The sequence below is a fragment of the Simochromis diagramma genome, unplaced genomic scaffold (assembly GCF_900408965.1).
Source record: "Simochromis diagramma unplaced genomic scaffold, fSimDia1.1 OVJJ01000085.1, whole genome shotgun sequence".
In the NCBI taxonomy this organism is placed as follows: Eukaryota; Metazoa; Chordata; class Actinopteri; order Cichliformes; family Cichlidae; genus Simochromis; species Simochromis diagramma.
In genome coordinates, this window is record NW_024387315.1 from 99,734 (window position 1) to 171,822 (window position 72,089).

Below are 72,089 nucleotides of genomic sequence, written 5' to 3' on the forward strand. Positions count from 1 at the left end.
AACTGTATTACTAGTTCTAAAATAAGTCAATATAATATGATCCGATTTTAAAAATCGTATACCCCACCAGCAGGTCATGCTGGTGTAGCTCAGGAGGGAGAGTAGGTCACCTACTAACCAGAAGTTTGGTCGGATGATCTGATATTGTCGCGTTGGTGTTATTCCCAGATCATCATGAAAATGTTGTTCCAGGTTCAACATTGCAAGTGACCAATCACATTGTTGTGACGTTATTCTTTTGCGCGCCAAGCCATTCGTGCATTAGTCTTAAAAAGCTAATATAAGTACTGTGGGTATTTAGTATAAGATGCAAACTGACAAATCTGTCATGGATACAGTTATTTTTGGGACTTTCCCTTTTACAACACAATGTTTGTAGAGTATATCAATGAATCACGCAAATCGGATTCGCTAAAGTTTGTTACGAGCAATTTACTACAACTGTGTGTAATTTAACACCCAAAAAAGAATGACTTATATCGGACAAAATGCTCCTAGCCAGGGAATACACATTTTTCTGAAGTAACTGCCTGGTGGTTGCCAACTGGTCTCGATGTCTGACTGACTACAACCTAACACAGCTTACACCTTTCTCCAGTTAATTTCAGGAATCAGTACGACGACTAATAATAATAATAATAATAATAATAATCACCCAATACTCAACTACCACCTCTCATCAAAAAAGGATGTCCTTGGTGTATTTTGCAGTATACCAACATTTAGCTGCACTACACCCATAGCTGAAATGATAAACAACTTGACTTGAAAGCTGGCCTGTAATGTCATTTACAGCAGGTAAAATAAGAATTGGACACAGCAGTTATCTAAGTAAATACATTTGTAAAGGTGAAATTATCATCAAATGTGGGTAATAACCCATCCAATCCACAAATGCAAAGAAACAGATGTCCATGAATTAATCTATGTGTAATAATGAGAAAGGACACTGAAAAAGCAAATGGGCTGGTTCTTATATAGTGATTTCTTACACGGAGCACTCGAAGTGCTTGCCTCATTCACACAAGCACTTTTTACTTTGCTCTTTATCTAACATTCACACACACAACCATACTCCGATGGATGCATCAGAGAGCAACTTGGGGTTATATGGCTCAAGAATATTTGGCATACGGAGCTGACCAAACTTCTGGTTAGTAGGTGACCTGCTCTCCCTCCTGAGCTACAGCCACCCCAGAAGTATTGAACACATGAAGAAAGGGAGGTGCAAAAAGGCATGGAGAGATATGACACCAACTGAAATCTATCAGTCATTAGAAAGAAATACTGCCACTTAGTGCAAATTGATATCAGCTGATTCAGTTCCAACTGATGGCCTATAAAAAGCTGTCTCATTACCAGGGTGCCACACAAGAAAAACTCCTGGTGAGTAAAACCAATGAGCTCTCTCAAGGGCTATGCGACCTTTTTGTTGAAATCATACTGATTGTACCGATTATGGAAGAATTTCTAAACTACATAAGGTTCCAGTGAGCACTGTTAGGGCCATAATCTGGAAGTGGAAAGAACATAATTTCACCTTAAATGGCCATAACAAGGGTCTCCCTGCAAGATTTCAAATGAAAAGAAAGAAGTGAAAAGAATTATCAGGAGAACTATCCAAGGTCCAAGGACCAAGGAGCACAACAGAAAGACCTGGAATCAGCAGGTACAATTGTTTAAAGACAACAATAAGTAATCCACTCAACCTTCATGGCCTGTATGCACGCTTACCGTGTGGCACTACATTGTTGAATAAAAGGCTTGTTAAAGCATCTTTAATGTTTCCCTGAACAAGTACAGAAACACATTATAGCCAGTGTCTACTAATATACTGTATGTAGTTCTACTGGCTTACCCTACAGTTTAGAGAAATCAAAAATCTTGTAAATAATGAATCATCACTCATTAAGACCTGTTTCCACTGATTTCTAGTTCAATTCTTTTGTGATTTGCCACACCAGAGCTCTTTCTTCCTGTTTCCTGCTTCTTTAAAAATTGCTTCATGACAGCCACATTGGGAACAGCCACAACCGGGAATCGTGTCGTCAGAGACATGATGTGGGGAAGGCGTTTAGCTGACTGCCCGACCATAGCAGAGGCAATATACACATTTTGACCATTTTTGAAAGAGCACCTAGATTTTCATTGTCCAGTTTTATTTATCCACAAAGGCAGATGGCATAAGTAAACTAGTTAAACTAGAGGCATGTCTTAACAACATAAAAGCCTGGATGACCTCTAATTTCAGCTCAGGCTATTGTATTCAGTCCCAAAAATCTTAAAAACATAGACTGACAAAATATTCACTCTAGGGGTGGGCGATATAAACGATATACGATAGAAACGATATAAATTTGGCCAACGATAGAGATTTTGACTATATCGCTCTATCGCGACAGCGCATGTTGATGATGTCATCAAGTTGCGCCTGTTTTGGTCGAAAGCATAGCAGCGGCTACAACCATTATCATCTGCAAATTATGGCGGGCGACAGTCACAGCAAAGAGATGAAGCACTGTTGAAATATGGGGAAAGCCAAAAACTGCGCTTCCTCCACTTCCGTAACATTGATTCATTAGTGTTGAATTCTCTCGCAGATGCTCTATTCCCATGTTGTTGCAGTATATTAATAACTAACCTCGTATTGTGGATGAATGATCTCAGTTGTTCTCCTGACTGAAGTTTGGCCCGTGTATAGCATCCTGCTATGCGATTGCATTTGTCCCTGACCACCAGAATCCGTCACGTTAACTTTTAATGAGTGGAAAAAAAGTTGGCGTTCATCCTCCAGCTTCACTGTGCTAATGTTATGCTAACATAGCTGTGTCGCTAGCAATCACGTAGCACAACATTATATACCAGGTAGTCCAACTTCAGTAACCCTGCAAACGCCACTGCTGTTTAGTTTTCTGTCTTCATTTATGTTGGAAGTGACAGCAGAGCTGTACGTTTGAATTAGTTTCAAAAATCTCTCAGTCAGAACATGCTATGAAATGTTTAGGTGGAAACTAGCGAGCTAACTTCTAACTCCGTTAAATTTAATAACTTCTGTTTTCCTGGATGCCTGGATGTAAAACTTAATTGTTATACCCGATAAAGCAGCAACGCTGATGATTTAATTAAAGAGGAAAGAATTTAGACCGTGTTCGTTTGACTTTGGGACCTGAAGTGGACGGAGTTTTGGACCCAGATTACTCCGCGAAGCTCCTCCCTACGGCAGCCGTAATGCTGTATTGACAAAATTACAAAAGTTTTTTTTTTTTTTTAAACTGGGAACACATTGTAAAAAAAGAAAAAAAACAGAAACTTTCTGTTATTTATTTATTTCATTACTTTGGTGAGGCAATAAAAAAGGCATAAAACTTTAACCTTTTTATCATAAGTCTTATGATTCACACCCCTGTAATACATTCAAAGCGCTTTTCTACTTAAATACACCTTGAGTTTAGAATTAGACACCTCAAGCACTTTTTCCCTCCATAGTGGCTTATCTAACATTAGCACACTCAAATGGCTGCACTGGGGGCAAAACCGGTTCAATCTGTGGATTGGTAGATCACCCCATCTGCCTGAGTCACAGATACCCCCTAAAGTGTGACCCTGAATAAGCATAAGAAAATGGTTTCCAGAGCTGGTGGACCCAGAGCTTCCAGAGTCCTCACTGAGTCTTATTTTACCTGAGCCAGCCTGTTTTCATCTTTTGATTCCTTTTGGTTTTTGCAACAGGTTGCTATAGCAACCTTCAAAGTAACCTTCAAAGAGAGGACAGATGGTTTGAAAGAGGAGTGAAAGAAGCCATCTATGTCCACTGTGAGCGACCATCTTTGAACAGAGGGCGGGGCTTACGACACCAACTGTCTGCCATCTATAATCCAGTTTTGAGATCCCTCCCCAGATGCCTTAACGCCCACTCACATCCTGGGCCATCTGACCTCAGGAATTCGCATGATAAGGTGGGGCCAGGTTTCACAATGAACTCACCCGAAACTCTGGCTGATTGGGACCTACACCCGCTTTCACACCTTGGCTCAGGTGATTAGAGGATCATCAGGGGGTCCTTTTGTCCCTCTTTGGGGGGGGGAGGGGATACTCCCACAGGGTTTAAATCTGGGACTCTCCACCATTTGACCTTAGAACTGAAGACGCTTCTTGGATGAGAGGTGAAACGTCTTCAAGCAACTTAAAGAAGTCCAGACGCTTTTCTTTGCAAGCTCCTTTGACAGCATTAACAATTAACTTATCCTATTTTTTCAGCATTGTCTACATTACTGAACCTGGTGATGGGTGTCTAGCAAAGTCAGTGTGTTTGCTGCCACTAGCAAAGCACTGCTGATTATTGTGTCCCATGTTACAGCAAATACAGGGAGAGGTCTGTACTCAACATCCCCTGTTTTTCTTCTTCAGAGACAGAACTCCATCACCAGCTAACGAGGCTAGCTGCCAGGCCACGCCGGGTACCAACACTAACCAGCAAGGCTGGCTGGCAGGCCGAGCCTCGCTCCACCAGCAGCCAGCGAGGTTAACTGCCAGGACAGGCCGGGTTTCAGCAACCCTCAAGGAGCTTCGCAACCAGCGGGCCTTAACGCTGATAAGATGCTGCCTAAGAGGAGCAACGTTAACGAGGAGGAACTGGAGGACATAAAGAAACACAAAAAATGGTGTTTTAGTTCTTTTTTGGGTTTTTTTTTTGTTTGTTTGTTTTTCCATAACTTGTGAATCTGCAAATTTACACATTGTGTATTTTTCATATGAAAGAAACTATACTGTGGTGGGGCTTGATTATTTCTTGTTTTTGATTTATGTATGTTTGTTTTGTTTTGCTTTATTTTGTTTCATATGTTGTTTGTTTAATTTAAGACTAAAAGAAAATTAAATGAATGAGAGGTAAAACTTGAGGGGGTAGGGACAAATAAGTAAATACTTCAGCCTACTCCTTTTCAAACAAATAATGGAATGGTATTTTGTAATGATTGTGAAAGCACATGTTTGAAATGTTTGAAATAAAACGAACTGAACTGAAGAACCATAGAGGGGAAGTAAGACAATGCTTTTCCCGTGACACCAAAGACCTCGAGTATTGTGGTTATCTTGTCTGATATTTAGGATGCTTTCATGTCTTTCCTCTTCTTCCTCATCAGCACTCATTTGTTACCAGGGGGCAAGCAAAGGAAAGGAGGAAAGCAAAGAGGACATAAGTAAATATAGGTAAGACAGTTGTTTGTTTATATGTTCGTAAAAGAACAATAGTGAAAGAGTTTACATGCATTCATGCATTAATGCATTAATCTTCTTTATCACAAGATACCTAACCTTAGGTCACATGACTATGACTTTACACCACAATACAAAATACAGTCTCGTATGGTTTGCTTAGTTATTTTAGCACTTGAACAGTTGAGTCTCTGTCATGTGTGGGCAGGCAGGACAGGAAGAATGATGAACCAAAAGTGCAGACTCAAAATAAAGATTTATTACTAAATGACAAAAACATAAAAACTGGGTAAACTGGGAATACAGAAACTAAACTGGCAGGCAGATGGATGGATGGATGGATGGAACACACAGCATTGGATGATGGAGATCACGACACAGACAAAGAAAAACACAGGACTTAAATACACAGAGGGAGCAATCAGTGAATGAGAGACAGGAGGGAAACACAGCTGGGATAAATTAGGGCTAATGAGACATTAACACGAGACACAAAGTAAAACAGGAAACAACACAGAGACGCAGACTTGATATAAGGGGATATAGCTGACAGGGGAGACAGAGCAACTATAGAACAAGAGACATAAACCATAAGACAGAACTCTAACAAAAAAACCAAAAGACTAGAAATGATGAAAAATATCAAAATCAAAGTTCAGTAATAATGAAAACTCAAAACTCTGGGTCGATGACCCAGGTCTCCTAACAGTTACAGAGCTGTAACCTTCTAATGAAAAATTTCTGAAATACAGAGTAACTAAATTCAGGAAATTTTCATATCCGGTTATAATCTAAAGGTAAAAAATGATGCTGAAAAACAAACTATACGCACTGGTGCCTATATAGCCAGTGTTGGGGAGTAACGGAATAAAAAACAAGCAACAACAAAAAACAAAATATGAGTAACTGTATTCTGTTACAGTTAATAATAATGGATTTATATAGCGCTTTTCAAGGCACCCAAAGCGCTTTACAATGCCACTATTCATTCACTCTCACATTCACACACTGGTGGAGGCAGCTACGGTTGTAGCCACAGCTGCCCTGGGGCAGACTGACAGAAGCTGCCATATCGCGCCATCGGCCCCTCTGGCCAACACCAGTAGGCGGTAGGGTAAAGTGTCTTGCCCAAGGACACAACGACCAGGACAGAGAGCCCGGGGATCGAACCGGCAACCTTCCGGTTACAGATACGCTTCCCAACCCCCTGAGCCACGGTCGCCCCAGTTACTGTTTAAATAAGTGATATTCAGAATAGAGTTACTTTGTTTTTTATTTATTTTTATTTTATTTAGAAAGAAGGACAATACATATTAATGAATATTTAAACAAATGTAAATATGCCAGATTATAGCCATCCATCCATCCATCTTCATCCGCTTTGTCCGGGGCCGGGTCGCGGGGGCAGCAGCCTAAGCAAAGAGGCCCAGACCTCCCTCTCCCCAGCCACCTCCTCCAGCTTATCCGGGGGAATACCAAGGCGTTCCCAGGCCAGCCAAGAGATATAATCTTTCCAGCGTGTCCTGGGTCTGCCCCGGGGCCTCCTCCCGGTGGGACATGCCTGGAACACCTCACCCAGGAGGCGCCCAGGGGGCATCCTTGTCAGATGCCCGAACCACCTCAGCTGGCTCCTTTCGATGTGGAGCAGCAGCTGCTCTACTCTGAGCCCCTCCCGGATGGCCGAACTTCTCACCCTATCTCTAAGGGAGAGGCCAGCCACCCTTCGGAGGAAGCTCATTTCTGCCGCTTGTATCCGCGATCTCGTTCTTTCGGTCACTACCCACAGCTCGTGGCCATAGGTGAGGGTAGGGACGTAGATCGACCGGTAAATTGAGAGCTTCGCTTTTACACTCAGCTCCCTCTTCACCACGACGGACCGGTGCAGCGTCCGCATTACTGCAGCTGCAGCCCCAATCCGTCTGTCGATCTCCGGCTCCCTTCTCCCATCACTCGCGAACAAGACCCCGAGATACTTGAACTCCTCCACTTGGGGCAGGAACTCATCCCTGACCCGGAGTGGGCACTCCACCCTTTTCCGGCTGAGAACCATGGCCTCAGATTTGGAGGTGCTGATCCTCATTCCCGCTGCTTCACACTCGGCTGCGAACCGTTCCAGTGCGAGCTGGAGGCCTTCACCCGATGAAGCCAACAGAACCACATCATCTGCAAAAATCAGAGATGAGATTCTGAGGCCACCGAAGCGAAAGCCCTCCGCCACTTGGCTGCGCCTAGAAATCCTGTCCATAAAAATTATGAACAGAACCGGAGACAAAGGGCAGCCCTGGCGGAGCCCATCACCCACCGGGAACGAGTCCAACTTATTGCCGGCAATGCGAACCAAGCTCTTGCAACGGTTGTATAGGGATCGAATGGCCCGTAGCAATGGGCCAGACACCCCATACTCCCGCAACACCTCCCACAGGACACCCCGAGGGACACGGTCGAATGCCTTCTCCAAGTCCACAAAACACATGTAGACTGGTTGGGCAAACTCCCATGCACCCTCAAGTATCCTTGAGAGGATAAAGAGCTGGTCCAGTGTTCCGCGACCAGGACGAAAACCGCATTGTTCCTCCTGTATCTGAGGTTCGACTAACGGACGAACTCTCCTTTCCAGCACCCTGGCATAGACTTTCCCAGGGAGGCTGAGGAGTGTGATCCCCCTGTAGTTGGAACACACCCTCCGGTCCCCTTTCTTAAAGATGGGGACCACCACCCCGGTCTGCCAGTCCACAGGTACTGCCCCTGATCTCCACGCAACATTGCAGAGGCGTGTCAACCAGGACAGCCCTACAACGTCCAGAGCCTTCAGGAACTCGGGGCGGACCTCATCAACACCAGGGGCTCTGCCACCAAGGAGTTGTTTAACTGCCTCAGTGACCTCGCCCCTGGAAATTGGCAGGTCATTCCCCTCATCCCCAGACTCTGCTTCCTCCTCGGAAGACGTGTCAGTGGGATTAAGGAGGTCCTCGAAGTATTCCTTCCACCGCCTGACAATTTTCTCAGTCGACGTCAGCAGCGCTCCGCCAGCACTATACACAGTGCAGGTAGAGCACCGCTTTCCCCTCCTGAGACGTCTGACGGTTTGCCAGAATCTCTTCGAGGCAGTCCGAAAGTCTTTTTCCATGGCCTCTCCGAACTCCTCCCACACCCGACTTTTTGCTTCAGCCACTGCCGGAGCCGCATTCCGCTTGGCCTGTCGATACCTGTCGGCTGCCTCCGGAGTCCCACAGGCTAACCAAGCCCGATAGGACTCCTTCTTCAGCCTGGTGGCTCCCTTCACCTCTGGTGTCCACCATTTGGTTCGGGGATTACCACCACGGCAGGCACCAACCACCTTGCGGCCGCAGCTCAATGCAGCAGCTTCGGCAATGGAGCTGCTGAACATGGTCCATTCGGACTCAATGTCCCCAGTCTCCCTTGGAATGCTGTTGAAGCTCTGCCGGAGGTGTGCGTTGAAGATCTCGCGGACTGGGGCCTCTGCTAGACGTTCCCAGCACACCCTCACTACGCGTTTAGGTGCACCAGGTCTGTCCAGCGTCCTCCCCCGCCACCTGATCCAACTCACCACCAGGTGGTGATCAGTTGACAGCTCAGCCCCTCTCTTTACCCGAGTGTCCAGAACATATGGCCAGATTATAGCCTTTGGCTAATTTCCATCTGCAGACCCTCTGGCAGGTTGGTGTTAAACACAAGTTAGTAAAAACATGCAGAGACACTATTTACAGATCATGTGACAAAGACAAAAACAGTGATCACATTATACTAGAACAAACAATGACAAGAAGAGTGGACAACAGAGGACGATATACATAACAACAACGGAAACACTCAAACAATCAATTATATCGCATAAACCCCAGTGTTACACATGCCCTGACTGTCCTGTTATTGCACTGACCCATTACACTAATAGTTGTTTCCTTTTTTTATAATACCCTACCTCTTTTTCATGTCCAATAAAAAGCATGATTATTAGACATAATCACGTGTTTGTGTGTCCCTCAGCCACCCTTTTAAGTGATTCTTAAAGATGGGGAGAGTTGTATTCCAGAAGCTCACTCCCTGATATGACAGAGCATTCTGTGAAAAGGTGGTCTGTCTAAATGCCAGTTCACAATCACCTCTAACAGTGGCTCGAATCAGTCGAGACCCAGCCTCACGGCTAGACAGTTACTTTGTTGAAATAAATGGAACACACAGCGATCATTTCCTGTTTCATATGTTAGACTATCCCCTCTATATCACTTCTCCAATTTTGGTGATTAATTGCAGTCAGGCACAGGATTAATATAGTTTCTCTGATTCTGATTGCCGGAAACCCAAACAAAACACACAATAAGAAGAATAAACACGCAATAAGAACCTCTAATGTAAGCATCCTGTTAATGTTGGTGGCGTCAGCTACACAATTGACCCGGAGCCAGCACAACAGCAACAGGAATTCATTTCTTACTTGGAAATTCTGACACCGCTTCATAAGAAGAACGGGATGGGCGAAACTTCAGTATCTTCGATGTACTATTGCTGTGTGAATTTTACTATTAATGAAGGATACTTCACCACCAACACCAGCTAACATTCGCTGGCATTAGCTGAGGTTAGTTCATAGACTGCAGACTGTTAGGCCGTTTCTCAAGTACGTGAGTCCGTCCTCGCGTTCTCGCTAGTCTGGACTTCGTAAGAACGCAGCACAATCGTTCTACAATTGGAACTGCAGTGTACTAGATGACATCACAGCTCCGGATTTTTTTACTGCCATCTCCTGCGATTTAACTGCGATTAATATTTGCCATGGAAATTACACATGACATAAAAAAAATTACACATGATGTAGTAGATGTCTTTAAGAAAAAAAAAAGATCATTGAAAAAGTATCTTAAGCACTTTGGCAAAATTCTCTTTTACGTATCATCTGTTTCATAATGTCTAATAAGCTTCATACAGTTAAGCACAGACAACATACGCTAACACCTAGCCACAACTGTCTGATGTAAATCACACAAGTCTAATTTATACTACTAATTTATTACTAGTTTATTATATCTGTTAAATCGGCTATTTTTGTTACTATTTCTGAAATATGTTCCATCTTTGTCAGAATTCATTGAATCTTATCAGTGTACAGTATAGTCTGGAAGCTGGTAAAGTGTTTCACAACTTATAGACCCAAGAGTCTGGATCACTGTATCAAAGCACAGTATCTTGTTTTGTTTTTTGTTGTTGTTTTTCTTTTCTTTTTTTGCTGCAATAACTAGACTACAAGAAATTTCTGATAGTCATTTTGAATATGAATGTTAACCAAGTAGGTACTGACAAATAACAGAACCAGGACAGATGTACAGTTTAGAGTTTTAGAGTTTCAGTTCACAGTGGGATTCATCAAACGTGATATTCAGATATTCAAAAGCACACATTGCCTTTGTGTTTGATATTTTTTTTAATATTTATTAAATATTAACAGCATATTGTGTCATTACTGGAGACCAAGAAAACACTGTTACACTGAAGAAGTCGGTTGCCTAAATTTTTTAATTTTTGTGTGACATTTTTTTGAGTTTTCATATTTGATGTTTGACTGTTGTTTAAGTAAAAAGTGAATATTAAATATTTAGTTTTGGTAAATGGAAAAGTGACTCTGTTGTACTCATTCCTTTTAAGTTATATGAGACTCATTTCCATGGGAGACATAAATGAAAATGTTGTTGTAGTTACTAAATGCTGCCGATCATTTGTAATGAAAGTTGCATTTCCAGTTATGGTAAATACACTGGTTCTTATATAACACTTTTCTACTTCGAGCACTCAAAGTGCTTTAAACGGCTACAGTTCTGACCCAGACACCAAACAGCAGTTTCAGTGAAAGTGCCTACAGTGTTCAACCACGAAGGGGATTCAGGCAGAGGTGGGTCGAGTATCCAAAAATTGTACTCAAGTAAGAGTAGCATTACTTTAAAATATTATTACTCAAGTAAAAGTGAAAAGTAGTCGTCAAAAAAGTTACTCAAGTAAGAGTAAAACCCTTAAAACCCTAAACAATCATTGTATCTTATCAATGCACTCTCAGAGTGCAGGCTGACTTGTGGGACCTAGCATTTCCAAAAGTAGAACAAGAGGCAGAACCCCTGTGCTGTGGAAGCATCCCCCAGTTTGGTTTCCAGATGCAAATACCCTCTTTGGAATAATTAACTTTATACAGTGCTATTTTCATTTTTAATAAAACTTGTAGTTAAGGTTGGATCAAGTGATCCTGAATCAGCCCTTATCTTTGCTGCTATAGGCTCAGGTTGTTGTGTGACCTGACACACACTACCAATCAAAAGTTTGGACACACTGTCTTGTTGATGGTTTTTCTTAATTTTCATGATGATTTACACTTTCGATTCTCACTGAAAGCATCATAACTACGATTGAAAACATATGGAATTATGTAGTAAACAAAAAAGTGTGAAAAAACTCAAAACATGTTTTATATTTAGAGTCTTCAAAACAGCCACGCCTTGCTTTCATTACTGCTTTATACACTCTTGGCATTCTCTCGATGAACTTCATGAGGTCGTCACCTGGAATTGTTTTCCAACAGTTTTGATGGAGTTCACAGAGGCGCTGAGCACTTGTTGGCCCTTTTGCCTTCATTCTGCGATCCATCTCATCCCAAACCATCTCCATTGGGTTTAGGTCAAGTGACTGTGGAGGCCAGGCCATCTGGCCCAGCACTCCATCATGCTCCTTTTTGGTCAAACAGCCCTCACACAGCCTGGAGGTGTGTTTCGGGTCATTGTCCTGTTGAAGAATAAATGATGGTCCAACTAAATGCAAACCGGATGGAACCAGTGGTAGCCATGCTGGTTCAGTGTGCCTTCAGTTTTGAATAAATCCCCAACAGTGTCACCAGCAAAGCACCCCCACACCAGCACGCCACCTTTTCTGCATCCCACAAAGACACAGCAGGTGGAACCAAAGATCTCAAATTTGGACTCATCGGACCAAAGCACAGATTTCCACTGGTCTAAAGTCCATTCCTTGTCTTTCTTGGCCCAAACAAATCTCTTCTGCTTGTTGCTTTTCCTTAGTTGTGGTTTCTTAGCAGCTATTTCAGCATAAAGGCCTGATTCGTGCAGTCTCCTCTGAACAGTTGATGTAGAGATGTGTCTGCTACTGGAACTCTGTGTGGCATTTATCTGGGCTCTATCTGAGGTGCTGTGATCTTGCGATTTCTGAGGCTGGTGACTGATGAATTTATCCTCAATTGAATTGTCAAGAATCCCATACAAATTAAGGACTAGGTTTTTCTTGGTCATTGATAAAATCATCGTTTTCCATTGGAAATGTAACCATATCTGCAGTTGTGTCACATTTGCTTAAGTGACTGGTTAGAAAGAGAATTAGCTGCTGATTGAACTGCTGCCCTGTGCTTCATATAAAATATAAGAAGATAAATACATTTTAAAACTCAGAGTACCTCTGATGTGTGTGTGTGTGTGTGTGTGTGTGTGTGTGTGTGTGTGTGTGTGTGTGTGTGTGTAATGGGACTGGGGGGGCTACAAACAAAAGTTCTGAATAGCCTGGCTTTTTCCCTCCAAATAAAAGACAGCGACTGAGTGAAAGAGGGATGAATAGGAGAAAGCAAAGTAAGAGAGGAGGCTGTGTGCTGCTCCGGCATGCAGCTTGTGAATTACCACAGCAGATGGTGTCTGTGTGTGTGTGTGTTTAGCAGCACAAAGGGCCCAGGAAGTAGTGGATAACTGGTGTGTCGAGGCACAAGCGACAAGACCTCATGTCAATCATAGCCCTTTACTGCCCGTCTCACTGAGAAGCTGGACAGACTGCCTGCCGCCATCACTCACATGCTACACTGCCTGTCTCACTGCTTTCAGCTGTAATATAAATTTACAATGTTTTTTTCACTGTGATCGCTGTACTTTATCTTACAATATAAAAAGCTTTCGAGCAACTGTTGTTGTGAATTGGGGCAGTATGAAAAAAAGCAAAATGAATTGAATTGTCTCATGGCTGCGGCTCACATGGTCGGAATCAGAAGGTCAGTGGCTTAATTTTTACCTCCTTCAGTCTGCATGCTGAAGTATACTGAACCCCGATTGGCATTCATTTGAGTGTGTGTGTGAAAAGTACAGATAAAAGTGCTGTATAAATGCATATGCATAATAAATGCATGTGTGAATGGGTGAAGTAGTAGTAGTAGTAGTAGTAGTGAGCATAACCAGGTTCTTATATTTCCAATAATCACTTTTGATTAAACAATGGAACAACATTTGCACAAGATTTAATGTATACCATAATGTTTCTCTTCTTGGACGAATAATTCAGTTACATTTTATTCATATAGCACCAAATCATAACAATAGTCACCTTAAGGTGCTTTATGTTGAAAGATAAACCCCAATCAAACAACCCCCCTTTTGAGCAAGCACTTGGCAGAAATGGGAAGGAAAAACTCCCTTTTAGCAGGTAGAAACCCCCAGCAGAACCAGGCTCAAGGAGGGGCGGCCATCTGCCACAACTGGTTGTGAGTGAGGTGAGGAAGACGGGAAGATTCCACCAGCAGTTTTTCCTTCCCACTGTTGCCATTGCTCGCTTGGGCAAGCACTTGGGGGGTCGTGTGATTGTTGATTGGGTTTTCTCTGTACAGTGCGTTTTTATCCACTGGAAAGTTGCCTCATCTTCTTATTCATCCAGATTCATCAGTTTCCACACACTTCAATTTTTTTCTTTGGCAGTTCTTGTTTTCTATATTCATCTGAAAGTGATGGCATTCATAATCCATCTAAAATCTAAACCGTTTTTACAGGTCTGTTCCTTATATTCTAAAACTTGCAAAAAACTGAGCCCTGAAGTCCCAGTTCATTTCAATCAAATCTCGTAACATCTTTGGTAATAACTGGTGTAATTGAGTTTACTGTTTATTTTGCCAAACCATTTGTCAGCCCAATAATAAAGCTCTTAGATTACTACTACTAACTACTAATAATTTGTCAAAATGCTGGAGCTTTGCATTCCTATACACACTTAGTTATGTTCCTTATCCCTGCATGGACTAAATAATATCTTCCACCCTCCTACACACCTATTCTTGGGCACCTCCAATCCATATGTCCAAGAAAATTTCATTTTGTATTGTGGTCTTCCAGTGTGCACAAAGTCACAATCCAAAGAGCAATTTGCTCATTTCTGCTCATCTTTTATAACAACAATCATGTAACACATTTTAATCACAACACCTGCGATATCTTGAAGTTACAGTTTCGTTTTTTTCGTATTATTCTTACAATTATCACCTATCAATGCTGTTTTTAGCAATGCTGAATAATTATGTTTTTCTTGTTTGTTTTCTTTTGCTTTCACACTGCACAGAAGAACAGTGTAAGTTTGTGCATAATGCAGTTTCTTATAGTTAATTTGTTTCAGCCCTCCACACATGGTTATATTCCTCCCACTGTTTGCAGATGAGGCTTTTATCAGATGGATAACAGACAGTGACTATGACACACTGTTGCATGCGTGTCATGTTTCTTGCACGGCCTTCTTGGGTGGTAAACCCTCCTACACAACAGCTGGCCATGCCTGCCTCGGTGGGCAGAGTAGCAAAACAACTCGGTGTGCTCTGCTAGACAAAACAGTTGATGCAGAATGTTAATATGTAATTGCAGCTGCTGGATTGGACCAGTGGTTTCCAATCAAATGCCACCAAATACTGCTGACCATACAGGTCTGCAGTATTTCATTCCAGTGAAGTGGGGAACCTTTAAATTCAGTATTAGCCATCTGTTTCAGTCAGCTGAGAATACCCAGAGCAATGATTTCATTCATTTCAACTCATTTGATTTTGTATAATGCTAGCTCACAGCAACAGTGATCTCAAGGTGCCAAAGTTACTCAGCTGTTTTTCATGATGTCTGAGTCAATTTTCACTGGTTTTGACAGTGCACAGCAGTAAAGACAATGCCATGTCATACGCACATTTTTGCCAAACTCACAAAGTTTGCACAAAACAATGCTTTTCACATTATACACAGGTACATTTAAAATGTGGATATTTTCCTTTTTCTAATGGGTAGACTTTTAGAGCCTTTGACTGCAGCTCATGATGATGCACTTGGAATGGTTTTTAGAAAGAATCATCCATGTAGCAATTTATCACATCACTGTCACTATTAAATGTCAAAATATAATTGAGATTTAACAATGAAAGCCTTATCAAAAATAAAATGAAAAGAGCACTTTGTATTTGAGGTTAGTGATGGGATTTAGAGTAGCCGCGGGTTTACATCAGTGAAAAAAGTCTCTGCTTGTGGGGTTTTTGCTGACCTACCACTTTGTGGAACTTCTCTTTGCTCTAAATAAACACAATTCAAGGATAACCTAATGTGTGATTATAGCAATATAATTTCATGGTTGTAGATCCTTGTGTAAATAAACAGAAAACTAATTTCCTAGCACTGACAAATCCCGCCTGCACTAATATGCATGGAATGTCAACAGTCATTTTTCCATATTATCTCCTTCATGTTTCTTCAAGTCTCTTCCTTCTTGCCTCCCTCTCTGCTTCTTTTTTTGAAAAAGAGAGGGAGGGACTTAATTACCATTCCAGTTACCACTCATTCCTGCTGCAATAATATCCCAGTGAAAACAATTATACAGATAGTACAGACTCTAACAGAACCCGACTTTGAGAAATCTTTCACCTAATCTTAATATGTCAATAGCAGACAAGCAGGAAACCTAATTATTTAAACCTTTCAGTTATCAAACACAAAAATAAAATTTAAACAGTAATATTAAAATGAAACATCTGGAGGACAGCTGTTTAAACTCTGACCTAATTTTCGACAATATTTCTCTTTCAAAATACACATTGAGATGACTTTAATGCTGAATTTCACACTGAAAGTTGCTATAATGAGTGTTCACTTACTTGGGGAACTGAGGGATGATATCAAAAGAATGAGTGTGTTTGCCTTCATATAAAAAAAATTATTAATTCTCATTAAGCTACCTTTTATTTATTTTTAGATCATGTAATCGGATCTTAAAAGCACTGTTACGCTAAACATTTTTGCTTTTCCGCGGTGAGCTCTATACAGGGAGTGCAGAATTATTAGGCAAGTTGTATTTTTGAGGAATAATTTTATTATTGAACAACAACCATGTTCTCAATGAACCCAAAAAACTCATTAATATCAAAGCTGAATGTTTTTGGAAGTAGTTTTTAGTTTGTTTTTAGTTTTAGCTATTTTAGGGGGATATCTGTGTGTGCAGGTGACTATTACTGTGCATAATTATTAGGCAACTTAACAAAAAACAAATATATACCCATTTCAATTATTTATTTTTACCAGTGACACCAATATAACATCTCCACATTCACAAATATACATTTCTGACATGCAAAAACAAAACAAAAACAAATCAGCGACCAATATAGCCACCTTTCTTTGCAAGGACACTCAAAAGCCTGCCATCCATGGATTCTGTCAGTGTTTTCATCTGTTCACCATCAACATTGCGTGCAGCAGCAACCACAGCCTCCCAGACACTGTTCAGAGAGGTGTACTGTTTTCCCTCCTTGTAAATCTCACATTTGATGATGGACCACAGGTTCTCAATGGGGTTCAGATCAGGTGAACAAGGTGGCCATGTCATTAGTTTTTCTTCTTTTATACCCTTTCTTGCCAGCCACGCTGTGGAGTACTTGGACGCGTGTGATGGAGCATTGTCCTGCATGAAAATCATGTTTTTCTTGAAGGATGCAGACTTCTTCCTGTACCACTGCTTGAAGAAGGTGTCTTCCAGAAACTGGCAGTAGGACTGGGAGTTGAGCTTGACTCCATCCTCAACCCGAAAAGGCCCCACAAGCTCATCTTTGATGATACCAGCCCAAACCAGTACTCCACCTCCACCTTGCTGGCGTCTGAGTCGGACTGGAGCTCTCTGCCCTTTACCAATCCAGCCACGGGCCCATCCATCTGGCCCATCAAGACTCACTCTCATTTCATCAGTCCATAAAACCTTAGAAAAACCAGTCTTGAGATATTTCTTGGCCCAGTCTTGACGTTTCAGCTTGTGTGTCTTGTTCAGTGGTGGTCGTCTTTCAGCCTTTCTTACCTTGGCCATGTCTCTGAGTATTGCACACCTTGTGCTTTTGGGCACTCCAGTGATGTTGCAGCTCTGAAATATGGCCAAACTGGTGGCAAGTGGCATCTTGGCAGCTGCACGCTTGACTTTTCTCAGTTCATGGGCAGTTATTTTGCGCCTTGGTTTTTCCACACGCTTCTTGCGACCCTGTTGACTATTTTGAATGAAACACTCGATTGTTCGATGATCACGCTTCAGAAGCTTTGCAATTTTGAGACTGCTGCATCCCTCTGCAAGATATCTCACTATTTTTGACTTTTCTGAGCCTGTCAAGTCCTTCTTTTGACCCATTTTGCCAAAGGAAAGGACGTTGCCTAATAATTATGCACACCTGATATAGGGTGTTGATGTCATTAGACCACACCCCTTCTCATTACAGAGATGCACATCACCTAATATGCTTAATTGGTAGTAGGCTTTCGAGCCTATACAGCTTGGAGTAAGACAACATGCATGAAGAGGATGATGTGGACAAAATACTCATTTGCCTAATAATTCTGCACTCCCTGTAGACACTCTATAGCAGGGGTCCCCAATCCCAGTCCACGAGGGCCGGTGTCCCTGCAGGTTTTAGATGTGTCCTTGATCCATCACAGCTAATTTAAATGGATAAATTACCTTCTCAACATGTCTTCAGTTCTCCAGAGGTCTGGTAATGAACTAATCATGTGATTCAGGTGTGTTGACCCAGCGTGAGATCTAAAACCTGCAGGGACACCAGCCCTCGTGGACTGGGATTGGGGACCCCTGCTCTATAGGCTCCTTTTTCCTTTTATCTAACTATTCATTTGTAATTTTTTTACAAGTGCAATGAATGAAAAAATAAGAATAAAAGGACAGAGCTCAAGTGGAAAAGTACAATAGGTCTCCAAACACATACAGGAAACAAACAGCACCTGAAAGGAGATAGAAAAAAAAACATGGATAAACAACCCAACAATATTTTTCTGGGTGTGTGTGTGTGTGTGTGTGTGTGTGTGTGTGTGTGTTTATCACAAAATATACTTGGTAATGAGGGTGACAAGCTGCAATGACACCTCTGTCAGAAACACCACTTGGGCAGAGACAGAGGAGACCTGGACCATCACATCTCGATGACAACAACATGCCTACCCCAGTCGGAGAAGGATCGAACCCTCATGGCCAAAGGGCAAGTGCCTCAGAGAACCAGAGGCAGCGGCAAGCTAGCCATCTCATTTCAGTATCTCAGGGAAGCTGAGAGTGTTTTTATTTATAAGTTGTATTTAACCATATTTTTGTCCAGAAATTTTGATCTGGATTGGAAAGATCTCCCTGCCATACTCTAACTGGAAGGGAAATTGAATCATCATTTTTAGCAATAACATATATTTTTGATAACAGTTTGGGCTATAGAGATTTAAATATTTTGTTACCCAATTATAGGAACTTCTAATGTTACGTTCCCCTATAAAAGTCCAGGGGATGAGGGAAAGTAACAATGGGTTACTTTTCTCCAGCTAATTGGGTATCTTTTCTATATGACTTCAACTGCTGTATTTCAAGCTATTTTATTGTTGCTAATTCCATATTTAGATACAAGTTCTTGAAATAAAGTAAAGTTTCTGTCTTGAATAACATGTAACATAGATTTTCTATCGCTTTCTCATACCATTGTGGAAAAAAACAACCCTTATTTCTATCCAAACACTATGCACTAAAAATCTGCCATTTACAAATACGAGTTTGAAGAATTTCTACAACTATCCATTTGGCACATTTTGAGGGACTCAGTGATGGAATAGTAAACTGTTACTGCCCTGCTACACCTAAAAAGTAGGTGCAGATCAAAAGTTTAAGCCTTTAAAAGGCCAGATCTGTGCAAAAATATGGATTCATTGTCATTTTCTGTCAGGCAGTCACACTGTCATGAATTTCTGATGGTAAAAGCAAAAAAACGTTCCCTTTTTGAATGTAGTCGGGTTGTTGAACTGCATAAGCAGGGTCTCTCGCAGCGTGCCATCGCTGCTGAGGTGGGACGCAGTAAAACAGTCATTTGGAATTTCTTAAATGATATTGAGGATTATGGGGGGAAAAGTCAGATGGAAGACCGAAAAAAATGTCACCAGCACTGCACAGGATCCAATTGGCTGTCTGTCAAGACACTGGACGATCCTTGACCCAAATTAAGGCCGTTACTGGTGCCGACTGCAATCGCATAACCATCAGACAGCATCTGAGACTGAAGGGCTTCAAAAACAAAAAAACGTCTTCTTGAACGCCACAGAACTGACCATTTGGACTTTGCAAGGGACCACCAGACATGCGACATTGAAAGGTGGAAGGAAGTTTTATTCTCTGATGAGAAAGAAATTTAACATTCATGGTCCTGATGGTTTCCAATGTTACTGGCATGACAAGCAAATCCTACCTGAGATGTTTTCTACATGCCACAGTGGAGGGGGCGCCATAATGGTCTGGAGACAAGAGACAAAGAACATAAAACCTTGAACATGAGAAAAACCTGAACACGAGAAAACATGGAGGCATGGAAACATGATGTGAACTCAACAGACAGAGTGAATGAGAACTCACAGACTATATACAGAAAGGGAGGGGTAAGTGGAAATACATGAGGAAACAGCTGATACAAATGAACATGATGCCACAAGGGAAGCAAAACTAAACACATTGAACACGGAACACGAGACTGTCAAAATAAAACAGGAAGCACGCAGACTAAGACGCACAGAGCTGAAATGGTGATAGTTAAGGAGAGGATGAGAGGGAGCGAGGGAACTGGAGAACGTGGATAAACATGACAGATAGAGGAGACATGGAATGAACACGAAGAGGAGGAGCATTGCAACACAAAAACACAAACACAGAGAAGGGCACACAGGACAGAGACACAAGGGGGACCTAAATGACAAGGAAATTACACATGGCAAACAGGGAGACCAAACGAAACACAAGGAGGGAAAACTGTAAACAAAAGGGGAGACAAAGACATCACTGAAACACACAGAGGGCAAGGGAGACTTAAACACAGGCAGTGTTGGGGAGTAACAGAGTACATGTACCAGTGTTACATATTTAAAATACAAAACGAGTAACTGTATTCCGTTACCGTTTAAATGGGTGATAATTAGAATACGGTTACTTTGTTGAAATAAATGGATTACACGGCGGTCTTTTCCTGTTTGATATGTTAGGCTATCTCCCCTCTAATTTTGGCAATTCCATGCATTGCCATGTGACAATGTGACAAGACCTGAGTCTGGGCTGGGTTTTTCCCTTTCATAAGCACAGGTGCAGGTAATTATTGATCTGTTGCGTGAACCTGGAGCTGTGTGAATACCTGGTCTAAGCAGTGCTATTTGCTTGATGTGGGTTCCATAGCCTTCTATTGGAGTGATGGGTCACAGAACATGTTCCACTTGAGTTTTGGTAAAGTTTTAACATTATTTGTGCCCCTGTAGGAAGAAAACATTGTTTTATGCCTGTGGAGAAACTTGTAGTGGACTCTGCCACCACTTGCCGATAGAGATGGACCGATCCGATATTACGTATCGGTATCGGTCCGATACTGACCTAAATTACTGGATCGGATATCGGAGAAAAATAAAAAAATGTAATCCGATCCATTAAATATCACGAAAGCACCTCACAAAACTTGCAACACGCCGTAACTCACCTCAGAACGTTAGCACGTCGGAGCAGTATGCATCACGTGATAGAGCGGCTGTGGCATGCGGGACCTGTCGGTGGTCTGGATAGCATTTGGAGCTTCGCTAGCAACCCGGCATTTCATCTCCGACAAAGTTATCCCGAGAGAAGTAAAGCAAGTGTGTAAGTCCATCTCTGAATGTTTGTAAAGCATTCCTGCGTTAAGCTTAACAAGCGACTGCCTCTCCTGCTGCTACTTCAATCATGAAACTGCTTAACGATCAGCTGATCGGCTTTTCTGTGGCGAGTCCGTGTCTCTAGTTTGCTTTTGGCCCACTTCGCACCAGAAAGAGGAAACCAGCGGCTGAACAACAGCAGCACGTTTAAGCTTGGTAAGCTGTTGTTAGAATTTATTTAATATTACTTTCTACTCCAGGATCTTTTTCTACGTAGCTGACGGCTGTAACTGTGCAGGGGCGGATCTAGCAAAGTTTAGCCAGGGGGGCCGATAGGGCATGAACAGGGAAAAGGGGGCACAAAGACATACTTTTCTTTCTTATTCTCATTTAAAATGTCTAGCTTTTAATAAATAATTATCTGACACCCAAAGTTTTAATTTGATGTAAAATGAATAGAAGTCAATTACTGTATATAGTAACTATTAAGTCTAATATATATATACCCTAGTAAGCTATAGTACTTTTTCCTTTGGGAAGGTACCATCTGTGCAGTCTGCAATTTTGTTGAAGAAAGATGTTGAATCTATTTAATATTTCTTGAAAAATAATTGATTTCTGTGCATTTTTTTTCACACTGCATCAAATTAAGGTTGATTACGTCGATTAAGCATCATGAGGTGGAGCGTGAGGGGTGGTTCCCTATTTTTTATTTATTTTTTTTTGTTGTTGCTGGGAGTTGGAACCCTATTAGTTAGGTTGCTTAATATTTATGCTAAGTACTCTTTAAAATACCAGAATAGGGAGGATGGTGTAGGTTTAAGTTTATTAGATTGATCAGTATTGCTGAACTATGAATTTTTTTTTTTTTGCATACAGGTATAACAGAATAGCTTTAGTGTAGTTGTTGTTTTAAACTTGAGTATGAACTTATACAAAATGCAGCAAGATATTTAAAAAACAGTTTTGTTGATTAAAAAACACTATATCGGATTCATATCGGTATCGGCAGATATCCAAATTTATGATATCGGTATCGGTATCGGACATAAAAAAGTGGTATCGTGCCATCTCTACTTGCCGATACTTATTAGGGTGCGACCCTAACCTGGAGACAGGTAACTGAAACACAGATATGAAGCAAAGTAGGAGGGATATTCCTTCTGAGGTAAACTGTTCAGTGTAGTGATGTCCCGTTTTAGTTTACAGATTGCCAAGCTGCTCCTTTGCTGGGGTGGATTTCTGGCTGCTGAGCCGAGGTCCTTACTGCTTTTGTAATTTGTTTCAAAACTGGTTTAACTTGACAGCAAAGAGCTAAGGACTATTTTGAGGTTTGTGGTTGTTTATTTATTTGTATATTGTATTTCATTGTATCAGCAGGCACCAATTAGATTTTGCTTTGTATTAGCATTAAACCTTGTGAACTGACTGTTTGCCTACTAATGCTGCTACCTTGTTTTAGTTGTGGTAGCTACCTGGGTTATGTGCCACTTCATTATCTTCAGTGTTTTATTGCTGTGTGATTCATTAGTATTACTGAAGGCTACTCGCCACCGAGTTAACGTTGTTAGCTGGCGTTAGCTGAGGTTAGTTCATATATGTGCAGACTGTTAGACTTGATGGATAGCATTAACAACCTGCTAGCTCCAAATAATCATGTGCAGTTCTGAAAGCAGACAAAAAGAAAACATATTACTGATACAGAAATAGTTTTCGAGATTACTGCAAAAAGTGCAGCCTTACCTCCACCCTACTGTTACTCATTTTATATTAAGATTTAATAAGCTCGTTGGTATTGGTGTGGGGAGTAGCCTTCAGTAATAGTAATAAACCACACAGCAATAGTACATTAATGTAACTCTAAAAAGCATAACAATATATTAAGTAATCCAAAGTATTCAGAATACTCACATTGAGTAATTTAATGGAATACATTACAAACTACATTTTGGGGAATGTATTCTGTAATCCGTAGTGGAATACATTTTAAAAGTAACCTTCCCAAGACTGAATACAGGGGACTTGACAGACTCGCACGCTGAAGATACGACACCATGACCATCATAATGGGGAAAACACATGAAACTCAAAATGCTGAGTCAAAAGACACAGCCAATGACAATCCCCAGACACTGCAAGTCTGTACCTAACCCCATATCGACTACAATAACAAAGGCAGGACAAAACAACAACCCTCCTCCCCCACTAGGTGATGGAGGTGATGGATCACAGGAGCCCAGAGAGATTGATCTAATGTGGCGAAAGAGGCTGTATCAGTTTTTCCTTCCCACTGCTGCACAGTGCTGCTCGTAGGGGGTCATTTGGGGCTGCCCCTGTTGCAAAGGAGATTTCAAAGGGGTCTTGTCAAAATTCATGGAATTATGTGAGTCCGATTTTGATCCATTGTGCAACACCACTTGGAAAGCATCTGGTTGGCAGTGGCTTCATATTTCAGCATCACAATGACCCAAAACACACTGCACACAGTGGAACACTATCTATCATGGATTGGCCTCCCCACAGCCTGGACCTCAACATCATTGAAGCAGTGTAGGTGTCAAGGTGTGTGGCAGGCAGGATGAAACTCAGGACTCATACACAAAGGAATAAACTCAAAACGGCAGATTTATTGCTGTAGAAAACTCTAACATGAAATACAAGAAAACTAAACTAGAAACTCAAAGCTTGAAGCTCAAACTAGAAAACAGAGAACCAGAACATTACCTACCTGGAGAGCCTAGAGAACTATTCCTGAAAACTTCTTAAAGAAATTACAAGAGAGGTGCCTAAGTCAGTTTAAGCTACATACTGCAGGTATGCCAATAAATTGCTGAAGCTAAAACTTTTGAACAGTAATGTAAGACTTGAGAAGACTTAAGCAACACTTATCTTATCCTGTTCAAATCTAGATATTGATACACTGGAATTACATGCATTACTTTTTACTGTTGTTTCTGTGTCTCAGTCACAGCACCATAGAGTTTATTGCTTTGGTTGTTAGCCAGCAGAGGTGATTGGAAAATTTTACACAACCTGGAGCCCTAATGTGCCCTTTGTGGAACAGATTTTCGTATTTTTTGCATATTTGAATATTATTTGCATTTCAACCCTCCGTTAAGCCCAGCAGCACAGAACAGTTGTACAGGGGAAAGCCCACTGGCTGTTACTCATTACACAACCGGGAAGCACCTGCAGCAGCTGGCCGAGAGTGTCTGGCTACAGAGTGGGAAGCCGTTGCAAAGCTTCCATTAGACAACTGGACAAAAATGAACAGCTGAAAGGTTTTTTTTTCTTCTAGAGCTTCCTGTTTCATCTTATGTAAAGGTGGAAACCACATAGAAAATCCTGATCTGGTAGATCATATTAAACACTAAACAGGTAGTAGCTCTCAGAATTATTTTGATGGTATATCATGTCCTAAATGATTAAGCCAATAAGAAGAAGGTAAAACACAATATATACGAGGTAATGATGACTTTGAATAGTGGCCAGTTAACCAAATAACACTGTTTATCACATTATTTCTATCATTAACAGTCTTTATGTGTCCCTCATTTCAACGCTGCACTCACTAAAATAGTAGCTGCTCGTGGTTTTTTATGTCAAAAAGTGATGTTTCCTGTAAGCATTCTTTTGAAACAGCTTCCAGGACGAAACTATATGAACGTAAAACATCTCCTGTCATATACAGCAATAGTATAGGTCTAACCTGGTGACCTAAAGTGCAAGCACATAAAAACAAACAAGACAGACAAGATATAAGAGGTAACATATGCATCTCCTTGGGTGCACAGTCTGATAAGATAGCATTCATTCCTCATCATGCTATGCTTGTCTGGTGTATGTAAGTAAAAGGAATGTGCTTTCACTTTCCTCAGAGTCATCTCTCACCACCACAGACGCCAACTTGCTTATTCTTGCCCATACAGGCACATTAGAAGGCTTGGTCTAGTAAGCTTTAATTCGGGCATGTGGGAAAGGTTACTTTTAAAAGCTGCTGGGGCAAACACAGTGTCAGTCAAAACTGCTTCATGACCACTTTGAGTAAGAAAAGCAGGCCAGATTTACAGGACTGTTCCTCTAAGCAAAGACACTTTAACGGTGTAAAAAGGCACTCGAGAAAATTCCGTCACCATAGCACATTGTCAGAGGGATGGAGTTTTGCATACTGTTGTGGTTAGAAATCCTTTGTTACTGGTTTGCTAATTTTTAATAGCCACATGATACGACAGTTGATACAGTTTTTAAAGTTTAATCCATATGCTCATCTCATTGCTTTGATTACTCATTAATCATTTGCTTACTGTGAATTTAAAAGCAGTTTTAGAGGGTTTTTTTTTAGGAAAGTTGCAATAAGCCCAATGAAAGAACGCTTTATGCTCTTTGAAAAAGAATTATTTTATGTTGTATCAAACAAATATTTCAGAAATTTCTCATTTCAATAATGTTGTTAAAAACCAATCTACCGCTTTCACATTTCAGGGGTATAAAATGAGAAGCAGGGGTTCCAAGTTAGAAACCACAATTATAAGCTAAGAGAGTGACACCTGTTGACACCTGAGTGACTGGTTTGGTCATAAACCTTTGACTACTATTTTTTAAATTTAATCTAATTTGGAATAATCCCAACAGTGTCTTGGAGAATCTAGAAGCCAAATTTATTTTTCATACAAGCCTCATTCACAGATAATGCTTTAGTCCACGGGTGTTGAACTCCAGGCCGGTGTCCTACGAATTTTAGATGTGTCCTTGATCCAACACAGCTGATTTAAATGGCTAAATTACCACCTCAACATTTCTCGAAGTTCTCCAGAAGCCTGGTAATTGTTATGAGCGGCTGTGTGCAGACACGAATAGGACCCAAGGTGCAGACTCCGGAGACAGATGTGAACTCAAAACAACTTTAATGTTAAACTCAAATATAACATAACTGGAAAAAATCAAAATAACCTTACACCGGAGGACTGACAGAACCCACAGCTAGGTAAACGGTAGATCGCAACACAGACACAAAGAAACACAGGGCTTAAATACACAGAGGGAGCAATCAGGGAATGGATAACAGGAGGGAAACACAGCTGGGGCAAATCAGAACTGACGAGACAAGGAAGCGTAAACTGAACACACTGAGATAAGACAGAGACCTTCAAAGTAAAACAGGAAACACAAAACACAGACTGAACAAAAGACAGACTCACATGCAGGCACTACAGAGGGAACAGAGACGTGGCACCAGGGCAGACACAGACACTGACTGGACACGGGGATATAGCCGACAGGGGAGACAGCAACTAAGGATAACACAGAGACATAAACCAAAAGACAGAACTCTAACAAAGAAACCAAAGACTAGAAATTATAAATAATAATAAACTCAAAAACCCTGGGTCAACGACCCAGGCATCCTAACAGTAATGAACTTTTCATTTGATTCAGGTGCCTTGACCCAGGGTGATACCTAAGGCCATGTACACACTAATACGTTTTGGTTTGAAAACGCATCTTTTTCTCTCCGTTTTGGCCTTCCGTCCACGGGACGACGTTTTCGTTTAAGGAAAATGCAGCGTTTTAAAAACACTCTTCAAAGCTAGTGCATTTGAAAACGCTGTTTTTGCATCGCAGTGTGGACAGCAAACCCGGAGCCTTTTCTAAAACAATGACACATTTTAGTCATGTGATACAGTCATGTGACCAATTAAGAATCAGAATCAGAATCAGAAAGGGGTTTATTGCCAAATGTTGAGCAGGTTTACAACATTAGGAAATTGCTGCGGTGCTTCAGTGCAAACATAGTGTCATAAATAGCACTTAAATAGACATGAAAAAAATAAAAGTAGGAATAAGAATTAAAAGTGCTACGTAGAAAGATATGTGCATGAGATATACATGAGATATATACATGAGAATAAGAATTAAGAGTGCTACGTAGAAAGATATATACATGAGTGCAGGTGGTGATCAGTGCCAAACATGGAATCATGCAGTGAACACAGCGTAGGGTCATGTGTTAGTGGTGGGAACAGTCGTACGGTTATTGTTCATGTGTCCAACAGCAGAGGGGAAGAAACTGTTCTTATGGCGAGAGGTTCTGGTGCGACTGGACCGGAGCCTCCTGCCTGAGGGGAGCAGGTCAAACAGACTGTGTCCAGGGTGAGAAGGGTCAGCTGAGATCCGAGCTGCACGCCGCAATGTCCTGGAGGTGTACAGGTCCTGCAGAGATGGGAGTCTGCAGCCAATCACCTTCTCAGCAGAGCGCACAACACGCTGCAGTCTCTGTTTGTCCCTGATAGTGGCTCCAGCGTACCACACGGTGATGGAGGAGGTGAGGATGGACTCGATGATAGCAGTGTAGAACTGCATCATCGTCCGTGTTGGCAGGTTGAATTTCTTCAGCTGCCTCAGGAAGTACATCCTCTGCTGGGCTTTCTTGATGACGGAGGTGATGGTGGGCTCCCATTTCAGGTCCTGGGTGATGGTGGTACCCAGGAAGCGGAATGAGTCCACAGAGGTGATGGGGGTGTCAGTCAGGATGATGGGGGGGAGTGGGGCTGTGTGCTTCCTGAAGTCCACAATAATCTCCACTGTCTTCTGGGCATTCAGCACCAGGTTGTTGTGGCTGCACCAGGACACCAGACGTTCAACCTCCCTCCTGTAGGCAGACTCATCCCCGTCCGAGATGAGCCCAATAACGGTGGTGTCATCTGCAAACTTGATTAGCTTGACAGACTGGTGGGTGGAGGTGCAGCAGTTGGTGTACAGGGAGAAGAGCAGAGGAGAAAGAACACAGCCCTGAGGGGAGCCGGTGCTGATGGTCCGGGAGTCCGAGACATTCTTTCCCAGCCTCACATGCTGCTTCCTGTCCGTCAGGAAGTCAGTGATCCACCGGCAGATGGGATCAGGCACATTCAACTGGGAAAGCTTGCCTCGGAGATGGTCTGGAAGGATGGTGTTGAAGGCAGAGCTGAAGTCCACAAACAGGATCCTGGCGTAGGTTCCTGGGGAGTCCAGATGCTGCAGGATGAAGTGTAGGGCCATGTTGATGGCGTCGTCTACAGACCTGTTGGCTCTATATGCAAACTGCAGGAGGTCCAGGAGGGGGGCCGTGAGGGTCTTGAGATAGGAGAGAACCAGGCGCTCAAATGACTTCATGACCACAGATGTCAGAGCCACGGGTCTGTAGTCATTTAGTCCAGTGATCCTAGGTTTCTTGGGGACAGGGATTATGGTAGAGGACTTGAAGCAGGCAGGCACATGACATGCCTGCAGTGAGGAGTTGAAAATGCCAGAAAACACTGGGGCCAGCTCGTTTGCACAGTGTCTGAGGGTGGCAGGAGACACACCGTCTGGGCCGGGAGCTTTCCGAGCATTCAGACTCTTAAACTGCTTCCTCACATCTGCTTCATGAATATGAAGAGTTGTGGTGGGAGGAGGTGGTGTGAAATCCTCTTTTGTGTGGGGTGAGGAGGGGGGTGTTGTAGGTGAACAGTTTGAAGGTGGTGATGGCTCTATGGAGGGGGGAGAGGTGGGGGAATTAGTGTCCAAAGTGCCTCTATTTTTGGGGCCGTTGGAGGTGTGAAGGCTGCCTGATGGCTTGTCAAAACGGCAGTAAAAGTCGTTAAGGGTGTTGGCCAAGAGCAAGTCATCAGTGGAGTGGGGGGTTTTAGGCTTGTAGTTGGTGATATTCCTAAAACCTTTCCACACAGAGGCCGAGTCATTCTCTGAGATCTGCTGCTGCATCTTCTCAGAGTGCTGATGTTTAGCAATGTCCACTTCTTTAGTGAACCTGTACTTGGCCTCTCTGTAGCAGTCCCTGTCTCCGCTTCTGAACGCCTTTCTCTTTTCCAGCCACAGCTTTTTGAGTTTAGGAGTAAACCAGGGTTTGTCATTGTTATAACTCACCCTGGTGCGTGATGGCACAATGCTGTCCTCACAGAAGTGGATATAGGAGGTGACAGTGTCCGTAAACTCGTCCAAGCTGTTAGAAGCAGCCTTCAAGCCTTCAAGCCTTCAAGCCTTCAGCCTGGGCGTTTACCGTCTTATGTAGTCTGGAAGATGAGTGGATGGTGGGGTGGGTGCAGTTTTCTCTGTGGTGGGGTTGGGTGGACTGTCCAGGGCTCTGTGGAGCCGGGGGGGCGCTACTGCACTGGGTCCCGGTCTGATGGGCCTGGGCCCCCTTTCCCTGGCGGGTCGCGAAGGGTGGGAGTGCCTACTGGGGTCAGCGGGGGAGCTGGCCCCAGGGAGGGGTTACCTGCCCCTCCCTTCCTTCCCTCCCCATCTCCAGCTACCTCCCTCTTCCCGCTCCTCCACAACCACCCACACATGCAGGGCCTTGGAGTAGGGGTATGTCACCAGGGTGCAGAGGAGGCTACCCCCCCCTCTGTCCCCTTCTGGCTGCCTCTGCCTCAATTTTATCCCACAACTTAGACATTCACATTATTCACACTCTCATTACACATACATATAGGATCTTGGGGGTGGGCACAATCACAGAGTCCAAATTACCATCAGGGTGTATACCTCACCCCTGACGTCGTTGCCCACCTCTCAATTTTAAATACACTTAGTCATTGAGGGCTAGCAGGAGGGACTATGCGCTTACCTGCTGCTCCTTGGCAGGTAGCTCCATGTCCTCCTGGGTTTTAATTGCACCTTAGAACACACATGCATCAACACTACAATGAGCGGGTGGAGGGAGGTTTGGAGTCTTCTCCCACCCCCATTCTCTGCGGCCTGCTGGAGCGGGAGGGCTAGTAGGAGGAGTTGGCCGTCCGACTGCGGTCTGGGGTGTGGGGCCTCCCTGCTGCTGCGGAGTCGGGGTGGTCTGCCTCTCCCCACCGCAGGGAAAAGGGTAACACCACCTGGGTCTGGGTGCAATTCCCCCCTCCAGGGGCAAGGGTACCTAGACCCAGTTTGTAGAGTACGCTTGGGGAGTGTGATTGTGTGTACAGTGTCTCTTTATGTCTGTCTCCACGTTGGTTGAGTGTGGAGTGAGTGCATATGAGAGCATGAGGGTGGGAATGGATGTTTGTGTCTGTGTGTGCCTGTATGTCTGTGTCTATATGTCAGGTTGGGTATCAGACGCCACCTCTCTGGGGACACCTCAGGCCCTCCAAGGTATGGAGGCCTATCTCCACCCACCACCACTTCCCCTGCCGGTGGCGGACTCCCTCAGGTGTCGGTGTGTTGGTGGTTCTTTGTGTCTGGGGGTGGGCGTCCGGGTACACACCGGCTCACTCCTTGGCGGCCGCTTATCGGGGCCTGGAGCCTGGGGCTCGCTCGGACCACTTCGGAGGTGGGGTGCCCCCGGCCTCTCGGCCTGGGGCTCGGTCACTCAGGCACAGCTGGGGGCCGGCGGAGCTCACGGGCGCGTCACTGCAACTCCCCCTGGCTTCTGCTCCGCGGCTGCTGGGCGAGCCCTCATCTGGGACTCTCCTCAGCTCTTACTGGAACAGTGGCGCGGCTGCCCCTCTGTTGGTCTTCCATGGTCTCTTGTGTTCTGGGGGCCTCTGGATGTCTGGAGTTTTGATCTCCTCCATACCCGCTTCACACCCTGGAGGACGGGGCTGTGGCCCCCCCACACTCCCTAGCAGATCATTACATGGAGAAACCTTTGGAATGCAAGCATGCTGATCCACACAGGTATGCACACAGGTGTACACATGGGTATTCACAGACGCGGACTAAAGCTTTCTTGGCTGCTGCCTCAAAGCACACTGTGCGCTGTCTATCTTGCGTGCGGCACAATATCGTTTATTATTTAGTAACTATTGATATCTATGACTAGCTAGTTTATTGTGATGGTGCTTTGTTTTCTCTATTATTATGTTGCTCTTTGTTGTTTGCTGTCTCCTCTGTTTGTTTGTTTTTTTGTTTGTTTGTTTTTTTTCTCCATACAGGTGACCCAGGAGGTTTTTTTTTTTTTTTTTTTTTTTTTTTTTTTTTTTTTTCTCTCTATTCCCCCCCCTTCTCACCGTCTCTTCTCCCCTTTGGTTTTCTTTCTTTCTCTCCCCCTCTTTCTCTCATTCATTCCCCCTGTCCTATTTATTAAAAAAAAATAAAATAAAATAAATAAATAAATAAAAAATTAAAAAAAAAAAAAAAAAAAAAAAAAAAAAATGACAAAGGATGAACTGAAGCTCTGCCATCACGTAATGTCGCATACTGCTGTTTCTGATGTCATTTAAGAAAAAAAAAAAAAAAAAAAAAAAAAAAAAGAAGCAGCCTTCAATGTGTCCCAGTCTGTGGTCTCCAAACACGTGCGAAGCTCCTCCACAGCCTCGTTGCTCCACAGTTTTTTAGTCCTCACGACAGGTTTGGAGAGCTTCAGCCTCTGTCTGTACGCGGGGATCAGGTGGATCATGACGTGGTCAGAAAGTCCGAGTGAAGCGCGGGGCACCGCGCGATAGGCCCCGCTGATCGTGCTGTAACAGTGGTCTAATGTCCTCTCCTCTCTGGTCGGGCATTTAATATACTGCTTATATTTCGGAAGCTCATGGCTCAGATTGGCTTTGTTAAAGTCCCCAAGAGCAATGATGAGAGAGTCCGGGAATGTCCGCTCCATGTGGAGAATCTGCTCCGCGAGTGCGCTCTGAGCTGCCTGCGCATCTGCGTCTGGCGGGATGTAAACAGCGGCCAGGATGAATGAAGCAAACTCCCGCGGAGAATAAAACGGTTTGCAGTGAATAAAAAGATATTCCAGAGAGGAAGAGCAGTGCTGAGCAATCACTGTCACATCTGTGCACCAGCCACTATTGATGTAGAAGCAGACACCTCCACCTTTGGACTTACTGGAGAGAGCGGCCTGCCGGTCCGCGCGCAGCAGATGAAAGCCCTCCAGCTTGAGCGCGCAGTCTGGGATGTTCTCACTGAGCCACGACTCCGTAAAACATAAGACACAGGAGGAGGCAAAGTCTCTGTTCATGCTTCTCATCAGGGCCAGCTCGTCCATCGTATTCCTGAGTGAGCGTACATTAGAAAGGAAGATCCCAGGAAGAGCAGTACGCAGTCCGCGTCTCCTCAAACGCACGAGTGCGCCGGCTCGCTTCCCTCTCTTTCGGCGTCTCGCTTTCCTGGTCAGAGTCAGCAGTAAATCTGCCGCAGATGCGACAAATATTGGAAATAAATCCACAGGCGTTGTAGTCCTGTAGTTAAGGAGCTCTTCTCTGGTGTAAGAGTATCCAGAGGAGTGCCCAAACACAGAAGAAATGCACAAAAGCAAAACAAAAGTAACGCACTGAAGCACCAGGGCATCCATACGCGGCGCCATCTTGGAGATTAAACTAAGATAGCGGAGGGCATTATACAATGTTTGTTTTGTTTGCGCTCAATTTTGACAGCCCTATTAAAGAGTAATATCAGTGTACATGTTTCAGAGAGCTTTTCTTCAAATTCTTTAATTCTCACTCGCTTTTGCAACTTTGTACTTTTGTGTTACTCGCAGCAACAACTCCACCTGATTGTTAGTCCAACTCGGTGCTTTTCATCAAAGGTGACAAAGTAAGCTGCAGTCCTACATGCCTCTCTGTAGCTTCTCTCCTTCTGTTCTACCCTCAAAACCCTTAGAGACAGTGTCTGCTCCCAAACCAACAAGAACCAAACCAAAAATCAGCAAAAACAACGATTCAAACCTTTTAAATCCCAGAGAAAGAACAATATAGTATCCACAATTGCACCAAGGAGTAAAACAGTGAAATGTGGATTATTAAGCATTAGGTCTTTTTCCTTGTTAGTCCCTGCCAGTACATTATGAATTAATAATTGATGATCAGTTGGTTTAGTCTGCCTTGTAGAGGATGATTATGTTAGTTTAAATGAATCCAAACAACTGACTTATAATAACTGTCAGAATCCTGGAAGCACAGGCCAGGGAGGGGGTGTGGCAGCAATATTCTACTTTCTGTAACCGGAAGGTCGCCGGTTTGATCCCCGGGCTCTCTGTCCTGGTCGTTGTGTCCTTGGGCAAGACACTTTACCCTACCGCCTACTGGTGATGGCCAGAGGGGCCGATGGCGCGATATGGCAGCCTCGCTTCTGTCAGTCTGCCCCAGGGCAGCTGTGGCTACAACCGTAGCTGCCTCCACCAGTGTGTGAATGTGAGAGTGAATGAATAGTGGCATTGTAAAGCGCTTTGGGTGCCTTGAAAAGCGCTATATAAATCCAATCCATTATTATTATTATTCTACTCCAACTTATTAACCAACCAAAGACCCAGACAGAGTTTTTATTCATTTTAAAGCTTGATGCTTAGACTTGTCCACCCTAGCTACAAAAGCTCAAAAACCAATTTTATTTCTTGTTATCTATCAACCTTGGCCTTACTTTTTTTGATTTAGTGCTCTGCTCAGATAAAATTATAATTTAATTAATTTATTGTGGGGGATTTTAACATCCATGTAAATACTAAGGATTGTTGCACTTGTCATTTTATTCACTGTAAATAAATGCACTGTACTCTACACAGGAAGTCCTGCAAATATGGGTCCTGCTTTCACAAACCTGACAAACACATTTGTTTTGCATTCAAACACAGAAGTATGTTGTTGCATTACTGCCTGAATGACTGTCAAGTGTAGAAGAGTTTTAACACTGTCCCAACTTCCCTTAAGTGCAGTATAAGTGGATGTGGGTTGGAGATGCAATAGCTTTGAACCTGCAGGTGACCACACCATCTGTTACGGAGGGCTCATCTTTCCTGGTGTCCTGCAAGGAACCAATCATATTCTTTAGAACACCAACTTATATTTGCTCTTCTTAAAACATTTATTTCTGCATTTGCTATACAACACTATTACCTAAAAATAGTGTAAATTTGACATGAATAATTATGCCATCCATCCACAGGAAGCTGAATTGATGGTTGAACTAATAGCTGAGCTACCGGCTGGGCACATGACTGAAACAGAAGTTGTAATGGTGGTCGTGATGATGGTTGTGCTGGTGGTAGTGGTGGTTGTTGAACTCGTGACTGAGCTCGTAACCAACTCTCAGCAGCTCTCCTCCAGGGAACAGGAACAAGAACGGGTACTGGGCCTAGCTGAGCACCAGCTATCCCCACCCAAGGAACAGATACGGGTGCAGGGACGAGCTAGATTCGGGCTGCCTTTACTCTGGGAGCCGGTGTAGGTGCAGTAGCTAGCTCTTCTTTCCCCCCGAGGAACTGAAACGGGTGCTGGAGTCGGCAGGGTCTCAGTTCAAATCAAATCAAATCAAATCAAATCACTTTTATTGTCACATCACATGTGCAGGCACACTGGCACAGCACATGCGAGTGAAATTCTTGTGTGCGAGCCCCACAAGCAACAGAGATGTGCAAACACAACAACACAAACGAGCAAAATACAAGAATGGCCGACCTGAAACTAATAAATATATGTACAATATATAATAGTATATGCATTTCTGGATGTGTATACTAAATATTTTCCTACGTGTGTGTGTGTGTGTGTGTGTGTACACATTTTTACAAATTAAATAGTAAAAAAAAAAAAAATAATAATAATAATAATAATAATAATAATAATAATAAAATATATAAAATATACAGAGTTGAATATGTGCAAAAGAAGTGGCATTTATATACAGTGTGGAGTGCATAATGTTGAAGTTCCAGTAGTGAAGCTGAGGTGTCTATGAAGTGTTCAGCAGTCTGATGGCCTGATGGAAAAAGCTGTCTCTCAGTCTGCTGGTACGGGACCGGATGCTGCAGAACCTCCTTCCTGATGGAAGTAGTCTGAACAGTTTATGGCTGGGGTGACTGGAGTCCTTGATCATCCTCCCCGCTTTCCTCAGGCAGCGCTTCCTGTAGATGTCTTGGAGGGAGGGAAGCTCACCTCCAATTATCCGTTCAGAGCACCGCACTACTCTCTGGAGAGCTTTGCAGTTGTAGGCGGTGCTGTTGCCATACCAGGTGGTGATGCATCCAGTGAGGATGCTCTCAATGGCACAGTGATAGAAGGTCCTGAGGATGCGGGGGCTCATGCCGAATCTTTTCAGTCTCCTGAGAAAGAAGAGGCGCTGCTGCGCCTTCTTCACTGTTTTGTTTGTGTGTACTGACCACGTAAGATCCTCAGCCAGATGTACACCAAGGAACCGGAAGCTGCTCACTCTCTCCACAGCAGCGCCGTTGATGGTGATGGGGGTGTGTACTTCTCTGCACCTCCGGAAGTCCACTATCAACTCCTTTGTCTTTGCGACGTTGAGGGTGAGATGGTTGTCTTGACACCAGTGGGTCAGGGCGCTGACCTCCTCCCTGTAAGCCGTCTCATCACCGTTGGTGATAAGACCCACCACTGTAGTGTCGTCCGCAAACTTCACAATGATGTTGGAGTTGTTAGTGGCCGTGCAGTCGTAGGTGTAGAGTGAGTACAGGAGAGGGCTCAGTACACACCCCTGTGGAGCACCAGTGTTCAATGTGATGGGGGATGAGGTGATGCTGCCCAGTCTGACCACCTGGCGTCTGTCAGACAGGAAGCTAAGGATCCAGCTGCAGAGGGAGCTGCTCAGTCCTAGATCCTGCAGTTTCCTGTCCAGCTTCGAGGGAACGATGGTATTGAATGCTGAGCTGTAATCTACAAACAGCATCCTCACATACGTGTCTCTCTTCTCCAGGTGTGACAGGGCAGTGTGTAGTGTCAGGGCTATGGCATCATCAGTGGACCTGTTGTGGCGGTATGCAAACTGTAGAGGATCCAGTGAGTCGGGTAGTGCAGAGCAGATGAAGTCCCTGACCAGCTTCTCGAAGCATTTGCTTACGATGGGGGTCAGGGCTACAGGTCGCCAGTCGTTCAATGAGGAGATGGTGGAGGATTTGGGTACAGGGACGATGGTGGCCATTTTGAAGCAGGCTGGGACTACAGACAGAGAGAGGGAAAGGTTGAAGATGTGCGTGAACACTCCAGCCAGCTGAGCCGCGCATGACTTGAGGACGCGGCCGGGAATCCCGTCCGGACCAGTAGCTTTGCGTGCGTTCACCTTCCTGAAGCACCTCCGCACATCCTCCTCAGACACAGTGTGCGCACTGACGTCATCCGCGGTGCGCACACTGTCCGGTCTCATGGTGTTCGCTGCGTCGAATCTAGCGTAGAATATGTTTAGATCCTCACACAGAGAGGCCGTGGTCTGCGGTGTGCTGGTTTTCCCTCTAAAGTCTGTGATCGTGTTTAGTCCCTGCCACATACTCCGAGGGTTGTCAAACTGTTGCTCCACCCTGTCCCTGTACTCACGTTTGGCTGCTTTGATCGTCTTCCGGAGTTGGTAATGTGCGTGTTTGTAGTCCGATGTGTTCGCGGAGGCAAAGGCGGTGTTCCGTGCCGCCAGTGCCGCGCGAACATCTCCGTTAATCCAGGGTTTTTGATTTGGGAAGGATTTGACTGTTCTGGATGGGACGACATTTTCCACGCATTTCCTGATAAATCCGCAGACTGAGTCTGTGTATTCATCAATGTCTCTGGCGGCCACGTGAAACATTTCCCAGTCCGCGTGATCAAAACAGTCCCGCAGCGCAGACTCCGATTGGTCCGTCCAACAGTGCACCGCCCTCCGGGTTGGAGCTTCCTGTTTCAGCTTCTGCCTGTAGGCGGGCAGGAGCAGGATGGAGCGGTGATCTGATTGGCCGAATGGGGCGCGGGGGAGGGCTTTGTACGCATCCCGGAAAGAGGTGTAACAGTGGTCGAGTAGCCGGTTTCCACGTGTGTTGAAAAGGATGTGTTGATGGAGTTTTGGTGAGACTTTCTTCAGGTTTCTTTTATTAAAGTCCCCGGTCGTGATAAACGCTGCCTCTGGGTGTGCGATTTCCTCGCTGCTGATCGCGCTGTACAGTTCCCTGAGTGCTCGGTCAGTGTCGGCTTGTGGGGGAATGTAAACAGCTGTAATAATCACTGCTGTAAATTCCCTCGGTAGCCAGAATGGCCGGCACCTGAGGTGGATGCAGCCTCTGAATTTGGACAGCCCCGGTTGGGGGACAGTAATAACGGTGACAGCAGAAGGATTTGACCGGGTGCACGTTCGCATAATCACACCAGCTGTTGTTGATCATGAAACACACACCACCGCCTCTGCTTTTCCCAGTAAGATCCTGTGACCTGTCCGCGCGGTGCACAGAGAACCCCGGCAGTTGTATTGCGGAGTCCGGTACTTTGTCCGATAGCCAGGTTTCTGTGAGGCAGATCACGCAGCAGTCCCGCATCTCTCGCTGGAATGAGATCCGTGCCCGAAGCTCGCACAGCTTGTTCTCCAGAGACTGCATATTAGCCAGTAATAAACTGGGTAACGGTGGTCTGTAAGTGCGCCGTCTCAGTCGAACCAGAACGCCAGATCTTCTCCCTCTGCGTCGGCGTTTGCGGCCTCCAGGGCCAGAGAACAAAGGCGTCTCAGGTGAGATGAATGGGGGGTCTGCAAACGGAGTGTCCGTGTTGCAAAACTTGAACTCCGGAAAGTTATAAGAAAGACCGTCTTTTATGTCCAGTAAGGTTTGTCGGTCGTACACAAGGAGACAAGTGCTGCTCGTGAAAAAATAAAGGAAAAGTAAAATTAAACACAGAAGAAAGCCGTTGCTTGGGGGAGCTCGCGACGAGGCTGCCATACTCGGCGCCATCTTGAACCGTCAGTTGAACCGTCAGTTGCCCTCACCCGAAGGTAGGGCGATGATGATAACGCCAGTTTCTCCTGGAAACGGGAGCGGCAGAGGAAACAGAGGGTGTCAGAGCAACAGTGACTGGCCCATCATCCTCCGACCACATTCATGCCAGGCATGAGGCAGTTGAGGGGTGGTCGGAACCAAGCGTAAGGGAGGAAGGAGTACGATGCTGCGACTGCTGCTGCTGCAGTGGGGCGTGAGAGGGCTTGCTTACTGTGACTGAGGCGTGTGGATGAGGAGGTGAAGATGAATTGGGCTAGCTCCCAGGCTTGGACTGCCTCCTTAGCCTGGATCAGCGAACGGCTGAATTCCGAAGACATGGAGAGCTGGTGAAGGTGAGGCTTTCTTTTAAACATTGCTTCTATTGCACTCAGTCCGACTGAAAATGTCTGCAAATCCGAGGCATGGCTAATGCGACTCATCAGTCCGAGGATGCGAGCAAGGTCCACCTCTCTCTCGAGGTGAGCTGAGTCCGGTGGGTCCATATTGTGGTTGCGTCCTTCTGTCACGATGAGCTGTGCGGCTGACAGTGGCTGGACCCAAGTGCAGGACTCCAAGACAAAACATTAACTTAAGACGGCAGTTTCATTTGCTGGCAAGACAAACTTAGCAATACAAAAAAAAAACTCAAACTAGGATTGTTTGATTAGACTAACCTAGGACACAGACTTTCAGAGTAAAACAGGAAACATGACAGACGCGGACTTGACTAGGGGAAACAAAGACATGGGACCATACTTGCCAACCTTGAGACCTCAGAATAGGTAACCTCAGGTAGGTATACATATACATATACAAAAAACTTGAATTTTACAGTGTTTATTTATTTAAAATTATTTATTTAAAGTAAGTTAAATGTCACCGTTATTACTGTCCCCCAACCGGGGCTGTCCAAATTCAGAGGCTGCATCCACCTCAGGACCCGGCCTTCGTGGTCTAAGTGGGCTGGGTCTAGCCTTCAGAATTACATCTCAAGCTCTCTCGGTGGAGTGAAACTCTGCCGTCTACTCCTTGATATCTAAATATAACCGGAAGCTGGCGTAGATTCTCGACCATCTCACACTTCTGTTTAATCAGTTTTCTGTTTGACGTTTATTTAGTTACATTCTCGCCTGAAAATATGCTAAAAGTTTATTTTGCGACTCAAAAAGAGTAATAAGAGTAAAATTAAAAATAAGTAGCTGCCGCCATTGTTGGAAACTGGAATTGGCTGGGCTGTGCTATGAATTCTGGGATATGGTTTCTCATTTTTTGTTGTCCGGGTGGAAAATCAGGAGAAATTCGGGAGAATGGTGGCTGCGGGAGATTTTCCGGAGGGGCACTGAGATTTGGGATTCTCCCGGTAAGTCGGGAGAGTTGGAATGTATGCATGGGACTGGGGAGTCTAAGGAGCTTGTAAAGAAATGCATCTGGACTTCGTTAAAGAAGTCCAGACACAGTGCTCTGTGCAGCTGCAGTTTGCTTCATGTGCCAGAGGCCCACATGCCTGCTGGTTCTGTGATTGTTCTCGCTGGAGGGTCGGAAGATGTTATGAAACGGCTGTGTGCAGGCAGGAAAAGGACCCAAAGTGCAGACTCTGGAGACAAACGTGAACTTAAACAGCTTTAATGCTGAACTCAAAAGGGTAACAAAACTGAGAATACAAAATAAGCTTACGCAGACAGAACACACAGCAAGATGAGGGTAGATAAGGGTAGATCGTGACACGAACAGAGAGAAACACAGGGCTTAAATACACAGAGGGAGCAATCAGGGAATGGGAAACAAACAGATGGCGTCCACGATGGCGTTCACGATGGCGTCCACGATGGCGATAACGTCCAGCCATCGGCCTGGAAAGTGGCCGGACAGGACGAGGACGAGCAGGCCGGACAGGACGAGGTGAGGCAGGGCCAGACGGTGCGGAGACCTCTGGCGTAGACAAAGCGCAACCAGCCCATGCGAAGGCCTCAGGCAGAGACGAAGCAGGACCAGATGGCAGCATGGCAACTGCAGGCAACGGAACAGGTGGTGGCACTGCAGGCAACAGTGTGGAAACTGCAGGAAGTGGCGCTGCAGGCGACTGTGTGGGAGCCGCAGATGGTGGCAATGCAGGCGACGAAGACTGGACGGGCACCTCGGACCCTCCAGCGGAGGCAGAAGATGGCTGGAGCGGTTCTCCAGAACCCCCAGCAGGAACAGACGGTTGGACAGGCCCCTGGGTCCCTCCAGCAGAGACAAACAAAGGCTGGTGCGGTTCTCCAGAACTCCCAGCGGGAACAACAGACGAAGGCCGGACGGGCCCCTTGGACCCTCCAGCAGGAACAGGTGGCTGAACTGATAAGTGAGCTAATGTGTGAGCTATGGACAGAAGTTTCAGATGTGTTGACTGTTGTAAAGATGGTAGTAATGGTGGGTTAGGTGGTAGATTAGCAGGTAGTTGAGCTAATTCTCCTGAGCCTCCAGAACATGCGAAAAACGGCTGGACGGGCTCACCAGAGCCTCCAGCAAGGTCAGAAATGGGTGCACGAGCCTGCTGGGTACTAGCCTCTTCCACCCGAGGAGTAGGTACGGGTGCGGAGGTAGGCTGTGCCCTGGCTAGCCTCGCCCTGGGAACCGGAACGGGCACTGGCGACGGCTGGGCAGCTGCTGTCCCCACCCGAGGAACAGGTACGGGTGCAGGGACTAGCAGAGCCTCAGCTGGCCTGGAAACTGGAGCAGGGATCAACTGGGCCCTAGCCCCCCTCACCCGAGGAACTGATACAGGTGCAGGGGATGGCTGGACCGCAGCCGCCCTGGGAGCAGGAGCACCGGGAGACAAAGGAGCAGGCTCAATGAAAACCAGCTCATCTAAAAAAGGTGTCGACCCTTTCCCACAACGTTTAACAGTCTTTACAGTCTTGGTTTTAGCAGTGTTCATATGATTGTCTTTTCCCAGCTCAGAGGGAGCAGAACGAAAGCAGTCATTATAACTCACCACTGGGAGTTGCTCCGCAGAGACAGAGTGGTGATGCCGTGAGCGCCACCTTCTCCGGGAAGTGGGAGGTGGCAAACTGGGCTGTAAATCCTCGAACGGACCGGGCTGCGATGAGGAAGCAGAGAGTTTGTGAAGCTCAGAACGCTGCAGTCCCATAAAGAGAGCAAAAGACTGTAGCGGAGTAAGTCCAATGTCTGCCGTTGCATAATCCTTCTTCCTCCGCTGCTCCAGCCTCTTGTCGGACTGGTAATCCAGGGGTGGAGGTGGAGGTGTAGTGTCCGGAGAGAATGTGCACGTGCTCAATCTGATCGCCCGAGGCATAGGCGCCGGCTCGGCCATAGCCATGCCAGTCTGGAGGCTGGGGGGCCCTCCCCAAGCCAAACGTGACCCATAGAAGGGTGACTCGAGCTCCCGGGCATGCTTAGCCTCCTGCATCACCCTCTCCTTGAGGAAGGCAGATACTGTGGGTCGCCGATACCACATGGAGTCTGCTGGGTCCATACTCTGGTCGCGACCTTCTGTTATGAAACGGCTGTGTGTTTTATTTGCCTGCCTGCATTAATGTTTGTACTTTGGAAGTTTGTTACTTTGAGTTCAGCATTAAAGCTGTTTTTTGAGTTTACGTTTGTCTCTGGAGTCTGCACCTTGGGTCCTTTTCCTGCCTGCACACAGCCGTTTCATAACAGAAGAGCCACTTCAGCTTTCAGCCTTCGCTGGAGGGTCCGAGGAGCCACTCGCGCCATCACCTATGGTTTCCACATCCTTGTCTGCAGCATCATCCTCGTCTGCAGCATCCTCCTCGTCTGCAGCATCCTCCTCCTCATCTGCAGCAGCATCCTCCTCGTCTGCAGCAGCCTCAGCCTCGTCTGGTCCAGCCTCATCCTCAGCCTCGTCTGGTCCAGCCTCATCCTCAGCCTCGCCTGGTCCAGCCTCATCCTCCCTCATTCTCACCCTCATTTGTTCTGCCCATGTCGCCACCGTCTTCCATGCAGCCAACCTCCGAGAGGGCTTTATGATAGATTAGTGAACTGGCGACCTCCGGGTCGACCTCCAGAACAGTTTCCACGTCACCACTGCCTTCTGCGTGGCCGACCCCCTGAACCGTTTTACTCTGGGCTCCTGTGTTAGCAACCTCCGGGCCGGCCACCTGAACTATGTGAACTTTTGTGCTATCAGCCCCCAGGCCGGTCCTCTGAACAATGTTTTGGACTCTTGGGGGCTCTTGTTTTGCTCTGTTCCATGTTCCATGGCGAATGAACTGAATCATTTCTTTAACACATTTGATTCATCCATGAGGCAGTCTTCAACATCGGCTGCAGACTAACCCACCCGCACTGCTGCTGCACCTCCACCTCTGACACCTAAGCCATTTCACACCTCCTCTACTCACCCTGCTAACCACTCCCCACCCCCAACAACAGCATCCAACACACACTCAACACAAGGCTCCAGCCTGTCTCTCTCAACCACCCAGGTCAGGAGGGAACTGAGGAGGATTAAAGCCAAGAAGGCAGCGGGTCCAGATGGCATCAGCTCAAGGGTCGTCAGGTCCCGCGCAGATCAACTGTGTGGGGTGATGGAGCACCTTTTCAACATGAGCCTGAGGCTGGGGAGAGTCCCACAGCTCTGGAAAACCTCCTGTGTTGTACCAGTGCCAAAGACTCCTCGTCCAAAGGACCTCAACAGCTATAGGCCGGTGACTCTGACATCCCACCTGATGAAGACCCTGGAGCAGCTGGTCCTGGCTCAGTTTCAGCACCTGGTGAGCTCATCACTGGACCCACTTCAGTTTCCCACGTGTGGGACTAATAAAGGTTATCTTATCTTATTTTATCTTATCTTATCTTACTCAGTTGCTGTATACTCCAACACATTCGGCCGCAGCTTTTTAGCCAACAGTCACACAAATAACAACAACAACAACAACAACCTCAGGTCCCGGCATATTTTATACAGGGGGAGGCGTGATGAACTGATGGAGCTCCAGTGTGTGTCAGCCTCCCCTGCAGCCACGCCCAAGCCACACCCTGCCACAGGGGGCATAGCAAGATATAGTCGGCCCCCTACTTCTCTAGCCACCAGGACACTGTGGCACATAATGATTGAATTTGCAGAAAAACTGCTCTTTAATAACCCTTAGTCAGTCAAGCTATTATTTTATATTGTGCTGAATATTCTGTGCCGATAAATGGAAAGCTTTACACTACTGCCCATCATACTGATGCTTTTGGACATTATTTTGACATAATTTGCTGTATTTGCGCCTGTGTGTTTGATCTGTACTATCTGTACTAATGGAAAGCTCATGCCAACACGTTCGTTTCAGTTTACTTTTTATACTGCCAAATAACACAACAGTTACTTAAGCACTTCCTTCCATTCGCTTCCGCTTTTCAGGGTCGCAGGGGGTGCTGGAGCCTATCCCAGCTGTCATAGGGCGAGAGGCGGGGTACACCCTGGACAGGTCGCCAGTCTGTCGCAGGGCTAACACACAGAGACAGACATCCATTCACACTCACATTCACTCCCGCATTCACACCTATGGGCAATTTGTATTGATCAATTAACCTATCCCCACTAACTGCATGTGTTTGGACTGTGGGAGGAAGCCGGAGTAACCAGGGAGAACCCACGCAAACACGGGGAGAACATGCAAACTCCACACTGAAAGACCGCAGCCTGATGGTGGTCTTGCTGTGCGGCAACAGTGCTAACCACCATGTCACCGTGTCCCCTTAAGCACTTTTTGTGTTATATTTAATATTTATACAACCCCCTAAGAGCAAGCACTTTGCAACAGTGGGAAGCACCATGGGAAGCCTCTAGCAGCCTAAACCTATTGCAGTGAAACTAAGTGAGGGTTTAAGGAAAGTTTTAAGCCTAATCATAAAGTATGGGTGTCTGTTTCCTGAATCCAAACTGGGAGCTGGTCCCACATAAAAGGGCCCTGAAAGGGGAAGGCTCAGCTTCCCATTCTACTTTTAAATATCCTAGGAACCACAAGTAAGCGGAATTTATGGTGAAGCAGAGAGAGCGTTTCCGTTGCCTGCTCCAGGGCATGCTTGTCTGTGTACAAAATGTCACTACCAGTCTATGGGTCACACTTGCTCATCCCACAAAGGAGAGTGAAGTTCTGACATACAAAGAGCTGAAGAGAAACTGAACTTTAAAACAATTAAAAATGTCACTGCAACAACTATCTGTTCTTTTTTATCCTTTATTTTTTCATCTTTGAAGTTTTTTTGTGGTTTTCCAATTCTCAGTGAACTCCAATATCACTCCCTGCTCTATTCCAGCCCACATGTCAACCATTGGGCAGCCGTATATGTCATCCACTTCCAGTGACGCGCAATCGGGATGTTTAACCCTTTAAAGCCGGTCGGAGCGGGCACGCTCCGTTTTGCATAACTATTTTTAAATCCCGGGAGCACTGCAACCACATAAGCTAGCGCAATAAATTTTTTTGCATATGAAACCGGAGGAGTTGTACTTACATCTTATGCCATCAGCTTGTCCTAAGTCACAGTTTCCTTCCACATAAAGCTTTGCAAAAACTGCATAAAAAGCACTTGCAGCAACAAAAACATAATATTCCAGAAACACGCTTTGCCGATCCGATCAGCCGTTTGTAACACTTCCTACGTCCATCAGTGCGACCTATAGCATGTCCGCCATGTCCTGGCCGAAACCGGAAGTGATGTCATTTTGCGGAAATGTAGTGTTTTTTTTACTATCAGGGCCTTTTGAGCCTACACAGCAAAATCTCCAGTGTTAATTCAACTCCTATAGTGTTAAAGTTAACACTTTTCCAGTGTTTATATAATTCTCACTGGTTTAGAGTTAAAGTAACACTTTGCAAAGTGTTATTATTTTAACTCCATTGTAGTGTTAAAAATATAACACCCATAGTGTTAAAATTTCACTCTGTATGGTGTGAAGTGTCTTCACTCAGAGTGTAACTACCTAACATTTATAGTGTTGTTTTAGGACACTGATAAGTGTTCACTTTTACACTGGCTTGGGTTAACTCTTTTCACTGAGGGTGTTACTACACAACAACTATGGTGTTATTTATGACACTTTTAAGTGTTTATTTTCACACTGGATTGTGTTGACTGTTTTCACTTAGAGTGTTATTCTGTAACTTTTACAGTGTTATTTTGGCACTTTAAAGTGACATATATGAGCTTTTAAATACTAGTCTGTATTAATTGTCTGAATACAAAAATGCATTAAAGTGCAATTACTGTATGACTACTGTGTTACATTCAGTGAAAATCCTTGTTAAGTCCCTTTACAGGATAAAAGGAGAAAACATAAAATTGGTCACATAAGCATTTTAATAAATATTAAATTCCAAGCACCATACAGCATACGTTCACAACAAAAATAATGGCACAATGTACAGACCATCATCATCACCATAAGCACTTTGCAAATCAAAGGGCTTGTATATTTCAATACAGTCTGCTTTAACAACATCTTTTTCATCCGTTTCAAACACTTTATAAGCATGGCAATGTTCACTGAAATTTTCAACCACAAGCTTCTGAACTATGAAGTAGGTGTGACTATTGACCAAAACTATTGTTTTTATTCTGCAAAACACCGGCATCTCATGTTCAGAACCACAACAAATGACCAATCCTGTTCTGTACTCAGTCCCATTAATGTTAACCCAATTAGCAGAGAAAGCCTCTTCTGCAACAGCAGGCAAGCCTAGGGAGATCATTTCACTATTTTCCTCACTATCAACATCAAATGATTTCAAGGGCCCATACTCAACATGGCTTAAAGGACATGTCTCCCACTTGTATGCTATGGATGTTTGATGTTTTTTGGCAAGTGACACTGTGATGTTCTTAAAGTTCTTAAGGGTGTCTTTGAACACCCTATGTTTAGCCTCACCTCTCATGCTCCATACATGCAATAATGGCCCAATTTTTTCTGATGCAAGTTGGGTAGTGCAACATAAAGTGGTGTTTGGGAATCATGTTCCTACCTGGATACAACAATTTGAACAAGTCATGATGTTCCATTGTTAAATGTTTTAGAAGCACAGTCATGCCATGTGTAACAGATGGAGAGAATATGATGTTAATTATTTGCAACAATAGCAATAGCATAGTCCAGTTCTGATTTCCTTCTGGCACAATATCACCAAAAATTAAAGGAATGTTTCTTATCAGACAAAGAGTCTGAATGGAGTTAAGACCTATACTACTACCACTACTGTCTAAGTTCACCCTTGTTGGACGATTTTTGCTCTCCAAGTAGCCATAGTCAAAAGCATAGATCCGTGACAAAAGAGCAGGTTTCGGCAGAAAATTGTCTGACAGATATTCCAACAGTAACTTTATCTCATATTGTGCTACCCCTTCGAGAATATCATGCATAATGTCCAAGGAAAAGTTCTGGCAAACATGAAAGAATTGAAGAGTGTTCAGTGTAGAATTCTTTCTTAAGCCAAACACATGTAGCTTTTGAGGATCAGATTGCAACTCACTGCAGTGCATTTCAAAAAGTTCTTTCCCTCGTAAGATGATCTTTGGATCATCCTCAGTATACACACTCTGTGCATCCTGTTTTGCAATTAAACACAAACGACAAAAGTAACGTCCACTGAAAGACTCAACAAAACCCAAAATTGAGTGCATCCCCAAGTTGTCCCCAGTTATCTGACATATAGTGCCATGGACCTTTTCAGATGAGAAGGGTAAATCAATGCCATGGCTCTCCAAAAACTTTATGTCATCAATCAGAGGCTGTAAAATAGGATCAAAGCCGTATTTTTTCACATCTTCTGCATGAAACAATGCAACCAAATGAATGTTCATCAATGCAGAATTTAACTTTGGAGGCAGATTTCTGAGGACAAAATAGATTGCACCAACTTTGTGAACACCACGTTTGGAACCAAGTGGATTAGCAGTCTCAAAGTCATCATAATAAAGCTGAATTTGCAAAGAAGTCTGTGGTTTTGAAAACAATGGATGAGACTTATAGTAACTCCCATCACAAAAGTCTTCATATCTGTCTTCTTTTGATACACATGGTTTAGCAAGCAGCTCGCAAATATAAGAATTGCGACATATAAATTTGATTGTTTCCAAAATTGGAATGTACACAAAAGTGTCTTTTACTGGTACCTGGTCATAAGTGCCTGATTTTTTATTTAACCTTGTATCATAGCGTATTCCTAAAGTCTTTTCCACTGGATCCACAATTCCCCATTTTTCACGGAAATATGACTTTCTTTTAGCTTCAGTGTCGAACTTCTCAACTGGATTGTCAAAAGTCTCAAGACATTTTTCCACTGGAGATCTAACAGGATTTTCTGTTGGCACAACGTTCAGTACTTTATGTTTAAACTCACAGTGCAGTCCATCAGCAAAATCTTCCAAATCACAAACAAGTGATGACACAAAACTATTTGCCAAACCACTACCATTGAGTTTACCAATAATTTTAGTGCAAATTGCTTCAGAATTTTTTTTAATTCTTTGACCTGACCCATTGTTTTCAGAACACCCAACCTCTAGGCTCTGAGTAACACTTGTTCCTGCAACTGCTATGTCTGTATCTTGTAATCTGTCAAAATCAGCTTGAAATGACTCTGAGGGTTCTGCATCACCACTTTGACAACAATCTTCATCATGAACACTATTTAAATGTTTTTTTAAACCAGAATATGTAGTGAACTGACGGCTGCAACCATCTTGTGAACAAGCCAACTTAAATTTGGTGCTTGGATAAAAACTGTGACCTAGTCGCAAATGACTTATCAAAGCCTGACTGGTGCTATGCAGAGTTTGACAGATAAAACATTTAAACATGGTTCTCATTCAACATTTTGGCACGCAACTCACGAACACGTGGTGACTCATCTGTTGAGGTGGCATCAATGTTGAATATGGTGGTCTGCACAAAACTGTAGAGATGAACCAGTGACTCGTCGTAAGATAAGTTGAACACGTAGTGGGATTTGAAAAGTTCATCAAAAGCACTGAGTGAGCTGGTGGCTTGGCAGGGGATGAGCTGTTTGTCCACTGCGATGTAGAAGGTGTCAATGCTGTTCTGGGTTCGACCAACAGCGAGGATGTATGGTTGTTTACCATCTCTTGCTTGCAAGTGTTCATCAATGCTGCAGCATGACTAAAAACAAATGAGATATTGACATATAGGCCTAGCTTATACTTGCTGAGTATGAACCATTCATTCAGTTTGACATTATGTGCCTTGCTAACTTATTACAAAATACTAAGACACATACTTCATGGAGAGGAAAACTAAAAAGTGCAAAAACTGAAAAAGTGTTTTGTAGGATTTTAAAAAGTGAGACAACATATTTACCTTGTGAAAGTGCACCATTTTGTGTGCTGCATCAGTTGGACTTATTTTGGTTCTCCTCTTTCGTCCAGCTGTGGGTGGCAAAAGTTGAAGGAGTAGCAGCAGAGAGGCCATGTCACTGTCCCAGTCTGTGTATGGTTGAATTTATAAAACAATTTCAAAATGACAGGTAAAAATAAATATTATTAAAATCAAACAAGCATGGTGCGACGCCTACCATTTGCATCACTCTCTGTTGGTTTCTCAGCAGCTTTTATCAAACGACACAGGTCAGTTGACTGAGTCAGCTGTTTGGCTTCTTTAATAACCTTTGGCTTGAATGACATGTCCCACTTCTCAAGCAACTTGGTGGCTGTTTCAGCACCAAACAGCAGCAGGAAGTCTTGATTGACCTGTTCATCATACACACAGGACATAAAGACAGTGCTCAACATTGTTTACATTGCAATGTGATTTTGACCAATATGGGATATAGCCTGACTGGGATGACCAATGATCACATCTTTTACTGTTGCCATCCACATCAGCAAAACAAAAAAAAAAGGATTAACAGTTGAAAATATCAAGTGATTTGACTTACTAGTCCTTTGACATCCAAAAAGCGTGGAAATGTTTTTGAAGACATCTGCAGTTCTTTGTGGATCATGCACCAGATCCTGGCGATGTTGGAACGTCATTTTCATCTTCTGAAATACACTTGCTTCATCAGGAGAGTGAACAAGAAATGAGATGGCCTCCTTGCAGGCATCTCCATCAAGTTGCTGAGGCAATGTGGTTGCTAATCTTCTGCGCTTAGGCCCTTGTTCTTGATGTACTGGGACTTCCTTCACTGGCCGTTTGGTTGTAGACCTGGACATGGTTTTGAGGCGCCACGCTACATATCCAGTGCCTTTCACTCCGTCGTAGAAATGCTCCTGTCACATTTAAACATAGATGAAAAATAAACATCAAATGCGATCTTACAGACTTTGCAGATTCAGCAAAAAGAAACCCAAGGACTATTATCATGTAACAGGTGCAATACATGTTAAACAACATCCACAATTTCAATACAGTTTTATGACAATAGTTATTACAAAAGAGGAATTAAGATTTTTCTTTTAAATCATTTAGCTGATGTAATTATTCCATGATGAAAACTAAATAATGTGCTGTTTTACAATCACTGCATGACTTACATAGCCGTTTGGAGAAAATGGATCCTTCAATGAGGGAAAGAGTGTAATTATTCCAAGGGCATATTTCTCCTTTTGCTTACGGGAGGGAATTCTGCTATAGAGGAAATACAATTGACAATGTTAAATCAGAAGTATGTGTCTTTACTGCAGTATACATTACAAGAATATTCCATATGGCCCATCTTTACTTTTTTATTAGGTACTATTACTCTTACCCATGTCTCTCAGTCATATCACTTGCCAATATGTTAACAAGCTGCCGCCGGGTGCGGTGGCTCAGTGAATTTTCGGCATTGTATTCTTCAAGAATTTCCTCTCCACCAGGTTTCCTAGTCAAGGCATTTTTAACCATCTGCTCATATAAAAGGGAAAATAATAACAATAAAAACTTGTTTGTCAGTAAAGGTGAAAGTTTAGAGGAATGTCAACAAACCTGTGAAAGACATATCTAGCAAGAAGCACTAACTTCTACTAACATTTTTTCATACAGGGCAAGTTGGGAACCACCATGTTTTGAATTTCAATTTGTATAACAATCTACAGTATAAATGGTGTCAACTCAAAAATACAAAAGACATTTTCTGTTCTCAATTACCTCTTTTGCAGCCTCTGACACAGAAACATTTGGTGCAGAACTGTCTTTGCTGGATCTACTGCGGCCTGCAGGAATGCCCTTTTCCCTGAGGTCACTGTCACTTGATGAAAGTGATATAGTGTCCGTGAGGGAAGATAATGTATCCGAGGAGGATGGTGTGGAATGAGCTAAAGGACAAAAATCTTTGGGAGAGATGATTTGGTTAACTTTCTTTAGGCTACTCCACAATGCCATTAATAACACAATTTCAATGTTCATGTTCAGACAACATTCTATACAAATATGACCCAGCCCTGTCCACTGTCATGTATATTGCATGAAGACAGGTCAATGTCATCTGCATCAAGAGCAAAAGAACTTGGCTCTACATTGAGTGGGCTATACTCTGAAAATTTAAGTTATGATAACATTTACCTTCATCTGAAATCTTTTCACGTATTGTCAGGCATAGGTCTGGTTGGGCCTCCAGTAACTCCAGAAAAATGTCTTCTTCGACAGCTGTGTCAGTTTCATCGAAAATATCAAGGTCAGCAGCATCCGGAAGTCCAAACTTGGTTTTGGCTTTACAAAAAGATAAGCATAATGTCACCTAAAACGCCTGAAAAACTTTTTTAAAAACTAATTTTGACTTTTTTATTTAGCTAATATTTATTAACAGCTGTTTTACCTGTCTTTAAAATGGTTAAATTAGACAAGTCTGCAGCAACAATATAGGCCTAGGCCTACTGCTCTGTACTGTTTTTAATGTCACACATTAAAATAAAATGTGTTAACATTTAATTCGTTTTTTAAATAGATGAGATGCAAACATGATGAACTGATACATGTGCAACAAATTTTGTTCTGCCAGGTTATCTTACCTTCACTGATGAATTCTAGATAAGTGAATCCTGCGTGCAATTTAATGTACTTCTTTACATTGAGGTATTTCACTTTCAGCAACATGTCTTACAACAGCACCTGGTGGAGAGAAGGGGGCACAGAATATTTTTTACCATATATTTAAACCATAGCTTAAGTGGCAACAAATCCGGACAACTTTAAGAAAATATTAGGCTATACATTGTGTGATGATCTGTGAAGGGGTGACAGACCACTTCAACCTCAGGAACATAATTTGGCTTCCCCCTGCGCACTAAAATAGCTGAACTTGGGTACACAGAAATAGCATCCAATGAATTATCCACCCATCCACATGTTTATAAGACGACAACGGCGATCTTCTCGTCTGCACGCAGGCTAGATACTTAGTTCTGCTATGTTGCGAGTAAATCGCTGTAGCCTACTTGGGGAAAAGCATCTCTGTTTAAACCATGTCAGGATGATAATCCACATAAAATTTCCTGTTGAACGCACACCTGCCTTCATCACGCTTTCACTTATGACAACAAATATCCCTTATACTGTAAATTAATGAGTGCAAGTCTTACATTTATATCGGGAGTTTCTGACACATGCACAGCCGTCTGGCTAGTTGCTACTTTGTGGTGGTTGTTTTGTGACACGACATGCTAGGATTATCAGTGGAGGCGATGTCAACGACCCTCAGTCGTTATACCGCTTGGTCTTAAACACTGGATGGTAGCCTATTTCACTAAAACTGTAGAAAAGGGGAAAATGTTCCCTTAGATTAGGCCTACTACAACATAGGGCTGCTCGATTATGGCAAAAATGATAATCACGATTATTTTCACTGAAATTGAGATCTCGATTATTTGACGATATTTATTTAACAATAACAATGTATTGAATAATGACTTTAAAGATTGTCAAAAAAGAATATAAAATAGTGTGCAAATACTGATAACAGTGCAAATGTTTGCAATATAAAAAATAAATGAAAAATGTAAACATCTATGTTTAGTGAACGTTGCAGTGTTGCTCTGTGGTGCAGCTACAACACTGTAGCAAAGTTTACACACTATGTCTACTTGATCCACGTCTGACTGAACCCATAATGTTTCCACACCACTGAAGTTTTTTTTTACCTCTCTTTTCAACCAACGGCAGTCACTCTCCTCTCCAAATAACTTCTGCTTAGCTTTCCGAGCTTCCCTCGGGTCCTCTTAATTGTTGTGACACGTGTTCGAAATGCAGAGCGGTGCGCTCGATTTGCCACACGGAGCAGCGCGAGAGTAAAGCACGAGGGATGGGCTAATAATCGGCTCAGTCATTTTTAATGATCGTTGAAAGCCCAGATCGTAATCGTGATTAAAATTCGATTAATTGAGCAGCCCTACTACATGTATGATATATCCTAACCGTTAGCAAGCAATCCATGCACAAACGCAGCGCGCCTTGCTTGGTCACTAACATCTAACAGAATTCCATAACCCCCTGCCACTTCAAAGATTTGTAGGCTAGGCTACTGCTAAACTCGCTGGTAGCACGTGTAATTAGCCTATCTTGACGCTTTCCAAAACTTGACTTGAACGTCTCCATGTGATTGTTTAGTTCACTTTTAAATAGGATATTTCTGAGGCGAATGTTCGCTTCCCTTAAAAGCAGTGGGCTAAACGCATTTGTCTTAGCTGCCAGCTAGGCTACCACAAATTCAAATTTTAACATTACATTTAACATATCCAGAGGATAGCTAACTCCTCCCTCGTTTCATTTAATAAGCATTGAACACTGGAAAGCATTTCTCTTATGACATTAGAACTAACTAGAATTGAGAATTATATTAAGCACGCATTTATTTTCGCTGCAATATTAACTTGTTATAGAGGATAGTTTAGCTACCTAAGCTAACGAATCCCATCTCTTACCGCAGATGAATACACTCCACATTAGGAAAATATTGCATGCTTCTGATAAATAATGTTATAGGCTAGTTAGTTACAATATTTAATAATGATAAAATAACATAGGTCTTGTTGTATAGTTCTTACCTGAACAACCTCCTCGATCTTGACAGCAAACTTCTGGCGGACTCCTTCATGCCCATGAGCGCGAAAAACCCGGATGTGGAAATCAACTCCAAATGAGTGTTATAGTATTGACTCTTTGAAATAACTCCGGCTACAGAGCTTTTTCAGCACCGTTAGTGTTACTGTAACTCTCAAACCAACACTTTTCAACTCGAAATTTTTAACACCAGTAATTTTAACTCACATCAACACTTCGGATTTTGCTGTGTATACTGGTGTTTTCAAAAGTTATGTTTGACTTTATGACTTTCTGTGTCGTTTCTGGGATGCTTAGGACTTATATTGCACTGCTGGAAATAGTTTATTTTGATGCACATGCTGTTTTTTTTGTAAATTTGCATTATAATATTTATTTTCGTTTTTCCTGCAGTATATAAAAATTGGTGTATTTCAAAAATAAAACTATGAAGACACTAAAAAAATAAATTTCCTGTGGTGGGAAACTATTTTGTGCAACTTTTTTGTATTTACAGTTTTGAGGGATAAGCCTCTTAAATTTCTCTAACTAGAAATATATGTTAAAAAAACAAAAACGATTTTCAATTTTTTTGTAGTTTATTGCACCTTTTTTGCAATTTATGTAATTACTATGCACTTAATGCAGACATATTATTAAAATTTGGGCTATAATGGTTGTATTGATGTATATCAACTTGAAATTCTCCCAAAAATGGCACTACAACATGTAAAAATATAATATAAGCTCTGGCGGACTTGGTTCTATGGTAGGTCTTAAAGGGTTAAGGATTGCACACCAGTGGGTCTTGCATGGGTGAAAACCCCTCTCCCCCTCTGTCCGACCAAAAAATGTGCATAGATGGACACATTTGCAGGACTATAAATCCCATTTGAGAGCCAAGTGCTCTATTGGTGTGACAATAAAAATGACAGCAGTTTTTTCCCAATTCCTTTGGAACAGGAAGTGAAAGAGGACGGTGCAGATATTATATTTAACTACTGTCTTTGTTTACAGAAGTTGCATCTAAGTGCACTGGTCCTACACAGAGCTTGGAAGAGCATCATCTACATGTTTTAGCAGTGCATGTCCCCAGAGCAGAAATCATTGTAACTACAGGAAATGTGGGCTTTAGTGCAGTCGGTCCCTTTTAACTTAGCCCCTGCCACTGAGACCATAGAAGGCATAGTATACAAAGAACCTATTCCTATTGCAAATAAAGTGAGTTTTAAAAACAATGAATCTCACCACAGTAACCATTGTCTGTGCTACTCATGTGTTCCCCTCCCTTTGCTCTTCAAGCCCACTTCTGCTGTTTATCTGGAGAACTGCAAACAAGCACATCAGGCTACATACTCTAATCCTTCACTCAAAGGCAAAGACCTGCTCAAAAAGAAACAAACTCAGGAACATGACTTCTGCTGGCATCCCCATCATCAGTACAGTTACTATCAAAGGCAAAATTCACAAAGCTACAACAGATCTCCTGGAACAATCTTACAAGCCTCCCATTAGTTTCTTTGTGTTTCAGCAGCACCACTGTGTGTTTGGACAGCCAGCATTTCCACAGCAGCTCTGAAACTCATTAAAACCTCCACAGACACACAACTGGCTTTCATTTTGTCATTATGGCCTCCATGAAGGACCTGATTGTTGGAGGGGAGCCTAAGCTACAGTATCATGGAGGGGGAGGGAAAACAGAATGATGAAGGGACCACACATGTCTTCATGGATAGGGGATCCCCCGCCACACCATTGATTCAGCTGCCTCTGTCAAGAGGTAGGAGAGCACATGATAAGCTGACCTGTAAACTTCCATCCAAATATGTTTTGCCAAAGAGTTCCTCTGTTGAATCCTGGTGGATGCTGTCTGCATCTATGTATCTAAGAAATGAAAAAAAGTCTGGGGTTACTGCATGCTAGAATAGTCTGCACCATTTACCAAAACCACGAAGGCTGAGCAGAAAGCTCCCAGTAGCTCTACATACACTTTTGTCACAAGGAGTGTAGCCAATCTGGTGGAATTTGCCAAAGGTTATTGCCACTGTAGTAGTATTGAGGGTGTTTAAGATTAAACCAGTGTTGTAACAAATACTCCCATCAGAACAGTCATATTTTATTTTGGAAATAGATTAGTGTTTTAGGAATGCAGAAAAACTGTAAACTGCATTCTCTAAACCAAATTCTCAGTGGCCTAAACTTATTTTTCCAATCAAACACTCTTTTCACCAAACCTTAATCACTGTTCAGGTACTTAGACACAATTTGCAAAACTCATACACAAAACCTTAAACACATTTCACACTTGTATTGCAAAACTATAAACACTGGCAGCAAAATGTGAACACAATTCCAACACAGCTGTCATCTTTTACACACAGCAACTCACAATTGAACACACGTTTGTTTAATGATGCGATCAGAACAACTGGGCAGGATAAAAGTCAGTTCGAGGGGGGAGGATGACCAAGAAAAGTCATTACTGATGAAATTCGGGCAAGTATTGTACACCATGTCTTGTTCATGGAATGACAATGAGGGAAGCAGATCAAAGAGTTCAACCCAACCCAGTAAAAGTATGCCCATAGGCCTACTGTTACTGTAGGCTAGTAGTTGCAGAGCTGAAGCAGGGTTCTATCTGGCAAAAAGGAGGAACACAACTGGTCAGTGTGCCATTGTGAAAGTCCCTGACCAACATACTGGCAATGGTACCCTTTGTGCAGCCATAGGTAACTGGGGGGGTTCCCACATAGTCTGGCAAAGGAGACTATTGCCTGTGATTTGGATGAAGTCCTCTGGACAGACCTCGCCCAAAGACATGATGATGTGCTTACATTAATGTGCTTTTCATTTAGGTTTTGTAATTTTCTTGATTTTTTGTTATCTACATTCTGTACTTCGTATCATTCTAATCACTGTAATTTTTGTTAAATACACTTAATGCCCTGGATTCTTTGCCTTCAATTATTTGATGTAGTGCCTAACAAATATTCTGTGGTGAATATATTTTTACTTGCTATGTTTATGATGTGAACACAATGTTTGTATTTGAACACAGGATAACTGATTTTGAGGTAACAGTTTGATTTTGACAGAAAACTCTGGGGGTTTGTGAATGTAGTTACAATTTTTGGATTTGTGTTTAAGGTTTTGAGAAAATGAGTGGAGGTTTCAAGAACTGTGTTTTAGCAATTAAGAAAAACTGTAATCGGTATTGATATGACCTCTGTACCAGCTCTTTATTTCTGGTCCTAAGGGAGGGCATTTAAAGTTTTAATAAAGAAGTATACATTTAACCACCGCCTCCCTATCACACCACTGATTTCACACAATTCCTTCCAGATAACGGCAATCAGGGGTGAAGGAACCATGCAGGAAGTGGTCAGAGGAGGAAAGGAGGGGTGACACTTACAGAAATTGGAAACTACCTAAGTTCTGACTTTTGTGATTATTACGGCCATATTTATGTAACACTTTCCTTTAAACAACTGCCCAGTCTGAATCAAGGGTTCTGAACAATGCTGATTTTCAAATATGTGCTGATCACAACTTATTATCGAATAGACATCTGTAACATCATGGCATGGTTCATGGCATGCAATTTCAGGCATATTTGCATGTCATGTTACTGCATTTTCCAGTTTTTGGACGATTTACATAACAGCAGTTGTAAAAGAAACAATGAATGATGAAATGATAATAATCTTACTAACTCTGGATTTTCTAAACACCACAGCCTACAAGAGTATTGTTGCTGACCATGTCCATCCCTGTATGACCACGGTGTATCCTTTCTGTCAACAGTAATGGCTTGGTGGTTTCCAGCAGGATAACACACCATGCCACAAAGCTCAAATTATCTCTGGTTTTAAACTGATTTCTTGAACGAGGCCCTAAAATTCTTAGAAATATGGTATCTAACCAGATGCTTACTTTGGATGGCATTACTTTGGCCTCCAGAGGAATCTAGGAGTCATTTTTGACCAGGATATGTCCTTCGATGCACATATTAAACAAATATGTGCTTTCTTGCATTTGGGTATTATGCCAAAAATTACAAATAGCCTGTGTCACAGTGATGCTGAAAAACAAGTTCATGCATTTATTACTTCTATACTACTGCAATTCCTTATTATCAGGATGTCCTAAAGACTCCCTAACAAAAACAAAAAACTTTCAGCTGATCCTAAACGCTGCAGCAAGAGTACTGACAGGGACTAGAAAGAGAGAGCTTATTTCTCCTATATTGGCTTCTCTTCACTGGCTACTTGTTAAATCCAGAATTTAATTCAAAATCTCATCACATACAAGGGTTTGAATAATCCGGATCCATCTTATTGTAAAGACCTCATAGTATGGTGTCACCCCATTAGAGCACTTTGCTCTCACACTGCAGGCCTACTTGTTGTTCCTAGAGTATTTAAAAGTAGAATTGGAAGCAGAGGCTTCAGTTTTGTGGCCCCTCTTTTGTGGAACCAGCTTCCAGTTTGGATTCGAGAGACAGACACTATCTCTACTTTTAAGATTAGGCTTCAAACTTTCCTTTTGATAAAGCATATAGTTAGGACTGGATCAGTTGACCCTGAATCTTCCCTTGGTTACTCTGCAATAGGTCTAAGCTGTTGGGGGATTCCCATGATGCATTGAGCCATTCTCCTCTCACCCCTTTTCACTCACCATGTGTTTATTCACCTCTCTGCATTTATTTATTAGTTATTCTTAATCTCTGAATCTCGTCCACAGTATGTTTTTAGTCTTGTCTCCCTCCCCTCACCCCTTACTGGCTGCAGCAGATGCACCCTCCCTGAACCTGGAGTTTTTCCTTCCCACAGTCACCAGAGTTCTTGATTATAGGGGGTCGTCTAATTGTTCAGGTTTCTCTGTATTACTGCAGGGTCTTGACTAGGGCTGGGCCATATTATACCATTCACGGTAATACCGGTACAATATTAGGCAATGATAAAAAAAAAAAATGAAATGAAATATTGAGATAGAATATGGGTAAAACGCGCATACCAGTGCCTTTGTTTTCATATGCACATGGCCGAAAAAGCACGGCTGCAACGGAGAATGAGAAGGGGGAAAGCAGATTGTTGAGTGAAACGGATGAACCAGAATTGGTTTTTAAAAATGGTGCACTGGTTTGGTGGTTGTCCGTCAGATACACAACAAAGCACATTTTTTTGTAGAACATGCAAGGGGGCCGTCGTTATTGCCGTATTTGTCGGACTAAGGTGCTCGTAAATCTGGGAGTAATCTGGGTCCTAAAATCCATCCGCTTCAGGTCCCCTTCAGGTCCCAAAGTCAAACAAACACTGCAGCATCACTGAGAGTTAAAAACTGTCTGAATTCTTTCATCTTTAATAAAACGATCAGCATTGCTGCTTTACCAGGTGTAACTATGAAGTTTAACATCCAGGCATCCATGAAAACAGAATTTATTACATTTAACGGAGTTAGAAGTTAGCAGGAAGTTAGCAGAAGTTAGCTCGCTAGTTTCGCTAGATACCTAAGCATGATATAGCATGTTCTGACTGAGAGATTTCTGAAAAAATTCAAACGTACAGCTCTGCTATCACTTCCAACATAAATGAAGACAGGAAACTAAACAGCAGTGACGTTTGTAGGGTTACTGAAGTTGGGCTAGGTGGTATATAATGATGTGCTACATGATCGCTAGCAACACAGCTATGTTAGCATAACATAAACAGTGAAGCTGGAGGATGAACGCTAACACTTTTCCACTCGATAAAAGTTAACGTGAAGGTTCCTGATGGTTAGAGACAAATGCAATCGCATGGCAGGATGCTGTAAACGGACCAAACTTCAGTCAGGAGAACAACTGAGATTATCCATCCACAATATGAGGTTAGTTATTAATATACTGCAACAACATGGGAATAGAGCAGCTGTGATAGAATACAGCATTAATGAATCAATGGTACAGAAGTGGAGGAAGCAAGAAGAATGAGAGTTGAATAAAGTTTGATTTATCTGACTGCTTTGTTTCGCTTAATGTGCCTTATAATCCCGTGCAATTTTTTGTCCGAAAAATACGTATTTGACTTTTTTATTTGGCACAGTGCACTTTAATGTTGCAAAGCTCCTCTTTTTAACTTCAGTGGATTTTATACGTGGTTATGCTCAGGATATGTCAGCTCATTTCTACTGGAAATGCCTTTTGGTTACACTTTCAGCAAGGAATTTGCATTTGCACTGTTAAATGTTTATATAGCTTTAATGCACATAAAAACAGCTGCTTGTTTAAGTGAAAATAAATGGATGAGGGTTTTTTGCGCTAGTAAAGTTGTGGAGTTGTATTTTGTCTCGCAGAAATTATATCGTCAGTTATATCGTTATCGCAAATTTTCAAATATGTATTGTGATATATATTTTTGGCCATATCTTCCTGCTCTAGTCTTGACCTTAAGGAGACTGTTGTTACGATTTGGTGCTGTATAAATAAAACTGAACTGAATTGAATTTGAGTACCTCACTGAACTCAAATGGCCTCCAGATCTCAAAGCACCTTTGTGATGTGCTCAACAGGAGATGGGCATCATGGATGTGCAGTCCATAAATCTATGGAGCAAAATTTCTGAGGAATTTTTCATGAATATATGCCGTAAAAATAGTTCTGAAGGCAAGAGAGGGTCCAGCTGCCAGTAAGTTGTACTTCTGAGTGTAGATCTGACAGCTCAGACCATACAACTTTGTACAATAACACCAACATGAACGACAAAAAAAAGGCTACAAGGCAAGAGCTTTAGAAGTTTAAGAATAAAGGAAGATGTAAAAAGTAACTTAAGGCCATGTTTGCCTTGTGTCTTTGGAACAAGCAAAAGCATCAGGTCTGATGACCTGATAGAATTTGATGGGACATCTGGGTGTGTGGCACCCCTGTGAGGGAATGACCACATTAATATTATTTTGTGTAAAACACTCATTTAACGGGACATTTTTCATTACTATATGTATTTATTTTCAGTTTCTTTAAAAGGATAGAAAATCCATGTAACAGGGATTTATTTTATGTTAGAAAGCAGTGAGGGCAGAACTTTGGTGCTTGCTCCGGGGTTTTGGGGTGCAGTAAGTGGAGTCCACCTTCCGCTGCTTCCTCAGACACGTTCTGGAGGAAAGCAGAGACGCATCGTGTCTTCCTTACTCTGCTCTTCACCTGCTTTTACAGGTAACATATTTGTCATCGTGGTCTTCATCCTTGGGACCCGTAACAAATCTTTGGGGCTCGTCCGGGATCGGCGCCACCTTGCGGTCGGGGCTGATCTATAAATGACATCTGGGACCAGGACGCGAGCTGATGCCGGCTGAGTGAGCTGAGAGTTGGAGCCGAGACTGATCCATCGTCGTGCTGAGTGGCCCAATTAGAGGGACAGCAAGGAGTTGCAGCCATGGCTGAGGGCGAGAGGAAGAGCCTAGTGTTGGACATTAGGAGAAGCCTACTCACCCTGTCAGCAGGAGAACTCTACAAGGTCGCTAAGAAGGTGGGTCCAGCGGGCCCGGATCAGCCAGGGCTCGACGCGACAGACCAGGAGGGCTGCTTTGACCACATCAGTTCTTTCATGTACAGTAAGCCATTGCTTGAGGCAGAAGATGGTGGGATGGTGGACTTGCTAATGTTAAAGGACTTCATTGATGATGTGATTGAAAATCGACAAGTATGTGATGATAGTGAGGATGTAGATTCACCTGTTACACAGACAGTTACACAAACTGTGCAACCAGCTTGCCCCTCAAGTGGCATGGGTGATCGTCCTACACAGCCTGTTCCGGTGACCACGATAGCTAACATGGTTAACCGGCCGCCAGTTGTCGGTACAACTAGTCCGACTGGCCTAGCCAGCTCTATCAGAATCAGAATCAGAATCAGAAAGAGTTTTATTGCCAAATGTTGAGCGGGTTTACAACATTAGGAAATTGCTGCGGTGCTTAGTGCAAACATACTGTCATAAATAACGCTTAAATAGACATGAGAAAAAAATAAATAAAATAAGAATAAGAATTAAAAGTGCTAAGTAGAAAGATATATACATGAGTGCAGGTGGTGATCAGTGCCAAACATGGAATCATGCAGTGAACACAGCGTAGGGTCATGTGTTAGTGGTGGGAACAGTCATACGGTTATTGTTCATGTGTCCAACAGCAGAGGGGAAGAAACTGTTCTTATGGCGAGAGGTTCTGGTGCAAATGGACCGGAGCCTCCTGCCTGAGGGGAGCAGGTCAAACAGACTGTGTCCAGGGTGAGAAGGGTCAGCTGAGATCCGAGCTGCACGCCCCAGTGTCCTGGAGGTGTACAGGTCCTGCAGAGATGGGAGTCTGCAGCCAATCACCTTCGTTAGTGATATCAGGGATATCACTAACGCCGAGCTGCAGGAGATGTTAAATAGCTATGAGGAGCTTGGTAAAAGACTAAGACAAAGTGTAATGGTCCCCACTGAACAGTCACCTTGACAGCCAACAGGATTGCCAGTTCAAGCTAACCTAACACGGAGCAACCCACTTCAACCCAACCCACCCGGGCAGCCAAGGTCCCAGCCCACTCGTGAGGGGATGATCTCTCTGAGAGACCTCTCTTATCTCCAGAGAAGAGAATTTAGAGTACAAGGGGGTCAAGTTGGTGACCATTCATCTGACATTAGCTACAACAACATTTGCAAACAGATGGATGAGGGGATTAGAGAAGGCTTCCCTGATGCAGAGATAGTTCGTGGAGTGCTCAGGATAATAAAGCCTGGAACTTTTAAAAATATGTTAATCAATAATGACGATTTGACTGTACTTGAACTGAAGGGGTTCCTCCAGGCCCACCTGAGAGAGAAAAATAGTACAGAACTCTTTCAGGAATTAATGTGTGCCAGACAAGACGAGAGTGAGACACCACAGCAGTTTCTCTACCGGGTGATAGGGTTGAAGCAGCGGGTCCTCTTCACATCCAAAATGTCTGATGCAGGCATAAAGTACAGTCCAGCTACTGTTCAGGATGTTTTCTTGCACTCGGTCTACCAGGGGCTTGGGTATAAGCACAGTGACATTAGGCGAGAGTTAAAACCTCTGTTGTCAAGCGGAGAGGTGAGTGATGAAACAATCTTGTGCCACATAATGAGAATCACTAGCGAGGAAAGTGAGAGGCAAAAGAGAATAGGCTCGTCCCGTCGACAGAACACAACTAGCGCACATAGTGCTCAGTCTGACCTCAACACCATCCAGGAATGTAGTAAGCAAGACCGACCAATTGACACGACCAAGACTGACCCGATTAAAGAACTCACAGCTAAAGTTAATGAGCTCGCTGGGCTGGTGGAGGCGATGAGACAACAGACTCTAGCATGACCCTCAGACCTAGCAAACCCATACTCACTAAACAGGTCAAGAAACAGAAAAGACAAAATCTTTGGGTGTCCAAACTGTGTTGAACAGAACCGTCCAGATTGTTGCCATTGCTTCATCTGTGGGGAAGAGGGTCACAGGGCGGTTGGCTGCTTAAAAAAATCTAAGAACCAGGGAAACGTGAACCGGTCTCTGCAGCAGGGCGCCCAGTGACCGAGTCCAAAAGAGAGCCCCACAGTGAGCGCTTAAGGGAGGTGAGGCCCCAACCTAGCCTTAACAGTAGCAAACCATCCTCACTAGTCACATCAGAAGTAGTTAACTGGCAGCAGGGTGAGGCACTCGCTACGTCTGGTGTTATGGCACCCCATACTAAACGTGGGGCAGTTGCTAAGCTAATCGGTAAGAAAGCTCTCATACAGTGTAATTTGAATGGCTTAGCAGTGAAAGCACTACTTGACACAGGTGCTCAAGTTAGCATCATAATTTGAGATTGGAAAGACAGATACTTGCCTGACTTAGTCATGCGACCTCTGTCAGAGATCATCTGGGAAATTGATGAGTTGAAAGTGTGTGCAGTCAATGGGGAAACCATACCATTTGATGGCTGGGTACCCATCATGATCAACTTACCGGGGGTGAAGACCCCAGCCTCTCCGTCAGTACTCCGGTCCTCGTCAGTACCTTGCCAATGGACAAACCATTGATCGGTTTCAATGTCTTGGAACAGATCATTGAGGGGCAACCAGAGCGGTTGATACCTACTCTTGTTACCTTGCTGTGTAATGCCATCTGTCTTCCCCCTGAGAAAGCTGAGGTGGTCGTAAGCTTCATCCAGACAATAGAGCCAAACTTGACACAAGGGCGCTTGAGAACAGGTGAAAGGGATGTGATGTGATGTGAACTGCAGGAATGTCTTAAAGACATAAAGACCTGGATGGCCGCTAACTTTCTGCTTCTTAATTCAGATAAAACTGAGGTTATTGTACTCGGCCCTGAAAAGCCTAGAAATATGGTATCTAACCAGATTCTTACTCTGGATGGCATTACCTTGGCCTCCAGTAACACTGTGAGGAACCTTGGAGTCATTTTTGACCAGGACATGTCCTTCAATGCACATATTAAACAAATATGTAAGACTGCGTTCTTCCATTTGCGCAACATCTCTAAAATTAGAAATATCCTGTCTCAGAGTGACGCTGAAAAACTAGTTCATGCATTTATTACTTCCAGGCTGGACTACTGTAATTCATTATTATCAGGATGTCCAAAAAACTCCCTGAAAAGCCTTCAGCTAATCCAAAATGCTGCAGCAAGAGTCCTGACAGGGACTAGAAAGAGAGAGCAGATTTCTCCTGTTTTGGCTTCCCTTCATTGGCTTCCTGTTAAATCAAGAATTGAATTCAAAATCCTGCTCCTCACATACAAGGTCTTAAATAATCAGGCCCCATCTTATCTCAATGACCTTGTAGTACCATATCACCCTATTAGAGCACTTCGCTCTCGCTCTGCAGGCCTACTTGTTGTTCCTAGAGTATTTAAAAGTAGAATGGGAGGCAGAGCCTTCAGTTTTCAGGCCCCTCTTCTGTGGAACCAGCTTCCAGTTTGGATTCGGGAGACAGACACTATCTCTACTTTCAAGATTAGGCTTAAAACTTTCCTTTTTGCTAAAGCATATAGTTAGGGCTGGACCAGGTGACCCTGAATCCTCCCTTAGTTATGCTGCAATAGACATAGGCTGCCGGGGGATTCCCATGATGCATTGAGTTTTTCCTTTCCAGTCACCTTTCTCACTCACTGTGTGTTAACAGACCTCTCTGCATTGAATCATATCTGTTATTAACCTCTGTCTCTCTTCCACAGCATGTCTTTTATCCTGTCTTCCTTCTCTCACCCCAACCGGTCGCAGCAGATGGCCGCCCCTCCCTGAGCCTGGTTCTGCCGGAGGTTTCTTCCTGTTAAAAGGGAGTTTTTCCTTCCCACTGTTGCCAAAGTGCTTGCTCATAGGGGGTCATATGATTGTTGGGTTTTTTTCTCTGTATCTATGAAGCGCCTTGAGGCGACTTATGTTGTGATTTGGTGCTATATAAATAAAATTGAATTGAATTGAATTGAATTGAATTGAATTGATTATCCCTGCTGGACAGGCCACCTGGGTAAAGTGCCGGGTTCCATTGTTACGGCTGTGGCCATAAGAACACTGTGTGGGCTGTTTTGCTCTGTGTCTCTTTACTGTGCTTAAGACTCTTTGCAGGTCCCTCCCCTAATGAAGAGTAGCGAGCAGCTGATTGGACCGTGGAACAGGTGACCACGTTCAAAAAGCTGCTCTGACAGCTCCCGCCAGAGAGAGAGAGAGTGGAGCGAGCGAGTAGCTCGACAGCCGACGCGGTCCTGACCCTGGTTTTCCAGCCTATACTTTTACTGTGTATTTGTCTGAGCGTGATCTGTGAGAGCCGCTCTTGGTGCATTAACTTAGTGCTTAGGCACTCTTAGGCTGAAGCGGAAGGGGTGAGACGCCTTTTTCTTAGGAACAGTTTTCTCCTGTTTTCCGGGTTAGGGAGCGAGGGTTAGTATTGTCATTTGTTTGTTCTGTTTCTTTCTTAGGGTTTAGTTAGTTTTCTGGTGGGACTTAGTTGGTTTTGTTTATTATTTTGGCCTGGGTTCACCCTGGAGCTATGCTTCATTACCTTCAATAAAATCACCTTTTTTTACTCACAACTGGTTTTGGATGTCTGGCTTGGGAACCAGGGCGGGGATTTGTCTCTCTCTCCTCCAACCTTATGTGCGTCTCTACACGCCTAGACTAGGGGCGTAACATCCATCAACCATGAATCCGTCCGATTGTTTGGTGCTGTTTGAGGCTGATGAGGGTAATCAGGCCCTAGAGCAGTTGGATGTCTGGACAGGGTTAGTTGAAATAAAGAATCCAGCTAAGCCGTACGTCGCCATTGCTCTGAGTAACGACACCAAACATGATATCACCTTGATGAGGAAGACGGCCCTGGGCACCTTACAGCCGGTTGAACGTATTGTGGAGGCCGAGGCCCCAAACGAGTCCCCACCTACCGTAACAGTTGGCGAGGTAACGGTGGAGCCAGCTGAACCTCTCCCAACGTCATGGCATCCGCCAGTGAATCTAAACATTTGGAGGAGGAATAAAAAGAGATTGTTGAGAGAATGTTTTCGATGAGTGCAGGGCCTTTGCGAGGGATGGGAATGATATTGGTTGTAATCCTGATCTGAAAATGGTGATAAACCTAAAGGATGACATACCAGTGCAGAGAGGACATACTTCCATACCTAAGCCGCTGCTAAGGGAGGTTAAAGAGTACGTGCAAGACCTCCTGGTGAAGGGATGGATAGTAAGATCCAAGTCCTCTTATGCTGCTCCCATCGTGTGTGTACGGAAGAAAGACGGTTCACTCCGTCTTTGCATAGACTACCGTCTATTGAACCAGAAAACGGTTCTGGACCGACATCCACTACCTCGGATACGCGACCTGCTTGACACCTTAGGGGGATACTCCTGGTTCAGCATCCTTGATCAAGGAAAGGCTTACCACCAGGGGTTTGTGGATGAAGGCTCCCGCCATCTCACCGCCTTCACCACACCCTGGGGCCTATACAAATGGGTGAGAATCCCGTTCGGGCTCACTAATGCACCCGCCGCCTTCCAGAGAAGTATGGAAGAGATCTTAGGTTCACTGAGGGATGACTATTGCATACCATACCTTGACGACATCCTCTGTTACTCACAGTCTTTTGAAACCCATGTTGAGCTGGTCTGCAAAGTGCTTCAGGTCCTACAGGTTCATGGTGTGAAGCTGCAGCCTGAGAAGTGTGAGCTTTTTAAAGCAGAAGTTCGTTATGTGGGGCGCTTAGTTAGTGCTGAGGGCGTCAGGATTGACCCAAAGGATATGGAGGCTGTCTTGGCTCTGAAGACCAAGTCACCACAGACAGTAGGTGATCTTAGACGGGTCCTGGGCTTCCTTAGCTACTATCGCTCTTTCATACAGAACTTTTTGAGGATAGCTCAGCCACTGTACGAGCTACTCCAGAGCAAGTCTTCAGAACGGCCCACTCATGGACGTCAGAGTAAAACCAAAGGGCCCCAAATGCCATCGAGGGCGCCCATAGACTGGACTCCTGAGCATCAGAGGGTACTGGAACAACTGGTCGACATGCTAGTCCATCCTCCACTGCTAGCATATCCAGACTTTGACCAACCCTTTGTTTTGCACACTGATGCATCCGAGCAGGGACTGGGCGCTGTGCTCTACCAACAGCAGGGCGGGAAGTTGCGCGTCATTGGCTATGGGTCACGAACCCTGTCGCCTGCTGAACGGAACTACCACCTGCACAGTGGAAAGTTGGAGTTCCTGGCTCTTGCTGTGCGCAAGAGCCAGAACTACCACCTGCACAGTGGAAAGTTGGAGTTCCTGGCTCTTCCTGTGCGCATGCGCCAACCAGCGTGCAGCCTGTTACAGTCGCTCCTGCTTTTCTCTTAGTTTAGCTCTTTTTTCTTACGTATTCTTTTTTTTTCTGACTTGTATTTTCCTCCGTTTTCTATCTCTTACTCAATCATGTGGATTGAGAGAGTTTTTGTTCTTCTGCTGGCCGTGGAACTGTTACTTTTATCAAGGAACGGGACCGCGGCACATCTCTTACACTCACGGACTGTTTACTCCAGAGATCAGCTGATCGCCCTGATGCCGGCCGGCTCGCTGGCCAGGCCCGCAGAAGTACCAGCTGAAATTTGGAGGAAAACACATCGGGGATGCAGAGGTCAAGGACAGAAGAGAAGAAAAAAGGTGACGGTGAGACAGCGGAGGCTCGAAGCGAGGAGGAGGTTTAAACCGTGTCTGCCGTCTATCGTGATGGGTAATGTGCGATCGTTGGCAATTAAAATCGACGAGCTCTCAGCACTGGTACGGAGTCAGAGGGAATACCGAGAGTGTAGCCTGATGTGTTTCACCGAATCATGGCTGCACCAGGACATTCCCGATGAGAATGCTTCCGTGGACGGCTTCCACACTGTTCGGGCGGACAGGGACAGCATCGCTAGCGGTAAGCGGAAAGGAGGTGGGCTTGCTGTTCTAGTTAACAACCGGTGGTGTAACCCTGCCAACATAACAATCAAAGAAAAGATTTGTTGCCCGGACACTGAACTGTGTGCTGTTGGACTCAGGCCGTATTATTTACCCAGGGAATTCTCTCACGTCATCTTGGTGGCTGTTTATGTACCCCCCTCTGCTAACCCCACAGCTGCATGTGACACTATCCACTCTGCCATAGCTCGGTTACAGACTCAGCACCCGAGTGCCTTTATTGTGATCTCGGGTGACTTCAACCATGTTTCACTGGACAATACACTAACAACATTCAAACAATATGTGGACTGTCCCACCAGGGGAGAGAAAACTTTAGACCTGCTGTATGCTAACGTCAAGGATGCATACAGCTCCTCCTCCCTCCCCCCACTTGGTAGGTCAGATCATAACCTGATTCACCTCACCCCCCGCTATGTGCCAATTGTGAGGAGGGAACCTGTGACCACCAGGACTGTTAGGAGGTGGTCAGAGGAGGCCTTAGCAGAACTACAGGGCTGTTTCGAGGTGACCGACTGGGAAACACTCTGTGAGCCTCACGCCGAGGACATCAATGGGCTTACTGAGTGTATCACAGACTATATAACTTTCTGCACCGACTCCATTGTTCCAGCTCAGACTGTTCATTGTTACCCAAATAACAAGCCGTGGGTGACTAAGGACATCAAAGCCCTCCTCAACAACAAGAAGAGGGCTTTCAGAGGGGGCAACAAAGAGGAGGTGAGGAAGATCCAGGTGTTACTAAAGGACAAGATCAGAGAGGCTAAGGACAATTACAGGAGGAAGCTGGAGTGGAAACTCCAGCAGAACAGCATGAGAGAGGTGTGGAGGGGCATGAAGACCATCACTGGATTCAGGCCAACCAACAGCAGGGGAGCTGAGGGAGGTGAGAATAGAGCCAATGAGTTGAATCTGTTTTTCAATAGATTCGACACCACAGTGTCTGCTCCCACCCCCACAACCTCACCTGTAGTCAGCCTGGAATCCAGAGCCACACCACTGTGCCAGCCTCTCTCTTCACATGTTGCCTCCCTTGAGATTCCTGACACCCCTCCCCCACCCATCACCTTCACTTAATACCAGGTTGAGATGCAAATGAGGAGACTTCACTCAGGCAAGTCTGCTGGACCAGATGGAGTGAGTCCCCTCGTCCTCAAGACCTGTGCCCCCCAGCTGAGTGGAGTCTTTCATAAACTGTTTATGCTGAGTCTGAGTCTGCAGAGGGTCCCAGTGATGTGGAAGACATCATGCCTCGTCCCTGTACCAAAGACGCCACGTCCCAGTGGCCCCCAGGATTACAGGCCCGTGGCACTGACCTCCCACATCATGAAGACCCTGGAAAGGCTCATCCTGGACCAGCTGCGACCCATTGTAAGACCACATCTGGATCCCCTTCAGTTCGCTTATCAGCCTCGTCTCGGAACTGAGGACGCCATCATCTACCTGCTCAATCGTGTCTACACCCATCTGGACCAGCCGGCGAGCACTGTGAGGGTCATGTTTTTTGACTTTTCCAGTGCTTTCAACACCATCAGGCCGACCCTCCTGGGTGATAAGTTAGCAGCGATGCAGGTGGATGCTTCTCTGGTGTCCTGGATTGTTGATTACCTGACAGGAAGACCACAATATGTACGTCTCCCACAGTGTGTGTCTGACAAGGTGATCAGCAACACAGGGGCACCACAGGGGACTGTCCTCTCCCCCTTCCTCTTCACCCTCTACACCACAGACTTCAGCCACTGCACAGAGACCTGCCATCTTCAGAAGTTTTCTGATGACTCTGCGGTGGTTGGATGCATCAGCAGGGATGATGAGACAGAGTACCGGGCTGTGGTCGACTCCTTTGTCACGTGGTGTGAGCAGAATCATCTGCAGCTCAACGTGGCAAAGACCAAGGAACTGATCGTGGACTTCAGGAAGACCAGGAAACACTTGACCCCTGTTTCAATCCAGGGGGTCAGTGTTGACATCGTGGAGGACTATAAATACCTTGGAGTACACATTGACAATAAACTGGACTGGGCTAAAAACACCACAGCACTTTACAGGAAGGGCCAGAGTCGTCTCTATTTTTTGAGGCGACTGAGGTCCTTCAACATCTGCCAGAAAATGCTCAGGATTTTCTATGAGTCTGTTGTGGCCAGTGCGATCCTCTATGCTGTTGCATGCTGGGGGAGCAGGCTGAGGGTCGCAGATGCCAACAGACTTAATAAACTAATCCGTAAGGCCAGTAATGTTGTGGGGATGGAGCTTGACACCCTCAAGGTGGTGTCGGAGAGGCGGATGCTGTCCAAGATAAAGACAATGTTGGATAACACCTCCCACCCACTCCATGACATGCTGGTCAGTCACAGGAGCACGTTCAGTGAGAGACTGAGATTACCGAAAAGCACCACTGAACGACACAGGAAATCTTTCCTGCCTGTGGCCATCTCCCTGTACAACGCATCCACTTAACACACTGTTTGCTGCTACAACTACACATGTTTCTTTTCCAACTATTTATTTATGAGTGAAGTATGTATGTGTATATATGTATATATTGTACTATTCTTAGTTAGTGTATTGTCTGTCTTGTCTTAATGTTGGTTTAAAATGGAGCACTGTAACAAAAAATAATTTCCCCCAGGGATTAATAAAGTATTCTGATTCTGATTCTGATTCTGATTAAATGGGAAGTGTGCGACAAGTTCAGAGATTATCTGTTCTACGCACCACACTTCACCATTTACACAGACAATAACCCGCTTACTCATATCATGAGCACAGCTAAACTGAACGCGGTCGGTCATCGATGGGTCAGGGAATTGTCAGATTTCCGATTTAGCATCAAATACAGGCCAGGAAAAACAAACATAGATGCCGACACGCTGTCCCGCATTCCTCTGGGTGTGAACAACCTCGCGTCAGTGTGTACCGAAGAGTTGTCACAGGAGGTGGTAAGAGCGGCTTGGGAGGGAGCAAGAGTAGCCCAGCAGAAAGAAGTTGCGTGGGCGGCTGTCCTTTTGGCTTCCTCTCACGACGTCATGCTGCAGCCAGGCGCGGCTCTCCAGGAAGTCAAACCTGATGACCTGATGCAGGCACAAAGGGATGACCCCATGATGAAGGAGGTCATCAGACTTAAAGAGTCTAATGTCAGACTCAGTAGAGTATCAGGAGGTCGTTAGAAGGATCTGCTTGTAAACTCCTCCGCGAGTGGGACCGATTACACCTCGAAAATGGAATCTTGTACAGACGAACACCCGAACGGAAACAACTAGTCCTACCTCTCCTGTACCAGCCTATGGTATTGAAACATCTTCACGACCAGATGGGTCATGTCGGTACTGAGAGGGTCCTTCATCTCGCACGAGAGAGGTTCTATTGGCCTCATATGAAGAGGTGCATAGAGGACTACGTCACTAAGAAATGCTGTTGCATTAAACAAAAGAAACCCACAGTTCATGTGCGTGCACCCATGGGCAACCTGAAGTCCAACTCACCGGATGAACTTGTCTGTATAGACTACCTACATCTTGAGAAAAGCAAAGGCGGGTATGAATACATTTTGGTGGTGGTCGACCACTTTACACGGTTCACTCAGGCCTACCCGACCAAGAACAAATCCGGGCGGACTGCAGCCGATCTACAATGATTTTATACCTCGCTTCAGGTTCCCCAACAAACTCCATCACGATCAGGGGCGAGAGTTTGAAAATGAGCTCTTCCGAACTCTTGGGCAGCTCTCAGGGGTTGGTCATTCTCGGACATCCCCATACCACCCCCAGAGTAATCCCGCAGAATGATTCAACCGCACCTTGCTGCAGATGTTGCGTACCCTGACAGACAAAGAAAAGGAAACATGGAAAGATCATCTCCCACAGGTTGTACACGCGTATAACTGTACTCGTCATGAGTCCACTGGTTATTCCCCACATTTCTTGCTTTTTGGCTGTCACCCCCACCTTCCGGTGGATCCAGTGTCGCACAGGGGGTATGCTGAAAAGTGGTGTAAGAGAATGACAGAGGCCTATCAGATTGCCACCAAAAATAGCCTCTCGGCTAGTGCTAAGGGGAAGTCGTACTATGATCAGAAGGTGAGGAGAGTGGTACTGAAACCAGGGGACAGAGTGTTGGTGAGGAACTTAGGCGAGCGTGGTGGACCCGGCAAATTATGCTCCTACTGGGAGAACAGGATATATGTGGTCAAGGAACAGGTTTCGGATAACCCAGTGTATGTGGTCCATCCAGAGGGTAATGACCAGGGAAGAACTTGGACCCTGCTCCTATTGGTCAATGATTTGCCAGTAGAGTTCCCACCACGACCAACTAAACTAACCTTAAGTTCGACACACAAACAGACCAATGCTCAAGTGAGGGGTAAAGACAGCGAAGGACGGATAGAAAATGCTGAGATCTCTGATTCAGATGATGAGCCGGGCAGAGGCTACTGGCTGAGGGTACCACCAACCCAGGCTAAGTTCAGAACAACTGTCCCTTCCGAGAAACAGGCTGTCAGCCAGGACAGATTGGAACCGGGGAGGCAGACGCAGGCTCAGTTTGAAGGAGGATCGGTTCTGAGCCCAAGGGATCTTAAAGAGCCAGGACGAAGGACACCTGTGACAGATGCCGAGGACATTGTTGAGAATCTGTCAGAGATGGCTGGAGCCCACGAGGGAGGTCGATTAGGAAGAGAGGGTCCCATGGCACCTGAGAATGGAGATGAAGTTGAGACAGACCAGTATGACCACTGGTGAGTCCCTTAACTTGCCTCAGTCAGAAGTAGAACCGGAGTCACCTCGACATAAGTGTTGTAATGAGCAGGCAGCAGACTCTCCGTTGAACTCACCTGCCCCACTGAGGCGATCCACCTGACAGAGGCGTCCAGGCCA

General features: G+C 44.2%; 1 protein-coding gene and 1 long non-coding RNA gene across 2 annotated transcripts; one reads left to right on the forward strand and one right to left on the reverse strand.

The window, feature by feature from the left end:
* Positions 1-11,103: 11,103 nt before the first annotated feature.
* LOC120717211 lies at positions 11,104-29,419 on the forward strand. Its single transcript, XR_005692122.1, has 3 exons — positions 11,104-11,123; positions 17,827-17,834; positions 29,183-29,419. It is a non-coding gene; the product is annotated as an uncharacterized LOC120717211 (long non-coding RNA).
* Positions 29,420-45,983: 16,564 nt separating this feature from the next.
* On the reverse strand, positions 45,984-51,433 carry LOC120717233. The gene is made up of 8 exons (XM_040005138.1): positions 50,743-51,433; positions 50,297-50,443; positions 49,883-50,064; positions 49,503-49,639; positions 49,288-49,381; positions 48,327-48,501; positions 48,113-48,237; positions 45,984-47,914 (listed from the first exon to the last, which is right to left on the reverse strand). Exons 1-8 carry the CDS (start codon positions 50,825-50,827, stop codon positions 47,588-47,590), a joined length of 1,272 nt encoding a protein of 423 aa, XP_039861072.1. The 5' UTR covers positions 50,828-51,433; the 3' UTR covers positions 45,984-47,587.
* Between the last annotated feature and the right edge of the window lie 20,656 nt (positions 51,434-72,089).

Coding starts and splice junctions, on each gene's coding strand:
- LOC120717233 (XM_040005138.1), bottom strand. CDS start 50,827: ATGTTGCTGAAAGTGAAATACCTCAATGTAAAGAAGTACATTAAATTG. Junction 48,238..48,326: donor AACAGAGAGTGATGCAAATG/GTAGGCGTCGCA, acceptor AACCATACACAG/ACTGGGACAGTGACATGGCC. Junction 47,915..48,112: donor AAATGGTGCACTTTCACAAG/GTAAATATGTTG, acceptor ATTTGTTTTTAG/TCATGCTGCAGCATTGATGA.